At 35.2% G+C, this 72,089-nt stretch overlaps 6 protein-coding genes across 7 annotated transcripts in view; 5 read left to right on the top strand and 1 right to left on the bottom strand.

Annotated features, from left to right (window-relative positions):
- The window catches only part of LOC120173438 (casein kinase 1-like protein 3), a 9,105-nt gene extending 2,546 nt beyond the window's left edge, over window positions 1-6,559 (top strand). The window contains exons 10-15 of the mRNA XM_039180619.1: window positions 4,006-4,105; window positions 4,386-4,468; window positions 4,620-4,677; window positions 4,927-5,063; window positions 5,250-5,440; window positions 5,994-6,559. Of these exons, the coding sequence (XP_039036550.1) occupies window positions 4,006-4,105; window positions 4,386-4,468; window positions 4,620-4,677; window positions 4,927-5,063; window positions 5,250-5,432 (561 nt within the window). The 3' untranslated portion in view covers window positions 5,433-5,440; window positions 5,994-6,559. The remainder of the gene's footprint in view (window positions 1-4,005; window positions 4,106-4,385; window positions 4,469-4,619; window positions 4,678-4,926; window positions 5,064-5,249; window positions 5,441-5,993) is intronic.
- A 31,742-nt stretch (window positions 6,560-38,301) lies between these two features.
- LOC120173470 (probable RNA methyltransferase At5g51130) lies at window positions 38,302-46,934 on the bottom strand. Its single transcript, XM_039180629.1, has 8 exons — window positions 46,632-46,934; window positions 46,421-46,541; window positions 45,589-45,636; window positions 39,289-39,556; window positions 39,089-39,176; window positions 38,896-38,961; window positions 38,743-38,811; window positions 38,302-38,642 (listed from the first exon to the last, which is right to left on the bottom strand). Exons 1-8 carry the CDS (start codon window positions 46,833-46,835, stop codon window positions 38,553-38,555), a joined length of 954 nt encoding a protein of 317 aa, XP_039036560.1. The 5' UTR covers window positions 46,836-46,934; the 3' UTR covers window positions 38,302-38,552.
- Window positions 46,935-48,361: 1,427 nt separating this feature from the next.
- Window positions 48,362-49,887, top strand: LOC120173464. The gene is made up of 5 exons (XM_039180627.1): window positions 48,362-48,404; window positions 48,483-48,539; window positions 48,721-48,869; window positions 48,960-49,087; window positions 49,553-49,887. The coding sequence occupies exons 1-5, from the start codon at window positions 48,362-48,364 to the stop codon at window positions 49,560-49,562; spliced, it is 387 nt and encodes a 128-aa protein (XP_039036558.1). The 3' UTR covers window positions 49,563-49,887.
- A 9,085-nt stretch (window positions 49,888-58,972) lies between these two features.
- Window positions 58,973-59,536, top strand: LOC120173463 (probable glycosyltransferase At3g07620). Its single transcript, XM_039180626.1, has one exon. It carries the CDS (start codon window positions 58,973-58,975, stop codon window positions 59,534-59,536), a length of 564 nt encoding a protein of 187 aa, XP_039036557.1.
- Window positions 59,537-60,823: 1,287 nt separating this feature from the next.
- On the top strand, window positions 60,824-69,392 carry LOC120173442. Of its 2 annotated transcripts, XM_039180621.1 has the most exons (5): window positions 60,824-60,950; window positions 68,122-68,212; window positions 68,496-68,568; window positions 68,749-68,880; window positions 68,955-69,392. In XM_039180621.1, the coding sequence occupies exons 1-5, from the start codon at window positions 60,839-60,841 to the stop codon at window positions 69,192-69,194; spliced, it is 648 nt and encodes a 215-aa protein (XP_039036552.1). In that variant the 5' UTR covers window positions 60,824-60,838; the 3' UTR covers window positions 69,195-69,392. The 2 variants fall into 2 exon arrangements, 1 of the variants encoding a protein (XP_039036552.1); XR_005521058.1 differs by lacking the exon at window positions 60,824-60,950 and having other exon boundaries at window positions 68,119-68,212; window positions 68,500-68,568; window positions 68,749-69,391.
- Window positions 69,393-70,303: 911 nt separating this feature from the next.
- LOC120173444 lies at window positions 70,304-70,806 on the top strand. Its single transcript, XM_039180622.1, has 2 exons — window positions 70,304-70,628; window positions 70,701-70,806. Exons 1-2 carry the CDS (start codon window positions 70,419-70,421, stop codon window positions 70,737-70,739), a joined length of 249 nt encoding a protein of 82 aa, XP_039036553.1. The 5' UTR covers window positions 70,304-70,418; the 3' UTR covers window positions 70,740-70,806.
- Window positions 70,807-72,089: the final 1,283 nt, after the last annotated feature.

Raw genomic sequence — 72,089 nt, 5'->3', positions numbered from 1 at the left:
CTGAGCAGTGGCTGTATGGGCTGAAGATGCAGGACGATCACGATTTGGCGCAACACGTGAATTCTTCAATCAAATCGTTTCTGATCTGGCTCGGCTTGATGTGAAAATTGAGGATGAAGACAGAGCGATGATTCTGTTGTGTTCGTTGCCTCCCTCTTACGAACACATGGTGACTACTCTTACATATGGGAAAGAGACTATCAATGTTGAGGAGATTACTGCAGCCTTGTTGGCTCAGAACCAACGGAAGCAGAATGCAGGGGAAAGCTCTCAAGCCGATAGCTTATATGTCAAGGGTAATCGAGATCGTGGACGGAAGCCAGAGAAGGTAGGGTCCGGGAAGCGGAATTCCAGATCCAAATCCAGGGATAAGAAGACGATTCACTGTTACAAGTGCAAGGAGGCGGGACATATGAAGCGAGACTGTCCGAAGTTGAAAAAGCAGACTGATGAGAAGCGTGATGGTCATCCAAGTCTGTGAACGTGTCGAGGATGATAATTCTGATTGCAGTGAGGGTGATATGCTTTCTATTTCAACGACACAATTGACGGATGCTTAGATTCTTGATTCTGGATGTTCTTATCACATCACGCCAAATAGGGAATGGTTTTCGACATACAGGCCGGTTAATTCTGGTTCGATTTATTTGGGTGATGATCGATGTTGTAATATTGTTGGTATTGGTGATGTCAGAATTAAGATGCACGATGGCTCCGTTCGGACGTTGAGTGGTGTTCGACATATCCCAGACTTGAAGAAGAATTTGATTTCCTTGGGCACTTTGCACAAGAATGGTTTTATTCCTAAGGCTGACGAGGATAGGGAAACCATTCGGATTGTTAAAGGAGCATTGACTGTGATGAAAGGCAAGATGACTGCAGGGAATATCTACAGATTATTAGGGAGTACCGTTGCAGGTGGAGTTCACTCTGTTGAGTCCTGTGATGATACGACAAAATTGTGGCATATGCGCCTTGCTCATCTTAGTGAACGTGGTATGGCAGAATTACACAAGAGAAACTTGTTGCATGGTGTCAAAAGCTGTAAGCTCGACTTTTGCAAGTATTGTGTTCTTGGTAAACAGACTAAAGTCCGTTTCAAGACTGCGAAGCACACAACTCAGGGGATTCTTGATTATGTGCATTCTGATGTATGGGGGCCTTCCACGACATCGTCTTTGGGTGGATCTAGGTACTATGTTACTTTTATTGATGATTTTTCACGGAAAGTTTGGGTGTATTTTTTGAAACAGAAATCTGAAGTTTTTGAGAAGTTCAAGCTGTGGAAAGCTGAGGTAGAAAACCAAACAGAACGAAAAATCAAGTGTTTGCGGTCTGACAATGGTACGGAGTACACAGATTCACAGTTCCTACAATTCTGTAAGGAGCATGGGATTCAGAGGCATTTTACAGTGCGCAAGACACCACAACAGAATGGTGTTGCGGAACGAATGAACAGGTCGTTGAATGAAAGAGCCAGATGTTTGCGGTTGAATGCGGGGCTTCCCAAACACTTCTGGGCTGAGGCTGTTAACATGGCGTGTTACCTTATCAACAGATCGCCAAGGGCATCGCTGGCTGGGAAAGTTGCAGAAGAGGTATGGACTGGTCATGATGTTAGTTTTGATAACTTACGGATTTTTGGTTGTCCTGCTTATGTGCATGTACCTGCTGATGAGAGATCCAAACTTGATGCAAAATCGAAGGAGTGCATTTTTCTGGGTTACAAGAAAGGTGTCAAAGGATTCAAGTTCTGGGATCCAGTTGCGAAGAAAGTTGTGATTAGTAGAGATGTCGTTTTTGATGAACAATCCATGTTGCAGCAGAAGCAAGACACGACAGTGGTGGATTTCGAGCAGTTTCCAGTTGAGAAACCAGAAACTTCTCAACCGACTTCTGGTGGTTCCACTACGGATGATTTGCAGGATTATAGTCTCGCCAGAGACAGGGTGAGACGGACGAATATAAAGCCTCCGAACAGATTGGGTTTTGAAGACTTTGTATCTTTTGCACTTATTGTTAGCAGTGATGATCCGGTTACTTTTCATGATGCCGTTACTAGTCAGGAAAACGACAAGTGGATGGCAGCCATGGTTGAGGAGATGGAGTCTTTGAATCACAATCGCACATGGGAGTTAGTTCCCCTTCCTGAGGGTAAGAAGCCGATTGGTTGCAAATGGGTGTACAAGAAGAAACCAGTAGTAACAGAAAAAAAAGGGGGAGAAGTTCAAGGCTCGTTTGGTAGCGAAGGGTTTTTCACAGCAGAAAGGAGTTGATTATGATGAAATCTTTTCTCCTGTGGTCAGGCACACTTCAATCCGAGCAGTACTTGCATTGGTGGCTAGTTAGGATTTGCATTTAGTGCAGATGGATGTTAAAACTGCTTTTTTGCATGGTGATTTAGAGGAGCAGATCTACATGCGGCAACCTGAAGGTTTCACTCAACCTGGAAACGAGCATTTAGTTTGCAGATTGAAGAAATCTTTGTACGGGTTGAAACAGTCTCCGAGACAGTGGTATAAACGGTTTGACTCCTATATGATCAAGATTGGCTACAACCGATGTGAGTATGATTGTTGTGTCTATGTTAAGAGCCTTGATGATAGTTCTTTTATTTTTCTATTACTGTATGTTGATGATATGTTGATTGCTGCGAAGAACATGGATGATGTTATCGGTTTGAAAACTTTATTGAGTCAGGAATTTGATATGAAAGATTTAGGTGCTGCAAAGAAAATTCTTGGAATGGAAATTTGCAGGGACAGAGACTCAAGGAAACTGCGGCTATCTCAACGGGGTTATGTTGAGAAAATGCTAGAAAGGTTTGCGATGAGCAGCGCGAAACCAGTTAGTACTCCATTGGCGAATCACTTTAAGCTCTCATCAGAACAGTGCCCCAAGACAGATAAGGAAGCTGAAGATATGGCAAAGGTTCCGTATTCTAATGCTGTTGGCTGCTTGATGTATGCGATGGTATGTACTCGTCTTGATTTAGCTCATGCTGTTAGTCAAGTTTGTAAGTACATGTCTAAACCTGGTAAGCAACATTGGGAAGCAGTCAAGTGGATCTTTCGGTACTTAAAGGGTACTGTGGGACATGGAATTGTTTTTGGGAGTCAGCGGGATAATCCTTTGGTTGTAGGATATGTGGATTCAGACTATGCAGGTGATTTGGATAATAGAAGATCTACGACAGGGTATGTCTTTACTCTTGGTGGAGAGCTATTTGTTGGAAGTCTACTGTTCAATCTATTGTGGCTCTATCTACAACTGAAGCTGAGTACATGGCAGCGGCTGAAGCTGCAAAAGAAGCTTTATGGCTTACTGGTTTAGTGAAGGAGTTGGGTGTGTCAACAAGGTGGAGTTCAGTTGCTTTGTGATAATCAAAGTGCTATTCACTTGGCTAAGAATCAAAGTGTATCGTGCTAGAACTAAACATATTGATGTAAGGTTCCACAAGATCAGAGAGTTGGTTGCATCTGGAGAGGTTTTGTTTCAGAAGGTACATACTGATGAGAATGCCGCTGATATGTTCACTAAGCCAGTTACGACAGACAAGTTCAAGCATTGCTTGAACTTGTTGAATGTTTTGAGTTGTTAAAGAATCAAGGTAACTCAACCCACATTGAAGTTTCCAAGAGGCAGGATATTCGCCAAGGTGGAGATTTGTTAGGTATGGCTCATAAATATACCAGTAAAGAGGACAGGAAATGGAGCGGAGTGAGCGAAGCGAACATCAACTGTCCTTACAAAGAAAGTCTCGTTGTGGGGTTACGAATTATGTGGGTTGGGGGTGCGGGGGCGTAGCCCCCGCGGTACGGTACATGGTTGATTTTGTAATTATGTACCAGGGTTTTCTATTATAAATAGAGATGTAACCTAGACCTAAAATATCATTGAATAAAAACTTCTAGCGCCGCCTAGGCACCGAGGACGTAAGCACATTGCCGAACCTCGTAAAATTCTCGTGTTCTTTTGTTTTCTTTACCCCGTTTTCGTCAACAGTTTGCATCATACTTCCATTATTGCCATTCGTTGACATTTGACCAACGCCCTGATTATGGATTCTTGAAGCGTCTTTTCCGTGATTTGTTTGCTCGTGAAGGTATTGTTGGATGCATTTTACCTATCAATTCTTTAAGAAGAGGTTTTTGAGTTCTGTAGCTCCTACAGTGACCATTTCCTCGGTTGAATTGTTCAATGCCTGTCTCACTTGGCCATCATAATTAGCTTGTGCTATACTCTTATGTCTTCTATGTTCTGGAAGACTCATTGTTTCAAAACATGAAAAATTAATCAATTTTACTGAAGAAAGTGATTGTGATCTAAAGCGGTGTCCTTTGGAATTTCTGGTTTAACTATTTTTTGGTTATATTTTGTTATAGGTTATGAGTTTGACTGCATATTTGACTGGACTATCATAAAGTACCAGCAAGCTCAGAAAAGTAGATCTCAGCTCCGATCATCTGTTAGTATCTTGCTTCTTTTCCTTGAAACTTACAACAAAAGTTTGTTCTTGGTTGTATATATTTTTTGGACCTGACTTAGTGATTTGGTATTTGTATCCTTTAATGGAAGATTTGTTCTTTCTGATAAGATAATATTTCCCAAAACTACAGCCAGCTCCTGGAGGTAGCAGCACTCATCCAATACCAGCGGATGTGAACAATCATCAAGGTTAGCTCCTGGTGATGCTTTTTTTGCTCAAATGACTGAATTGTGTATTTAGGAATTTATCTGTTGGATAAAGGATTTTAGAAGGCACGTGATAAGCTAAAAAGGAGAGACCTAATTGCATAAAAGTCGAGATAGGGTTGATATGTAAAATCATCAATGATCTTTATTGTGGAGAAATTTCAAATTCTGTTATTATTGATGTTACTTTTACTATGAAATAAGTAGGATTTGTTTTTGCTTAACTGCCAGGAGGTTTCAATCCTACTTACTCGGCTGATATTACAGAGCGCATTAGATCAAACAATGTTTCGGGTCCAGGTGTACACATGCAAGTTAAACAAGCTACAGGAAAGAACTTGATTTCTGATAGTAATGTTGATAAAAATGTAAGTTCGTGATCATATTTCAAAATCAGAAGGAAAATTTGTGGCGACTATTCTCGTTTGTGTAGACATTTATGGATACAGTTTTTTGTGGTTTATTTATCTGAATTAGGTTTTTTGGTGCTTTTAGATCTTGGAATCCATTTTAGCTTCATCTGCGTTATTGATTTGCATGTTTGGTTTTGGCAGATTTTTTACCCTCATACACCCTCATCTTCGTTTGCACCTGCTGGCACCTTGAAAAGAAATGGGCTGAAGTCAACATTGCCCAATGAAGCAACCAATTCTGGGCTTGGGCTTGGGCATGGAAATAAAATCTGTCCTTCCAGTAGTTGGATTTCGTCATTGCAACGCACTTCATCCGCCAAATGATGAAAATGGTAATTTGTCAGCTCATAGATCAATTTTCTATAAAGTTGGGCTTTATCTGAATGCAATTAATGCTCAATATACTGGCATTATAGACCAAATATTCACAATATTACTCCAGCTATGATTTGGAACAAGGGATATTCTAGTGGATCTACGGAGTCAACTAATTTTTGTGCTTTCATGTAATGCTTATCTGGTAGAGAGCTTTTAGTGTGCAATTATGTGTCATAATGACCCAAATAGCATATTTTATATCTATGAATTTTAATAAATGTGAATTTTGTATGAGGCACTACGTTCTAGCCATTAGGTATTTCGATTTCATTTTGACATCTGATACGCGCAACAGCAAGCAATCTTTTTTCTTTTCCACACGAGTTGCAATTCTATCCGTTCCCTCTAAGGGACTCATCAATGTCATGGAATATATTGCTTCACGTTTTCTTCACGCTCCAGTAGTTTTCCCATTGCAATTTCCGTTTGTTCTGTGAATAACTTAAATATCTCATGTTTGATCTTAAATGATCGTCTCAGTCATCTGCTCTTGCTTCTAATTCACAGGATGCATTTCTGCCTACAGTATATCCCCCTGGATACTACAAGTTAAAATGGAAAATCTAGATAAGGGCTGCTTGAAGAACACTTTATGGTTTGATATCTTGCCTCGAGTTGGTCAATTCTGCAAAAAATATCAAGTTTTTACCTTTGATTTTGATTTGATTCCGGCAGAGGGGGGTTCAGCTTAGTCTATTTCAATGAACACATTATCTCAGATAGACTGAAATGTCGGACAAGGCAGTGCGCCGATAATGTATATATATATAGATATATATATATCAAGCTTGTCCAACCCGGTTCATTGCGGTAGAAGCTGTTTGAGATAACTATTTGAACTTGGATTGTGAAGAACTGAGGAGCTCAAGGTGGGTATGCTTGGACTTTGAGAACATATTATGCGTATATGGTGTAAAGTTTTAAACTAGGTGGGGGTGGACAAGACATTCCTCGAAGCTCCATTGGTACGTATGGATGTAGGGATGGACCTAAACAGGAGCGGTCACCCTCTGAAAAATTAAAATTATCATATATTTTAGATTTTTTATGTATTTCTATTGAAAATTTATCTTTGTTCCCTTATAATTTTATAAGTTAAAGTTTGTTCCTCTAGAATTTTATAAGTTTAAGTTTGTTCCCTAATAAAAAATCATGCGTCTATCCTCCCGTCCGTCCTTGTATGGATGTATGGTATGCAGCACTGTTGGCGACTCACTTCTGATACATGATAATACCATTTTAAGAAAGTGGTGCAAATCATAAATTCCAGTAATGGAGTTGTGGTAAATCTTACATTGGATGATAAAAACCATTATGTTCGTTGCCCCTACAACTGAGGCTCTCCCTTGCGTGTAGATTTTCTGTTTAGAATTCAGTGTTAACGCTCCCGCGTTTTTAATCATGAACAAAATTGTTCGTTTTGATTTTCTTATTTTTACTATGATTATGATTAACTTAACATATATACTGTACGTAACAATGTAAGCACTCCGTTTTTTGTTATCGTGTGAATGTGTCACTCCGCATTCGAACGAATGAGGCAGATTGTCTATGAAGGTTGCTCATCGTATTAATTGTCTTCTGGGATTAGTACATATGTTTTTTTAAGAGGGGAATAATGGTTTAGTAGTATTAAATTCTAGGAATCAAAGTCAATGATAACTGGTTTTCAAAAGATGGAAGTCCAAAGACAAATAAAGATACACATCAGTATTAAACATATTGTTTAAAATTCAGTTTTAAGGAGTTATTTAGTGGTTAAAGAGATGATTGTTATTTTTAAAAGTTCTAAATTTGAGCATCAACAACTAACTATAGGGGTAATTAAAATATTCTTTGTCAAATGGTTAAAAGTCTATATTGGACAAATACTACTGTTTGTAATCACTTTAGATTAATAAAAAATATTTTTTAAGGAAATAAATATAAATATTGTTTTAAAACTCATTTGTATTAAAAATAGGGTAAAGTACAAAATGACCCTTCGATATATGGTATTGCTTTATTAAGTCCCTCAACTATTAAAAGTTAGAAAATTATCACATGATTATTCATTATGTTCCAAACTCATCATTTTTCGTTAAAAATTAACGGTATTCTAAGCTGAACATTAGCCTGCTAACTATGATATAATAAAATCTGATCCAAGAACTTCAAACGACTATCATATCTCAATCATCATGCTAACATCAAATTTATGCAAACATCAATTTTTTAATGGAAATTGACGACTTTAGAACATAATGAATAGGTGGGTGATCATTTTGCAACTTTTAATGGTCAAGGGACTTAATAAAGCATCTTCTATAGTCGGATGATCATTTTATAACTTTTAATAATTGATGAATTTAAAAAAGTAGTATCCTATAGTCAAGGGAATATTTGTGTACTTTATCCTAAAGATTACTATAAATAAAATCATATAAGTCTTGGATAAGGATAATTATTTAAAAAACACTGATGATTTGAATGTATTTTCATTCCCTTATGAGATTGTTTAATTAATGGGTTGAATTAATGTTTTAATATAACAATAAATTGTAAAATTGATTTTTAGACTTAATTGAATTTGTCAAAAATTTACCAAAAATAATTCAAAGTCAAGATCAATTGAAAAATATGTTTTAAATGTTTTCCAACTTAATCAAACCTTTTCAAAAATTTACTTGATCGCTTTCGCGCTTTAAAGTTGAGTTTCCAAGGATTTTTGGCTCAAAGGATCGATCTTTTAGCAAAAGGATTGATCCCTCGAGGAAAAGGATCGATCCCTTCATCAAAATGATCAATCCCTCGATGAAAATAATCAATCCCTTCCCTTAAAAGATCGATCCCTTTCTTTCAACGATCTAATAATTTGAAAAAGGATCGATCTCTTTTGCATTAAATGCTATTTTTAGTTGTAAGTAACGACTATAATCACTCTCAACTATTCTAATAAGCTATAATTGATTAAGAAGGTATAAATTGCAAGTCAAATCATCACAAGATCAACAAAAACCATATTAAACAAAACTACCAACATCAAAGTATTCTTTTGTGCCCAATTTGTGAAATTCTTTGTTGTAAATACACTTATGAGCTACATTGTTTATTTTGCATAATTATGGTTGTAACACCTTAATTCGACACGACTTGAAATCTGAATGATTAGAATATTACACGGAACTACCTAAGTGGCTAACCATTTTTTGGAATCGTTTTGTCACATTCATAAATTCAAGACAATAAAATATAAAACATAATAACTTCTCAAAATATAAGTTTGGTTTGCAACCGGTAAGGAGCTCCCATGAAAATAGTCAAAACACATAAGTTCAAATAGAGTTTACGACTCAAACATTAAACAAGGGTCTATGAAAGTACATGCTCATTGCAATACTCAAGACGTACTCTTAATATATCAAGTCTGAAAATCCTTAAGTCCGACGATGAGCCCCTCGAACTGACACCTAAGAATCTACGCATGGAAACACATTCCATACACTGAGCTCACAAGTTCAGTGCCACAAAAATAACCCTACTATACTACATGCATTCAATATATAAGCATGGTACTAGTATGGTTATGAAAAATTAAGTACATTCAACAAGACAACAACAAAAGTAAGCATCATGGTGTAGCTCGGGGTCAGTTAGCATCACAAAACAATCGACACCTTGCATGACTAGTATACTCCTCTAGAGTATTTGGGATGGGGTCGGGTCACTCAACATCAACACTATGTCCAACTAGCATTTTAAATGCCCAATCACTACTTTGGATAAATCCGAATAATCCACACTCTACCAATCAACGACATACAAAGTGACTTGGGTGTCATCATCATTTCCCGAGAGTCAAACAAAAGCATAAGCCTTATGGAATCTTACCTTATTAAGATCTTATGTTATCACCCAATTTATTAAGGTCATCACTTATAAGTTTATTGACGAATTTCCCCTCGAAACGAAACCCGTGACTCCTTAATGTAAGTTACTCTTATAAACCCAAGTATTCAAGATGATACTGATACTCCCCCTTGGGTACTGGTACTTCCCTTCCTAAGTATCAATACTTCTTTGAGTATCAGTACCAAAATTACATTATATGATTTGGAAAAAGCCTTAGTATTAATACTCTTCCTAAGAGTATCGATACTCTACCTTCAGTATTGATACTCTCATAAGTACCAATATCGAAATTATATTCCATATTTTGAAAAATGCCTCGGTATCAATACCCTGACTGGAAGTATCAATACTCTCATGAGTATCAATACCTAATTTGGCTACTGGAATCTAATCGAGTACCCGAGTATCAATACTAAGCTTTTGTGTATCATTACTACATGAACAATATCGATACTCCTTGGACGAGTAACAATACTTCGCTTAATAAATCCTTTGAAATTTCTCACTCAATACGAACAGTATCAGTATTGTTCCTCCAATATTGATGCCCCAACCTAGAAAACTCTATTTTTCTCGAGTAAAGACTCTTAAATTACTCCCTAGGTACCCCAAGACTCCCAAACGGTGTTTAAAACTTATTTATATTTCAAGGGTCATAAAATGTCAATACTTTATGCATGAACAACAACAAATATCCATTTTCATGATATAAACCCCAATGCACCTCAAATGCCTCATGTATATATACAAACATCAAAACTATACATGCTAATATACAAGCAATAAATGAAGGTTAGATGTGTATTTCCTTACATCTAGAAGCTGAAGAATCAACCCAAACTCACCTAAGTATCACTTTCTCTTTTCTCTTGCTTTTGGAGCTTTCGCCCACTTTTTTCACTAATCATAAGGAATGAAATGAGTAACCAAATTATCTAAAGGATTAAGAAGGTTAAAATATCTAAAAATGAATTGAGAACATTAAGAAAACCTAAGACCCAAAACCTACCTTAAACCCACACTTATGGTTTTTCCATAATTAAAGCTTCAAAAATTGACTTTGAGAGGAAGGTAGAGGATTTAGGATTTTGCTGAAAACATTTTGATGTTTAGATATAACAAATTAAGTGTTAATGAATTTTAAGATTTTATTATATTTTCAATTATATTCGATTAAATTATTCGAATATCAAAATATTACTCCAAGTTTTTTAAATGTCAATTTCAATCCTTACTAAAGTGTAAAATTAAGTTTCAAACTTAAAATATTTTTGAAACAATTTTTACAAAGTATTTCGAGCCTTATTCAAGCCAAAAATCAATTTTCATTAGTATGGTACCGATACCCCCTATATGGTATCGATACCCCTATGAACATTTTGGTTCCGAGAAATAACAGATTGCTCGGTTGGTATCGATACCCCCCAGAGGTATCCATACCCCCAGGGTATCCATACCCCCTACAGGGGTATCTATACCATGGGTATCGATACCCCCCAGGGGTATCTATACCCCTGGCTGCAATGGCTAGTTTATTTGAATTTTACGAAGGAGTACTGATACCCTATGAAGGGGTACCGATACTCCCTATTATGGGTAGAATATTTTTGAAGAAAAATCATTTCCAAACGGCTCCAAAACATCCCCAACGACTATATACGACTTCAAACTCATTTCAAGCTATAAATACAAGCTGAGGACACTTGAAGAATAATGAGAACAACTATCCAAGCAATCAAACACAAGAGAAGAGTTTTTCATTCTTATTTTCATTCTCTCTTGTAAATATTGTTCTAGTGAGCTTAATTCTTATAAACACCTACCTTTGAGAGGTTTTCTTGTTTACTTCTTTTATCCTTTTGTAAAGGGGAAAAGTTCTAGCTAATCCCATGTAAATTCTAGAGAAAGGTTCTAGTTTAGCCCGGAAAAACTAGGGAGTTGTAAGGTTATCTCTTTTTCCTCAAAAGAAAGAACAAATTAGTGAATTTGTTGCAAAATCCTTGGTGAGGAGCTAAGGTAGTGGACGTAGACTTTGGTTGAGAAAGTCGAACCACTCTAAATCGTTGTGCAATTTTCTATCTTTCAATCTCCTTACTCCCTAAACAAAAAACCTTTCCGACCCCTCTTTGCAAACCGTTCCGGTTGTCAATTCGAGCGTCCAAAAATCCCAACAATTTGCATCAGAGCCTAACTCGTTAGAAGGTTTAAACACCTTGAGACGATCCTAGAAGACGCTCTACCAATTCCCGACGCAACTGACAAAAAGATGACTTTTTCTTCCGGTGCTTATTACATTGAAGATTATCCTATTATGGATTCACAACTGGTCAACAAGACACCCTTCTTCAATGGAGAAAATTATGCACATTGGAAGAATAAGATGATGTACTTTATTTAATCCTACAATCTAGGAGCTTGGAACTCAATCATGGATGGTTACTTCTCTCCACCCTGCAAGTACAACGATTGGAGTAGAGAAGAGCAGAAAAATTTCCAGCTTAATTCTAAGGCTATACATATTCTATTATGTGCTTTATGCCCAAATGAATATGTAAGAATATCATCTTGTTCTAGTACAAAAGAGATTTGGGATAAGCTCCAAGTCACTCATGAAGGAACCGACGAAGTGAGGGAATCAAAGAAAAGTCTTCTCAACCATAGCTACGAGAACTTTAAGATGAAACCCGATGAAGACATCAAAGCTATGACGGATAGATTTTCCGTGATTGTCAACGGTCTCAAGGGATATGGAGAAGTAATCCCTAATGAGACGCTTGTGAGAAAGGTGATCTACTCTCTTCCAAAGGAGTGGCAATCGAAGAAGATGGCCATTATTGAAGCTAAAAACCTAAAGTCTCTCAATCTCGAAGAGCTAATTGGTTCCCTTCTCACTCATGAGATGATGGTGAAGGAAGATGAAGAAAGGGAAGAGAAGAGAAGAAAGAGGTAGGCATTGCCTTCAAGTCTACCAATGAAAGCTATCAAGAATCAAGTGATGAGGTGGATGAAGACGATGATGAACAAGAAGAAGAGATGGTCAAGCTCATGAAAGAACTCAAGAGATTCATGATTTTGAAAGAAGTGAAGCATGAATCAATAAAGAAAAAGTGTCCCCTGGTGTGCTTCAATTGTCAAAGAAAAGGGTATATAAAGTATGAATGTCCTCTTCTAAAGAAAAAGGGGTCAAGCAAGAAGAAGGCATTTGTTGCATCTTGGAGTAATGAAGAGAATTCCAATGATGAAGATGAAGTAGTCAACCTATGCCTTATGGCCACTCAAGAAGAAGTTGAGGTATCTTCTAACTCAAATTAATTTAATTAATTTACTTTTGACGAGTTACAATATGCTTATAATAGGTTATATTTGGGATTTGAGACCATGAATTCCAAGTATATGAAATTAATTTCAAAATTCAAAAATAAAGATAATTTGATTTTGAAAGCAAAAGTTGCTTTTGAAAATCAAAATGAAATTTTGAAAAATGATTTAGAGCTTTCAAAAATCAAAATAAATGATTTAGAAAAGAAAATTTTTGAGTTAGAAGTTAAGCTTGAAGGCTTAACAAAAGAAAAAGAATTAATTTCTAAAAATAACCTATTATGTTTAAAAATGGCAAAATGCTCACATTGTCATTTTTATGGTCATTTGGAACATACTTGTCCTTTAAAGAAAGGAAAACAGATTGCTCGAATAGTATCGATACCCCCCAGAGGTATCTATACCATGGGTACCGATACCCCCTAGGGGTATCTATACCCCCTGGTGCAAAGGCTAGTAACTGCTAGTTTATTTGAATTTTATGAAGGAGTACCGATACCCCCTATTATGGGCAGCCTATTTTTGCAGAAAAATCATTCTCAAACGGCTCCAAAACATCCCCAATGACTATATACGACTTCAAACTCATTTCAAGCTATAAATACAAGTTGAGGACACTTGAAGAAGAATGAGAACAACTATCCAACCAATCAAACACAAGATAAGAGTTTTTCATTCTCTCTTGTAAATATTGTTCTAGTGAGCTTAATTCTTATAAACACCTACCTTTGAGAGGTTTTCTTGTTCACTTTTTTTATCCTTTTGTAAAGGGGAAATGTTCTAGCTAATCTCGTGTAAAAGCTAGAGAAAGGTTCTAGTTTAGCCCGGAAAAACTAGAGAGTTGTAAGGTTATCTCTTTTTCCTCAAAAGAAAGAACAAATTAGTGAATTTGTTGGAAAATCCTTGGTGAGGAGCTAAGGTAGTGGACGTAGACTTTGGTTGAGAAAGTCAAACCACTCTAAATCGCTGTGCAATTTTCTATCTTTCAATCTTCTTGCTCCCTAAACACAAAAACCATTTCGACCCCTCTTTGCAAACTGTTCCGATTATCGATTCGAGCGTCCGAAAATCCCAACAGATTTCGGTTTTTACCTTAGATTTTAAGGGTTATTTGCTCTCCTCCTCCACATTTCATGCCCAAATCATAAATGATCTTTTTAGGCTTTAATGGGTTCAAACCCAACTAAAAACAAATAAATCTTAACATATCACTTCTAGATGGTTTCTTGGCATATTTAAAACTCGCCTAGGTTTACCTGAAACTACTAACCTAGAAAATGAGGCATTAGAACTCTCCCATCCTAAACAGAAATTTTGTCCTTGAAATTTACATAAGTAGAAAGGTGCAAGTACTGGAGTTATATATCTTCCTCAGTTTCAATTGTTGCCTCCTTCACAAGACCTTCACTAACGAAATTCGCTTCTTCTTAAACTCTTTAACCTCTCGACCCAAGATCCTTATTGTTTCCTCTTCGTAGGTCATATCTTAACTTACTTTGATTTTCTCCAACGAGAAGACATGGGAAGGGTCAGAACGGCACCTTCTAAGCATTGACACATGGAACACAAAGTGAATGTGCTCCATCTCCGGCGGCAAGTCTAATCGGTATGCTATGGGTCTAGCTCTCTCAAGGATCTTAAAGAGTTCAATGAAGTGCATAGTTAATTTTCCTTTACGCCAAAACCTAAGCATTATATTCCAAGGGGACACTTTAAGGAAAACCTTATCGCCCACCTCAAACTCTATGTCTTTATACTTAATGTTTACGTACGATCTTTTGTAGTCAAAATCCTCCTTCAAAAAACTCTAAATTAATCAGACTTTTTCTTCGGCCTCTCTTATTAGGTTTGGTCCAACTAATTTCCTTTCACTAAGCTCCGTCCAACAAAAAGGTGTCATACACTTCATTTCATACAAGGCTTCATATGGGGCATATGAATACTTGACTGGTAACTGTTGTATGCAAACTCGATTAATAAAATATGATCATCCCAACTACCCTCGAGATCTATCACGCAATATCTAAGCATGTCTTCTATAATTTGAATCACTAGTTTGAATTAGACATCAGTCTACGGGTGAAAGGCAGTATTGAAATGTAGTCGGGTATCTAAGGCCTCATAAACTCCTTTCGAAAACCTTGATATTAAACACGGGTCTAGGTCATAGATAATCAACGCCAGTACTCCATGCAATCTCATTATCTCTTGAACGTAATATCTATCCAACATTTCTAGGTGAAATCCATGTGAATCGGAAGGAAATGGTCAAACTTGTTTAATCTATCGACCACTACTGTAACACCCATTTTACGTATACCCTTCCGTACACGAGATATGGATGTCACATCACTTTTAGAATAATGTTTATCATTTAAAAACCCTTAAAAATTTGTTTCAATTTGATTAACTACAAAATAGGATATTTCTAAAAGTAACATTCTAATATTATTCCTTAATTTCATTATAAAATGTTTACCATAGTTTAATTACATGCCAACTAAATTCTTAAATTGAATAAGATTGTCATAATATTACTGATGAGTCAACCTTTAATGATGAAAGCTGCTGCTACTGCTACACTACTTACGCACTAATCCTTGCCTTTACCTAAGCATGAAATAAACTCACGTTAAGTAATTACTTAGTGAAAAATAATATCGTAATGTAACCTTTAAATATACATAAATATGTAACATTTATTTATTTCATACTAAATCGTATATTCTTTAAGTATCCCATACTCCTCATTTAAACCATATTCCATTCACCATTTTCTTAATTCTTTTTTGTATGCCTAACATACCTATCTTCCTTTATATTTTTCTTTTCCATTTATCTCTTTAGTCATTATTCTTTATTTTCATTGATAATATCCATTCATGATTATAATCCACCTATATGCATTTCAATTATGTCATCCTCATATGTCTTTTATACACTATTATACATTTCATTTATGGCATCCTTTCATGCGTTTCATACACTATTATACATTTCATTTATGGCATCCTTTCATACAATTATGCATTGTTGTACAATATATAAATATATTATCCCTTCATATCACAATATATTAAAATTCCTTTATTCTCTTATTCATCAGTGTTTAGCGTTCGTCTAAGTGGCATAATTGACAACTTTTGCCAAATGAACAGCTAGGCCATTATTCTTTTACTCAATGGTACTTAACCGTTCATCTAACTAGAAAAATTGACACCTTTCTATCAAATGCCCAACTAGGCCTCAAAGACACTTAGTCTTTCATCTAACTGGCATAAATGACACCTTTATGTCATATGCACAGTTAGACCTCTTGATCTTTTATTTTAGATGAGTCTCTACTATATTAATCATTCATCATATCAATTAACCCTTTCCATCATTATACATTATATGGTTTATACTCATACTGTCAGTGCAATAATACCTCAATTTTCTTTCTATAATTTACATGAATTACTCATCCAATACAATTACGACAATTCAACCTTTTATTATGAACTTCTGACAATTTCATCTTTCACGGAATCTTTCAATTCAATAAGTATTCCAAATCTACATCCCTAGTGCTAATATCATCATTTATCAACCATTTCTAAAATCTATGTGGTTTACATACCCATTACTAATAAAAGATCCATTTCCTTATTATGTAGTTCTTATGTGTGTACCCATATGTTTCCCATATGGAAATTCATACACATAGTATGAATTTCTTATCCTTTAGCACCCAAGATGTCCAATACAGAAAATAATACACTTAGTATGATTTCCTAACATTTTAGCGTATGAAATGCCCTATCTGAAATTCATACACTTAGTATGATTTCTTATCATTTTAGCGTACGAAACGCCCTATCTGAAATTCATACACTTAGTATGATTTCTTAACATTTTAGCATCCGAAACGCCCTATCTGAAATTCATACACTTAGTATGATTTCTTAACATTTTAGCGTATGGAACGCACTATCTGAAATTCATACACTTAATATGATTTCTTAACATTTTAGTATACGAAACACCCTATATGAAATTCATACACTTAGTATGATTTCTTAACATTTTAACATACGAAACGCACTATCTAAAATTCATACACTTAGTATGATTTACTAACATTTTAGCGTACGAAACGCCCTATCTGAAATTCATACACTTAGTATGTTTTCTTAATATTTTAGCGTAAGAAACGCCATATCTTAAATTAATACACTTAGTATGATTTCTTATATTTTGCACATTTAGTACCCTTTACAAATCACCAATTTACATTAATAAGTCATACAAATAGATCTATCGTAACATATACTTACATATTTAAATGTACTCACCTGACTTTCCTTGTTAAGCATCCAAAGCGTAAGGAGTATTTCTCCGATACTTTGCCTTTGCCCTTTGTTTTGCTTGACTCAGAAGCTTGGTTTCGATCTGACTCAAGCATCCATTAAAACATGTACCATACCCAAAGTTAGTATATTTGCTAACCATTATACTTAAAAAATACTCAAAAGGGCATATCATTAACTTTCTATAACAATATCAGCCTATTTTTAACCTTTCTAGCTCTATAGTATCGATACCCCTATCATGGTATCGATACTACTATATTATGGTACTGATACCCCCTTCTATTATCGATACCAATTTTTGATTCGATGTTGCTTTGTATCTATACCCTTACCATGGTATTGATACTACCTTGTCGGTATTGATACTGATTCAAACAGTATCGATACTACTCAGGTATTTCATTTCATTTTAACTTATAATATTGGTACTGTTTTTAGCAGTACCGATACCTCTGCCCATAATTTACAGTTTTCAACTTGATTTTTATCCCAAAGTGGTCAATTCTCGTTATATTTACCCCATACAATAGTATTAAACTCTTCCTTAACTATCCATACTAACATTCCTTCATTTATCCTCTTAAAACATCTAAAATCATTCAAGAATATTCAATTCCAAAAATCAAACCATTTTTTTCTAATATGTTCTTAATCCCATCTAATACTTCTAATCTCTCATTTACCTCTATGACAAGTCAATTCTACCACTAAACCTTAATAAACACTTATATTTTAACATATCACTTCAAAAGCCATTTTCTAAAATTTCTCATATTTCCTCCATTTCATAGTTTTAACCTTCTTCAATCTTTCATTAAGCTTACATGTCACTTAATGTTACCAAAGCAACCCATAATTTAAATAAAGAATTAGCTAATGGAAGTTTACCTTGTACCATGGAGGATAGCACCACTCACGTGAAGGAGGAGAAGAAAGAAAATATGTGCTTCCCTTTCCTCTTTTTCCCTATTTAAAATCCCTAACTATGATATATTTTTAAATTCATTTATCTTCTTAAAAGATCAAAATGCCCTTTTACTTTATCAAGTGATACACTTTAGTCTAAACACTATTACATATCCTTCTCATCGTTTATTATTTACTCGAATACATCCTCATATTTTTAAATCCTTTCAATAAAGTCCCTAATTTAATATTTAGGGTATTAAAACTACCCATATTATTTCATATTTCATTCGCGTCATTGGTAACCTGGTCACAAAATCAACGGTCACTCTATCTGACTTCCATTACAGAATCTGGATAGGCTGAAGCAACCATGATAGAACTGTATGTTCCATTTTAACTTGCTGACATGCCAAACACCTAGAAATGAACTCGGATATTTCTTTTTTCATACCCAACCACTAATACAACTAATGAAGGTCTTGGTACATCTTGTTTCCTCCGGGATAAACTAAAAATAGACTACAATGTGTCTCACTAAGGATCTTGGTTCGTAACTCTTTACTCGATAGAACATATAAACAACCTAAAAAATATAAGACATCACCATCATTCTACTTAAATCCAAATGCCTCACATCAACGAGTTTGTTCAGTCCTAACTATCAAGCGGTCATCCATCTTTTGAAGTTTTTCAACTTCTTTAACTAATTCTTTGGGTTCAACTTACAATTCAGCTAACAATCCACCATTGACAGTCAAACTAAAATACGCAAGTAAAGCTCGAAGATCATACACTGCCTTTCGACTCAAGGCGTTATCCACCACATTTGATATATCCAAGTGGCAATCGATCACATAGTAATAATCCTTAAGCAACTCAATCCAATGTGGATGCCTTAAATTTAACTTCTTTTTCATAAGCAAATACTTCAAACTCTTGTGGTCACTGAAAATACATCACTTCTCTCCTAAGAGGTAGTGCCTCAAAATATTCAAAGAAAATACTACTTCTAAGTCATGAGTGGGGTAGTTATGTTTGTGTGGTTTAAGTTGTTAGGACGTATATGCAACCACTCGACCCTCTTGCATTAGAACATAACCCAAATCATTCAGTAAAGCATCACTAAACATGGTATAATCCTTACCCAACCCCGACTAGGTTAACACTAGTGCCTAAGTTAACACCTCTTTCAGTTTCTTAAAACTCTACTGGTGCTTGTCATTCCTAACAAATGATACCCTTTTTTGCAACAGCTTAGTCATCAGAGTGGCAATCATAGAAAACCCCTTAAAAACGATAATAGTATCCAACAAGCCCTAGAAAACTATATACCTTCGAATATTTTGAGGGTCAACTCGGATACCCTCGACTGACACTACGTGACCCAAAAATGACATCTCTAATGACCAAAACTCTCATTTACTAAACTTGGCGAATAAGCGATGCTCTCTCTGGGTCTACAGCACAATATGGAGGTTATAGTCTTATTATTCTTCTGAACGCGAGTACACCATGATGTAATCGATGAAAACCATAAAAAACTAATATAAATACAAATAAAAGATCCTATTCATCAATAGGGCATTAATAGGGCCAAAAGAAATTACCAAGAACTTATAATGACCATATTGGGTCCTAAAAGTAGTCTTTGCTATGTCATATTCCTTAACTTTTAACTAGTTGTACTCGACCTGAAGTCAATTTTGGAGAACACTTGGCCCCCTTAAGTTGGTTAAACAAGTCATCAATTCTTGGAAACAGATATTGGTACTTCACATTTGATTTATTCAATTGAAGGTAGTCAATCCACAACCTCATTGATTCATCTTTCTTCTTTACAAACAACACTGATGCTCCCCAAGGTGACACACTTGGATAGATAAACCCTCGCTCTAAAAGTTCTTGAATTTAAACCTTAAGTTCATTTAGCTCTTTCAGTTCCATGCGATAGAGGGGGATGGACACCAGAGCTTAACCTAATATAATCTCAATGCCAAACTCTAGTTCTCTATTGGGTGGTAATATTGGCAACTCTTTCGGAAACACGTCGAAAAGTCCTTTACTACACGAATCTCCCCAAGTATTGGATTTAGAACATGAGTATCTACCACATGAGCTAAAGTACCACACAACTTGTGTTTATCAACTTGTAGGGCTCTAAGGCCGAAGCCATCCTCGAAGTGCAACTGAGCTCGTCATTTTTCATCATGATCTTGGTTCCATCTGACTTACGAAGACTAAGTTATCTATCTCTAACCTCAGACTCATATCATGCTCAGATAACCAATCAATTCCTAATATCCCAAAAGAATTATAAAGAAAATAATTCCTTAATCCCAAAAGAAATATAAAGAAAATATAGCAAGTGGAAAGTAAGAGTCGATCCCACAGAGACTATGCAGTTTCTTATTTAGTTATCATTTTGTTTCTGAACAGTAGAGTTTGGATACGGATGAAATTTAAGATAAATAAATAAATAAAATATAAAAATAGAAGGTGAGATAAGAATAAGATAAATAGGGAGTTTTGAAAAATTGTTTGAAGATAAAATAAAGGCAAATAAAAATAAATAAAATAATAATTGGAGTTTGAAAAGAATACTTATTGTAAAAAGTAGCCTAAGGCTTTCAGCTTTGACTTTGTTTCCTCGGATCATCGAAATAGATCTTTACTTCAGGATTCACGTCGGACACTTGTCTACAAGGACAAATTGTTGTGACTATGCTTTGTATACCAAATACCCAAGTGCAATCTTTAATATCGGCTTGTGAATTGATCTAAGAAACAACAATGTTGTAGATCTAAAAACGCGAAGCTCAAAAAGCTGCCGACTCGAATTATGTTGTTTCAACAATAACTGGTTCCGATCTCAATTTCCTCTTAGCAAACGATTTTGTTAAGTGTGTTCCCAATAAGTTGAATGTGCTTCAATAAGCCGACTCTTCCTCCCACATTAACCATAACAACATCTAGACCGATTTTGAAAATTATTTTGATTTGAAAATAAGCCTATAAAACTAAGAGAGATATCCAAAGCAATTTAAGTGCCTTACAATTCTCACGTTTGGAATTGATCCATCGCTTTAGCCTTCGGCTTAAAAGAAAAATTAGCTAAGCATAACCAAAGTCATACTTAGCATCTTTGAAAATAAAAACAAAAATAAAACAAATAAGAACTTTGAAAAAGAAAAGAAAAACTTTTATTAAAAACTAGAGAAAGAAGAAGAATGATTTTTTTTAATTGTAGAGATGTGTTTTTAGGATTACCCTGAGAGAGTATTTATAATCTTTAAAATCCTAAAAACAAGGAAAATATAATTCCTAAAAATCCTAAAGATAATTCCTAAACTACTTAAAATCTTAAAGATAAACATGGAATAATAATGAAAATAATCTTAAAGATAATTATTGAATTAATTAAACTAAAATCCTAAAAACTTGGGATAATCCTCAATTCGAACTTCAAAACGCGTGGCTAATCTATTCGTCCTTTTAGAAGCGTTGACTGGACCTTCTAGAAGGTGTCGACGTCATGCCATGTCAGATGCGTCGTGCCCACTAATCCAGCTTTGATTCCGAAAATAAAAAAACTACAAAATTCTTCCCTTTAAGTGCATTTTCTAGAATCTAGTGTTCTTCATAGAAAATGAATCAAAATGAACAAATAAGCCACAAAAACCAACGATTAAGGAGCAATTTAAAAACAAAAAATTAACCAAATGAAGCACTTATCAAGGGCTCTAAGGCCGAAACCATCCTCGAGGTGCAACTGAGCTCCTCATTTTCCATCACGATCTTAGTTTCATCTAACTTATGAAGATTGAGTTATCTATCTCTACACCTCAGACTCACATCATACTCGGATAGCCAATCCATTCCTAGGATCCCATCAAACTCATGAAACAATAGCTCCATTATATCGGCTGAGAAAGTCTACTCTCAGAACTCTATTGGGCATCTACGGTAGACCTTGTCCATGAACACATTTAATACTGGATGACTTAAGACAAGAACCTTGACCTATAAGTCTTAAGTTGGGATATCTTTCTCTCGAATAAGATAGTTGAAAATATAGGAGTGGGTTAACCCCTGATGCACTAAAGTAGTAATAGGCATATAAAAAATTGTAAAGATGCATGAAATGAGATATGTGACCTCACAGTCCTCTTGAGCTCTAACTGCGTAATAACGAGAGGCAACCCTAACCTCAAGACTAGCTACGGATCTAGCAGTACCTTTTCTCTGGTGTTTGAAAATTAAACTACCACCTCTCTAGAAGTATCTCCGACCCCTCTGAACAGTCTGAGCCAACCTTTGAACAATTGGTGGTGTTAAACTCCCTACCTCAGACAATCTCTGATGAGGTGTTCAAACAAACCATATCCATTACATACTGGACATGTTCGATGAAACTTCCCCCGAGTGCCTCATGCCATAAAGCCTACAAGTAGGAAGCTGCATAATCATGGTCGATTCTCTAGTACTCGTCACAAAGGCTGAAGCTAATGGTCTCTTATGGCCTTCTAATCTGACCAACTTCTAAGTATGAGAAAATAGAGGTATCTACAACCCTCGGGAGTCTCTGTCCCTTTTGGTCAAAGTTTGGGATGATCTAGTAGTGTTTAGGGCTCAACGACTCTGTCCCGTAGTGCCACTCGAAATACGAGCTCTCATACTCTGGACTCGCTCAATAGCGTTGGCCTGATAGGTCAAATCATAGAAAAATTTAGGTGGGTCGGCCACTAAGTGAGTAAGAATATCTATATGGAGTCCCTCCTTGAACATTCTACAGTAATGCTAATCTCTATCAACTAACTCTGGCGTGTACCGACTAAGGCATTGGAACTCGCCCTCATACTCATACATAGAGCGATCACTCTAATTCAAATGCAAAAATCGGTCCCTCAGATCATCCGTGTGGGCCTCGCCAATGTACTTTGCTCAAAAATTGGATAAGAAAAACTCCCTTGTTAGCTGCTCTAGCTCCAACACCATCTCTATGGTCTCCTACCAATCTATCACATCACCTTTTAACAAGGTGATGATGCACTCTAACTTACCATCAAGGGTAAGATGCATCTTTCGCAAGGTGCAAAAGGTTTCACGGGGCCACTGATTGGAAACCACCAGGTCGTCATCACCCTATCCCAAAAAATTGGTCGTTTTGTTGCAATGAAGTCTCTCGATTGTGGGCTCTTGAGGGATATTAAGGATGGAATAGGTGGAACGGGTATAGAAGATGCCCTAGGGATAGTCCTAATAATGTGCCTCGACGCCTGTGTGAGGTCTCTAAAAAACGTCAACTCATCTATCCCTGCCTCCTTTAGGATTCCCAAATCATCGTAGTCGAGAATGAACTCATCTCTCATGTCCCTTACTAGAGAGCCACGACTCTCCTTATGACCCCCTTGACTATGGGTGGGATCATCTGTTATTTTCTATGAGTTCTAAGAAAATAGAAGAATCAACATCACCATTTCCATACATTTAAGTACGATTGACACTCTAGAGGCATGTACTTCATTAACACCTAATGACTCTAACCCACTGGTTATAGAAAAGACTGAACCTGATGCTCTGATACCACTAAATATAACACCCTAATTCGACCTTATCTGAAATATGGAGGATTAGAATATTACCTAGAATCACATAAATGGCTAACCATTATTTTGAAATCATTTTGTCATATTCATAAATTCAAGACATAATAAAATACCAAATAGAATAACTTCACAAAATATAAGTTTCGTTTACAACCAACAATGGTTTTCAAACGGTTAATTCGACCACCAACCGAATCAAATTTCCATTAATCAAATTAATCAAACTTTTTTCTTTAACTGTTAAACGAGCCGAGCTTTTTTTAAAATATTAATCGAACCTAATAAAGTTCGATTATTTCACTCGGTTAACAGAATCAATCGAATTTTTTTTAACAATTTTTTAATTAGATTAATTTAAATATAATAGCAATATTTTTTTATTTGGGTTAAAATTTAATTAGGTATTCATAATTTAATGAGTTTAGTGTGGTTAAAAAATAATTGGGTCTTAACTCTTAATGGGTTCCAACTTAAAATGTGTTTTTAATATATTTAACATATTTAATATTTAATGATTTTGGTTAATTCGGTTAATTAACTGAATTTGTATTGAATTAATCGTTAATGAAATATTGTAGAAAGTATAAACAGTTCCCCAATCGAATTAATTCAGTAGTCAACTGAATTAACCTAACTAATCTGAATATGTTCGTTAATTCAATTAAAACCGATAAATGAACACCCCTAATAATTGGTAGGGAGCTCCCATGAGTATACTCAAAATACATAAGTTCAAATATAGTTTATGACAAATAATAAATAGAGGTCTATGACAAAACATACCCACTACAATACTTGAGACATACTCTAAATATATCAAGTCTGGAAATCTTAAAGTTTGGGGACGAGCTCCTCAAATTGGCACCTAAGAACCTGTGCATTGAAACACATTCCATACGCTGAGCTCACAAGCTCAGTGCCACACAAATAACCCTACTTTACTACATGAATTCAACATATAAGCATGTGACTAGTATGGTTATGAACAATTGAGTACATTCAACATGACAACAATAAAAGTAAGCATGATGAGATAGGTCAGAGTCACTTAGCATCACGAAACTCACACCCCTATTTTCTTACTATGAAAACGTAAGCAAGATATGGGTCACACAAAATTAGCATCTCTATATTACCTTGGGCTAGGTTCGGGTCATACAGTATCAATACTTTACCCGACTAGTCTACTCCTTTAGAGTATTTGAGACGGGGTCGGGTCACTCAACATCAGCACGACATCCAACTAGCATTTTAAGCACTTCAGCACTACTTTGGATATATCCAGATAATCTTTACTCTACCAATCAGTGACATACAAAGTGACTTGGGTGTCCTCATCATTTTATTAGCGTCAAGCAAATGCATAAGTCCTATAAAAACTTATCTCATTAAGATCTTATGTTATCACCCAATTTATTAAGGTTATCACTTATAAGATTATTGATAAAATTTCCCTCATACAAAACCTCTTTTGTGACTCCTTAATATAAGTTAGGCTTATAACCCAAGTATTTACGATGGTACTAATACTCCCCTTGGGTATCGATACTTTCCTTCCTAGGGTATCGATACTTCCCCTAGTATCAGTACCAAAATTGCATTCGATGTTTTGGAAAAAAACCTCAGTATCGATACACCACCTAAGAGTATCGATACTTTACCCTTAGTATCGATACTCTCAAGAGTACCGATACCAAAATTGTATTCGATGTTTTGAAGAATACCTTGGTATCGATACTCCCATGAGTACCAATACCAAATTTGGCTACTAGAATCTGATCGAGTACTTGAGTATCGATACTAAGCTTCTGAGTAATGATACTACATGAACATTATCGATACTCCTTGGATTGGTATCGATACTTCTCTCACAACACCCATTGAATTTTTTTACTCGATACGAACAATATCGATACCCTCAGCCCAAAAAAAATTATTTCTCCCGAGTAAAGAATTCTAAATCACTCCCTAGGTACCCCAAGACTCTTAAACGGTGTTTAAAGTTTATTTAGAGTTTAAGGGTAATAAAAGGTCAATATTTTATGTATGAACAACAATAAATACCCATTTTCATACTATAAACCCAAATGCACCCCAAATGCCTCATGCACACATACAAGTATCAAAACTATACATGCTGACCTACAAGAAGTAAAAGAAGGTTAGATTTGTGTTACCTTACGCCTTGAAGCTGAAGAATTAACCCAAATCTCACCCAAGTACACTTTATCTTTTTCATTGCTTTTGGAGCATTCACCTACTTCTTTCGCTAATCACAAGTAATGAAATGAGTTTCTAACTTATATAAAGGATTAAGGATATTAGAAATATAATTATAAATCTCTAAAAATAAATTAGAAATAATAAAGAACCCTAAAACCTAAAACCTTCATTAAAACCCCACTTAAGGTTTTTTCATGACCAAAACTTAAAAAATTGAGTTTGAGAGGAAGCTAGAGAATTGAGGGTTCCAGTTCTTACCTTATATTTTCAAATTGGAAAGGAAAACTTCACAAAGTTATCACTTTTTTCGCTACAAGAAAGAATGTGAAGAATGGAGTTTGAATGGGAATGGAAAAAAGATAAAGAGTTATGATAAACCTTTAGCTGTGACATCACCATTCTTAATTGGAATTCTGTAATACCCCAAGTATCAAATTAGAGATTTTATTGAAAAGATTTAAAATTTAGAGGATTTATTTGAAAAAATGATAAAAGATAAGAAAATGATTTGGAATAGTGTTCTAGACTAATTTGTAACAATTGATGAATAAAGAGGGCATTTTGGTCCTTTAAGGGGAAATGAATTTAAAATTCATTTTTATGGTATTAAAGTACAGGAAAAAAGGGAAAAGGGGAAAACATTAAGTTATCTTCTCTCATTCTTTCCCGTGAAAAGCTTTCCTCTATAGCCAAAGATAAGGTTTCATTTGGCTAGTTTTTCCTTTCGTTTTTTGTTGGTTTTTTAATCATTGAGTGGCTTAAGGAAGGATTAAAGAAGACTAAAAATAAGAGATGGATGAGTTATTGGAGATTAGAGAAAATGGGTTTTTGAATGATATGTTAGAATATGAGTTTTTATTTATGTTTATTAGTATATCTAACTTGTCAAAGAAATAAATAAGAGATTAGAAGCATTGGATGGGATTAAAAACATGTTAGAAAAAGTGGTATGATTCTTAGATGGAAATGTTCTTAGGAGATTTTAGATGTTTTAAGAAGCTAAAAGAAGGGAAGTTAGTAGGGATAAGTAAATAAGAGTTTAATAGTATTGTTGAGGGTAAACATAAGAAAATTTGACCAAATTTGGGTGAGAATCGGGTTGAAAAATGAAAAATTTGGGTAAGGGTATCGGTACTGGAAGAACAGTACCGATACTTTAGGTTTAAATTGGGGAAATCTGATGTGCGGTATCGATAGTAATGTAATTAGTATCGATACTGATGTGAGTATTAGTACTATGTGAAAAGTATCGATACTAGGGATTCCAGAATGTCGAAATGGTATCGATACTGAAAGAGAGTATCAGTACCATAGGGAGTATCGGTACCCTGGTAGGGTACCGATACTATCGAGCCAGGAATTATAAGATAGGCTGAAAGTGTTATAAAAAGTGAAATTAATAGTACTTTTGAGTATTATTAAAGTATAAATGTTAGATAACATACTAACATTTGTATGGTATGTGTACTAAATGGGTGCTTGTGTAGATTATAACCAAGCTCCTGAGTCAAGCAAGAAAAAAGGCAAGGACAAAGTTACCGAGTAGTTGGACGTCACTACAGCATATCAGGTGAGTGCATATATTGTAATTATATGGGTTGAGGGAGACTCACAATAAGTCAACCTTAAATGTTTGAATTAATGTATGATTTACTATAGATTATATATGTTATAATGTGTGTGGAATTGATTTCATGAATAATTTTTCATAGATATTGTTTTAAAATGAAAGATTAAATGCCTAGTTGTGCATTTGACAGAAAGGTGCCAATATTGCTAGTTAGATGAAAGGCTAAATGCCTTTGAGTAAAAGATTAATTGCCTAGCTGTGCATTTGGCAGAAAGGTGCCAATATTGCAAGTTAGATGAAAGGCTAAATGCCTTTGAGTAAAAGAATAATTACCTAGTTGTACATTTGACAGAAAGGTGCCAATATTGCAAGTTAGATGAAAAGCTAAATGCCTTTGAGTAAAAGATTAATTGCCTAGCTGTGCATTTGGCAAAAAGATGCAAATATTGCAAGTTAGATGAGAGGCTAAATGCCTTTGAGTAAAAGATTAAATGCCTAACAATGTATTTTGACATAATCGATGTCATTTATTGATTTAATTAAATGATCGTAAAGTAGGCTCACAAAGTAGACAACTTATCATGGTTTTGATAGTCAGGACATGCTTATAAATAAAAATGTAGTTCCTTTACAAGATTATGCATCACTAAGTAAGTACTTAACGTGTATTGATTTCACGCCTAGGTAAAAATCAAAGATTTACCGAGTAAGGAGTGTAGTAGCAACAACCATCATCAATTAAATTTTGACTCGTCAGTAACATTGAGACAATCATACTCCTTTTGAAACTTAGCTGGCATGTAATAGAACTTAAGAAAATATTTTGTAATGTATTTTAAATGATAGTTTTAGTAATATGTTGAAATGAATATTTAATCAGTGTGTTAAATTGTATGGATTTTTAAAATTTGAAGCAAAATTTTACGGGTTTTCAAATGAGAAAATGTTTTAAAAGTGATGTGACATATGTATCTCGTATACAGAAAGGTATACGAGAGATGGGTGTTACAAATTCAACCTTAGAAATATTTTATGTGTTATTTGCTCTCATATTCCTCTACCTTTCATTCCCAATTAAAAAATGCTCTTTTTAGGCATTAATGGGCTCAAGCCAAACTAGAAACAAGAAAATCTTAACCAACACTCCTAGATAGTCTCTTAACATATCTAAAACTCACCCAGGTTTACTTGAAACCACTAACCCAAAAAATGGGGTGTTATAGTAATTTAGGTGAGTACTTAAGTTGCGCAAACATTTTCCTTATGAGGTTTTCTCTTAGTTTGCTTAGTTTGTAATTACTCTTTGGGAGAGTGCGTATTCAAGATTTTTTGTTATAAACCTTTAAGTATTTGTAAGGTTACACTTTGTCCTTAAAAGTAACAAAAATGTAAGGGATTTGAGAAATCTTTAGTGTGGATGCTAAGGTATTGGATGTAGAGTTTGGTTGATAAAGTCGAACCACTCTAAATCGTTGTGTAATTTTTTTTGTTTTAGGTTGCTTCCACAGAATTTTTAAAAGGGCAATTAATACCTTATTGATATTTTTTGTTTGTTTGTAAGATCTAACGATTAGTATCAGAACGGGTCTATATTGGTGGTTTAACAACCTTGAGAAAGTCCTAGGAGATCTCTATTAACTTCTACAATCAACCGAAAAAGATAGTTTCAACCTCCAGCTCCAACTATATTGAAGATTCACAATTGGTCAACAAGCCATCATATTTCAATGGAGAGAAGTATGCCTATTGGAAGAATATGATGATGCTTTTCATTCAAGAAAATAGTCTAGGAGCTTGGAACTCCATCATGAAGTATTACTCTACTCCAACCAATGAGATTGAAGATTGGAGTGAATAAGAGAAGAAGAAGTTCAACTCAATGCTAAGGACATGCATATTTTTTTGTGTGCTAGGCTTGGATGAATATGAAAGAGTCTCATTTTGTTTAAATGCCAAAGAGATTTGGCAAAATCTCAAAGTCACTCATGAATGAACTGATGAAGTGAGGGAAAAAAAGCAATCTTCTCAAACATAACTATGAGAATTTTAAGATGAAATTGGATGAAGACATCAAAGCTTTGACAAATAGATTTTTCGTGATTATCAACGGTCTTAAGGGATATAACAAATCATCCTTAATGAAAAGCTTATGAGAAAGAGGATTTACTCTCTTCCAAAGTCTTGGCAATTAGAGAAGACGAAGATCAATGAAGCAAATAACCTAAAGTCTCTCACTTTTGATGAGCGTATTGGTTCCTTGCTCACTCATGAGTTGATGGTAAAAAATGAGGAGCAAGAAGAAGAAAAAAATAATAGAAGAAAGAAAACAAAAAAACAAGTTTGTGTTGCTTTAAGATCCTCGACACACAAAGAATGCAATTTTGATGAAGAGGATAATGAAGAAGATAAAGAGATGGCTAATCTTTTCAAGAGATTCAAATAGTTCATGTCATCTAAAGATAAAGAGATGAATCATAAGCCAAATAAGGAAAAATATTCCATCATATGCTACCATTACAAAAAAAACTGTGATATATGAAGTACAAAAGATTAACTAAACCAAAGAAAAAGGCTTTTGTTGCTACTTGGAGTGTTGAGGACATCACCAATTATGAAGATAATATAGCTTTTATTGCTACTTGGAATGATGAGGACATTGTTGAACTATGTTTTGATATAACAATTTAAGGCAAAATGTTTTTGGACTTGAATTGAATTTGCAAAATGTTTTTGGATTTGAATTGAATTTATTCAAAGTTTTCAAAAGGTTTCAAAAATAATTCAAAGTCCATTAAATTCGGATTTGACCAAAAATGATAAAGGGTGTCAAAGTGCATCCATGCATCCCTGCAGTGCATCCATGCATCCTTGCAGTGCATCCATGCATCTGCACTAATGCATCGATGCATCAGGCAATGCATCCATGCATCCAAACATCGAATGCAATTAGTGCATCTATGCATCCTTGCCATGCATCCATGCATCCTTGCCATGCATCGATGCATCCTGCCATGCATCCATGCATCAAGGCTGCAACGGCTAGTAACGGCTAGTTTATTTGAATTTAATGAAGGGGTATTGATGCATCTTGATCATGCATCGATGCATCATGTTATGGGCAGCCTTTTTGAGTAGAAAAATCATCCCCAAATGACTCCAAAACATCCCCAACGGCTATATACAACATCAAACACATTCCAAGCTATAAATACAAGCTGAGGACACTTGAAGAAGTAAGAGAACAACTATCCAAACAATCAAACACAAGAGAAGAGTTTTTCATTCTTATTTCATCTTTCTCTTGTAAATATTTTGTTCTTGTGAGCTCAATCTTGAAAATAACTACCTTAGAGAGGTTTTCTTGTTTACTTATTTTATCCTTTTGTAAAGGGGAAAGGTTCTAGTATAGCCCCTGTAAAAGCTAGGGAAAGGTTCTAGTTTAACCCGTGAAAAACTAGGGAGTTGTAAGGTTATCTCTTTGTCCTCAAAAGAAAGAACAAATTAGTGAATTTGTTGGAAAATCCTTAGTGAGGAGCTAAGGTAGTGGATGTAGACTTTGGTTGAGAAAGTCGAACCACTATAAATCGTTGTGCAATTCTTTATCTTTCAACAAAAACCGTTCCGACCCCTCTTTGCAAATCGTTTCGGTTGTCGATTCGAGCATCCGAAAATCTCAACAATTGGCATCAGAGCCTAACTCGTTAAGAAGGTTTAACCACCTTGAGACGGTCCTAGAAGAAGCTCTACCAATTCCCAACACAACCGAGAAGATGGCTTCCACCTCTGGCTCGTTCCACATGGAAGACTCCCTACCAACGGACAAGCCTCCATACTTCAATGGAGTCAACTATCGTCATTGGAAGAAATTAATGAAGGTATTCATCCAATCCAATGATCTTGATGCATGGGAGATAATCGAGAATGGCTACTCTTTTCCAAAGAAGAAGGAGAAGAAGAAGAGTGACAAAGAACGGAAGAAAGCTCAACTTAATGCCAAGGCCATGCACATGTTGTTTTGTGCATTTGGTCATGAAATCTATGAAGGGGTTTCTTCATGTTCAAGTGCCAAGGAGCTTTGGAATAAGCTTGAGGAAATCCATGGAAACAAGAAAGAAGAACCAACAAAGGTGGTGTCTTTAATGGCTTGTGAAGAGCCCAAGGTATCTTCTAACTCAAATAAATTTAATTTATATACGTTTGATGAGTTACAAGATGCTTTTAATAGGTTATATTTGGAGTTTGAGACCATGAACTCCAAATATAAGAAAATGATTTCAAAATTTAAAATCGAAAACGATTTTCTTTTGAAAACAAAAATAGATTTTGAAAGCCAAAATGAAATTTTGAAAAAGGATTTAGAGCTTTAAAAAATAAAAACTGAAAGTTTTGAAAAAGAAAATCTTGATTTAAAAGTTAAGCTTGAATGCTGAACAAAAGAAAAAGAAACCATTTTAAATAATTCATTTAGTTCAATAATGACAATATGCTCACATTGTCATTATCATGGTCATAAGGAACATACTTGTCCTTTGAAGAAAGGAAATCATTTTAAAATTAGACAAGTATGGGTTCCGAAAGGAACAAGGGGCATTGAACCTAACGTCCAAGGATCCAAAGCAATTTGGATACCAAAATCAAAATAAATGTCTCTTGTAGGTGTGTGGGAGCAATGGTGATGAAAGTGATGATATTCAAGATGTTCTAGCCACACATGAAAAAGGAATGAGTAACCTCTAAACTTAATGCTTTTAATTTTGGTTATTTGGTTGCTCATTTGATTTTAAGCATGCATGAGTTTTGGTTTTAAATGATTATGCATCATTGTTTTAATCTCATGTATGTTGAAAAGATGATTATGATGAACATTTTAAAGTTATATTAATTTTTGAGAATTTTTAGTTCATCATAATGAATTTTGGTCAAAATTGGTTTTAAATGCAAATGATATCTCTCTAACAATTGATATCAAATTTCAAAATACTTTGATTTTATAAATTTTAATTTTTGGCCTAAATTTGAATGTTTATGCATGTGGTATAAATGAAAATGATATCTCTCTAGCAATTGATATCAAATTTTTCAAAATGCATAACATTTTTGGAAAACTTTACGTAAATGCACTTAATTTTAACAATTGGTATTAATATCAAATTTCAAAAATTGGTATTGCATAAAGTATTTTAGACTTGGATATATTGAATTTCATGTGCCTCTAACATGTTTGTTATTCTTTGTAGAAATTCAATATTTTGTTTAAGTGTCATGAACTTAAAAGCTAAATTTTGTTTGGAATGCATTTATTGAGGGAGAGCTTTGATTTTTCAAATGATTTTTAAATGTCAAATTTACTACTTACCCTCCAAAGTTATTTTGAACTTCAAAGATTGAATTATTTTTTATATAACAAAAAGGGGGAGAAGTTTGGTTTGAAAAATTCAATTTCTTAATGAAAAAGGGAGAGCTTAACATTTTCATATATTTTCCAACAATTGGTAACAATTGATATCTTTTTCATTAAACAATTTATTAAGGAGGAGTTTTGCCAAAAACAATTTTTCAAATGTTTTGTTATATCAAAAGGGGGGAGATTGTTGAACTATGTTTTGATATAACAATTTAAGGCAAAATATTTTTGGACTTGAATTGAATTTGCAAAATGTTTTTGGATTTGAATTGAATTTATTCAAAGTTTTCAAAAGGTTTCAAAAATAATTCAAAGTCCATTAAATTCGGATTTGAGAAAAATGATAAAGGGTGTCAAAGTGCATCCATGCATCCCTGCAGTGCATCCATGCATCCTTGCAGTACATCCATGCATCTGCACTAATGCATCGATGCATCAGGCAATGCATCCATGCATCCAAACATCGAATGCAATTAGTGCATCGATGCATCCTTGCCATGCATCCATGCATCCTTGCCATGCATCGATGCATCCTGCCATGCATCCATGCATCAAGGCTGCAACGGCTAGTAACGGCTAGTTTATTTGAATTTAATGAAGGGGTATCGATGCACCTTGATCATGCATCGATGCATCATGTTATGGGCAGCCTTTTTGAGTAGAAAAATCATCCCCAAACGACTCCAAAACATCCCCAACGGCTATATACAACATCAAACACATTCCAAGCTATAAATACAAGCTGAGGACACTTGAAGAAGTAAGAGAACAACTATCCAAGCAATCAAACACAAGAGAAGAGTTTTTCATTCTTATTTCATCTTTCTCTTGTAAATATTTTGTACTTGTGAGCTCAATCTTGAAAATAACTACCTTAGAGAGGTTTTCTTGTTTACTTATTTTATCCTTTTGTAAAGGGGAAAGGTTCTAGCTTAGCCCGTGTAAAATCTAGGGAAAGGTTCTAGTTTAACCCGTGAAAAACTAGGGAGTTGTAAGGTTATCTCTTTGTCCTCAAAAGAAAGAACAAATTAGTGAATTTGTTGGAAAATCCTTAGTGAGGAGCTAAGGTAGTGGATGTAGACTTTGGTTGAGAAAGTCGAACCACTATAAATCGTTGTGCAATTCTTTATCTTTCAATCTCCTTACTCCCTAAACAAAAACCGTTCCGACCCCTCTTTGCAAATCGTTTCGGTTGTCGATTCGAGCATCCGAAAATCCCAACAGACGTCACAAATGATGAAGATGCTGAAGTAACCAACCTTTGTCTTATTGTCATCCAAGAAGATTCAAAGGTATCTTCTAACTCAAATGAATAAAATTCATACTCTTTTGATAAGTTACAAGATTCTTATTATGAATTAATTTTAGAATTTGAGGCCATGAATTCCAAATATAATAAAATAATTCTAAGTTTAAAATAAAAAATGATTATATTTTAAAAGCAAAATTGGATTTTAAAAATTAAAATGAAACTTTGAAAAAGCATTTAGATTTTCCAAAGATTAAAATTGTACAATTTGAAAAAAGGAAATCTTGATTTGAAAAACAAGCTTGAAATTTTAAGAAAATAAAAAGAAATTATTTCTTAGGATTCATCAAAAGTCAATAATGGAAAAATATTCACATTGGTATTGCCATGGTCGTACATCACATACTTGTCCTATAAAGATTAAAATTATAAAATTAGATAAGTTTGAGTTCCTAAGGGAACCAGAGACATTGAAGCTAACATTCAAGGATCCAAATCAATTTGGGTACAAAAAATCAAGTAAATATCTCTTTTAGGTGTGTTGGAGAAATGGTGATCAATGACAAACAATTGGGATGCTTTAGACACACTAAGGAATGGCACTTGAAGAAAGGATAATTTAACAAATCAACCTAATTCAAGTGATAACACATTTTTAATTTCATGTAATTTTATGTCAATTGCATGCCTTTATATGTTTATATGCATGATTGAGTGTCCCCATGTAGTGCTTATTTGCAATTAGTCAAGAGGAGTTATTATTGCATGAGTTGCATTTTTAGGGCCTAATATGCTTATGTTGATGATTTTGGCCTTAAATTTGTAATATTTGATAATTATTAAAAAATAATGTTCTTCATAATTTATATTGATCATATGTAGTGATTTTGAGAATATTATGTTTAAATGAAGCAAAATTGAAAATATGCATGTTTAGGATCTTTAGAGCCATTGTATCTTTGTGTAAACTGATTTGGACTTTACCTGTGCAAATTATGAACTAAATTGATGAATAATAAAATTGGCATAATTTGATGTTTCAAGTTGACATTAATGCACATTTAGTATCATATAAATCATTAAAATTATTTTTTTTTATCAATAATATGACTTAGATTGCATCAAATTCGAGTCAAGTGTCATCCAATTTGGTCCTTAGAGTATAACTGAAAAATTATAGAAAAAATATTGATCCCTTTAAATAAAGGATTGGTCTCTTGTATTTTCCAGAAAAAATGATCGATCCCTTTGCAAAAAAGGATCGATCTCTTTTCTAAGGATCAATCCCTTTTTGTGATGGATCGATCCCTTTAAGTCGAATTTACAGGGAAAAAGGTATTTAAAGTCTACTTGAGCGCATATCTTATCCCACAAGGCCATATTTCGAACCAAACTTTCCCAAAACACCTAAAACTTCAAATTTCAATGACTCCTTTAATTTGAATTCGTTTATCAAGGGGCTATTGTGCGAAATTCATCCTTTAAACATTCTTTCTTTCTAGACTTTGAGGAGAGGGTGTTTCAGTATATCGGATCTCTCGAGCCCATGTTGATTATCACTTTGATGCGATTGAGCGTCGTCAGGATGCTCTTGGTGAAGAGGTTCGGGTGATCCAACATCATCTTGACGGATTTGCTTTCCTTTTTTCATCACCATCTTAGTTCATGCATGCATTTTTATTATCGTATTTTTAAGACTTTACTATATTTGACTTTGGATGATTGATATGATGAACCTATATTTATTTGGATATTATTTAAATTTTGGATGGTTTTTATGTTGGATATTTGAACTTATATGGATGCTTATGCTTTTGGTACTTTACCCTATATGGATGTTATTTAAAAAAAATACTATGATTCATGATATTTACCTTAATATGATTATTCTTCATTCTATTTTTATTTTTGTTTACTTTATCTCGTTTGTTATATGATACTAACATTGTTAAGGTAGGGGATGTAGACTCTGATTGATAAAGTCGAACCACTCTAAATTGTTGTGAAAATCTTTCTTTTTTTCAATTGCTTCTACAAAAATTTTAAAAGGACAATTCACCCCATCTTGATATTTTTTGGTTGTTCGTAAGAACTAACATAATGTCAATTAAAATCTAATGTCAATGGACTATAATGGTATCTCTTGTTGATATACTATAAATTTGATTATATTTTTCTAATTTATAAATGAAAGTTAATAAATCTTGTATTTTTATTTATAAAAAAAGTAATCTTTTATCCCATTTATGGAGTTATGCATAATGCCAAATATTTTGGGTTAGTAATTTTGGGCTAATCCGAGAGGATTTTGGATAAATCCAATAACATCATTGTAGGAAGTCTTGGTCCAAGTATGAATTGAATTGGACTTAGATTGAGCTTAATTAGAAATAAAAATGATGTTTATGAATTGGAATTAATTGAAGAATGACTAAAGTTGTAATTTACCCCTAAAGTGTTTTAAAGGTTGAATCCCATTTATGAAACAAGTTGTAAATGGGCAAAGCATCTCATTTCCTCACCATCTCTCGTCTTCTTTCCTATTTCAAAAGCTCATCTCCTCCTATTCTCTATCTTGCGCAAAGGTGATAGCTTGGTTAATCAAGATTTCCTTATTAAATCAAATGAGAAAAATAGTGTAATCCTCTTTCTTAGAGCCTCATTTTGAACTCTCATCTTTTTGATTTGGCTATGGAGCCATGGATGGAGGTTTAAGAAGGGTTTAGGTTTGTGGGCAAAAATCAGTTCGTTTGAGTTAGATTTCGTTCTTGTAGAGCCTCCTTAACTCATTTTAAGTTTTTAGTTTAGCATGTGATTCATTGTTTTGCTTGTGGTAATGAGAGATGCGGGGGAAAGCTCTAAGGTCAAGGGAAAGAAAAAACTAGTTCTTTGATGAGTTTAGGGTTGATTCTCCAACAACTAGTAGTAAGATAACACACTTTTAACACTTCTATAACTCTTGTAGATAAACATATGTAGTGTGGTTGCTTATTAGTATTTATGAAGCATTTTAGTGCATTTGGGTTCATAAGATGAAATAGAATATTTGATATTGTCCATGCATAAAGAAATGATCTTTTATGAACATTTAACCCTACATAAGCTTTAAACAATGTTTGGGAACCTTGGGAGGGTCTTAGGAGTGACTTGAAGAATTTCTCTCGTGAAAAATAGGATATTCTAAGTTCAAGGTATCAATACTATAAGAATAGTATCAATATTGCTAGTATAATAAGCAAAGATCAAGATCTTTGTGAGGTAGTATCAGCACTTAAAATGCTAGTTGAATGTTGTATTGATGTTATGTGATCTAGACACATTTTGAGTACTCTAGAGGAGTGGACTAGCCGATGAGGTGTCGATGCTACGTGGCACGAACCTAGCCTATGGTAGATCTTACCCAATGTACCTCCAGAAAACAAATAGGGGTGTGAGTTCCGTGATGCTATTGTGACCCCGAGCTACACCATGATGCTTGGTTATGTTGTGTGTTTAATATACTTCCTTCTTCATGACTGTATTTCCTAGCATGCTCATTTATTGAATGTTTGTAGTATGGTAGTGTTATTTGTGTAGCATTTAGCTTGTGAGTTCAACGTTCGAAATGTGTTTCCGTGCGTAGGTTCTTATGTGCTAATTCGAGGAGCTCATAATCAGATTGTAGGTTTCTAGACTTGGTCGATTATCAGAGTACATTTCGAGTATTTTTAGTGGGCATGTACTGTTATAGATCCTTATGTATTTGAGTCGTAAGCTCTACTTTTCTGACTATGTATTTTGGGATGTATCTATAGAGTTCCCCACATTTTGTAAACTTATGGTATTTTGATTTTATTATGTTTTAAATTATGGTTTACATTTTATGGATGTGACGAATGTTTTTAAAAAAAATGGTTAATCACTTTATCAATTCCGTGTAATATTGTAATCTTCCGGATTTTCAGGTCAGGACGAAATAGGGTGTTACATTATGGATCTATTTAAAAAAAGAAAAATTGTATCAAAGGCTACTCAATTATGAATAAGTCTACAATTTGACTACAACACTTTAAAAGTGTACAATTTGGTTATTTTATTTTATCAAAGTTGGTGCAAAATCAGTTCCTCTTTATCTTAAGAAACAAAGGTCATTCAATGCTTGTATACTTTACGTCCCAATCTCAAATCAAAATAATTCATATTTGAATAATTTAGATCCGATCATTTTCAAATTCTAGTTCGACAATTTCAGATAGTTTTTGTTACTTTTGAGTTAATAATTATATCGGATTTTAGGTTAACAAATCTCACTAACAAAAATTTAAAGATGATGCAACACATTTCACTGAAAACCAACTTCAAAGTTTTAGTGGATACAAAATATCATACAAAAAAAATAAAACTAAAACTGCCGTATGAGCAGCAACAACACCATTGCTCCCATGTCCGGTGCCATAACACAAGTCACGTCCCTGAGAGTCTTTTAATACCCTTTCTTCTATGATCATCTGTAGCATGCAAAAACCGGACTATCAAAACCAAATTCAGTCTATCGGAACCGGTCATTTGTGGTAGGCAAAGATTGGTCTATCGAAACCGGCTTTAGTGCCTGATAACTCTGAAGTTAGATCCACGACTCTTCTGAATCCTATCTGCGATTCAGATACACAATTCTCGAATCAATAATTGACCGTACCATCTGATCTGATCTGTAACCTCAGCCTCAGGCATCATAAATGACAAAATATATACCTTGTCCAGAAGAATTTCCCGAAAGGAATCCGGTCTGTACTCAATATCATGATAATTGCTAGATGTTGTCTGCAATATATGGTAGGAAGTGCCACAAGTATTGAAGTTCCCTCGATAATTGTTTGCATTTACTAAAAAAGAATAGAACTATACCTCAGAGACTTTGCGGTTCTTTTCATATGAATTCCAAGGTTGAGGTTCCAAGACGAAGATGCCACCCTGCTCGTGTTCATATCACATGCAGTTCAGATGACTAAAATTAAATGAATTCTTCTACGGATGACAAGAAAATCGATACTCATTAATAAAAAAGAATTTGGCCCGAAAAAGGTGAATATGAAATTACCGGACGTAGAAGTCTCCAAATCTTTGAGAATGCTGTAATCAAGCCATCATCACCCCAGTTCAGGTGAATCCACTTCGTCACACTTAAACTGAATTGCAAAAGTATCCAATTGAAACAGAATGATATATTAGTAAAACGGACCACACTTTACGGATTAACCGAAGCCAAGAGCCACATATATACAACAAGAGAAGCCTTACCAAAGAACTGTATCATAATGTTTATCAGGCAGCCGACTCCGCACGAAATTTTCTTGTTGAAAAGAGACTATATCTGATAGATTTCTTTCACCAGAAGAATTATGACTTGAGCCATTGTCTTCACCTTCATCTGAAGATTTAGTAGCACACTCCTCTGACCCATTTACATCTTGTAAAACCTTTACATTGGAATCATATGTACTTTTCTTCTCAGCAGATTCCATTTTCACAAATTTTTTAAGGTGCCAAAATGCTTCTTTGATTAGACCTAAGAATCACAAAAATGAAATTTGCTTTAATCTTCCCTCGGTTTCAGCCTAGCAACAGAAACTTCAACACTGGAAGCAACATATGCAGAACTGTGTTTAAAAAAGCGCCGCTTAAGCGCGATTAAAGCGCTAAGCGACTCGAGCGCGCGAGGCCCCTGGCGCTTCAACATAGCAAAAGCACTACGAATTCATTAAGCGGTAGTAATCGGCGCTTTTTCTGCGCTTTTAGCAAAGCCCTAATCGGCGCTTAATCGCGAGTTTAGAAGATACAATTCTGGGCTTTAGCAGATACGATTTTTGGGCTTGTTTAGGGTTTAGCGGGCTATTAGATTATCAGGCTTAGATCGGCTTTTAGTTTAGGCAGGCTAGGGTGAAAATGCGATTGAAATAGGCAGTAATCGAAGAATTTACAGAGAACGATTGAGGTTGAGCGGTAAAAAATTCACAAAGATCGATCATCTTCCACGCCTGTCACCTCACGCTCACGACTCCTGACTCACGACTCAAGTTTTGATCATCATCTTCCTCTCATCTCACGAGTCACGCTGCTGCTGCACTTCATCAACCGGTACGTAATTCTGTTGTTTATATACTTATAGTTTATTGCAAAATTGTGTTTTATAGTTTATAGAATATTGTTCTTCTTTATAGCTTATTGCTTTTTTTCTTCCTTTCGACGGATTGGGCATTGGAAGGAAGGTTAATTATAGAAAGTGATTGCAAGTCAGTGGTGGATTGGATTTTGTTGCCGACTTCATCTCCTCGTTTTCTTAGTTCGTTGGTTCAAAAAATTGCTTCCATAATCTTGGAGAGGGAAATCATTATTAGACATATCCCGAGGAGTTGCAATTGTGAGGCTGATTCTCTAGCTAAACAGGGGATTGGATGAATATTATTAAGTGTCATAGAGGTTTTCTAGCAGGTTCTTGGTCTATTAAGGCTGAAGGGGCTGGGAAAGTTTTGTTATTGTTTAAGGAAGGTTTGGTCGGTTAGGTAGTTTTGTTTAAATATTATGTAATTTTTATGGCTTTGTCAGTGTGTCTTGGTTGTATTTTATGTAATGAGTCCCTGATCAATAAAATCCTAAGGCACTCTTTTCCTCCCTCCAATGATTAAGGAACTTTCCCAAGAATTCCTTTAATCAAGAAGGGGGTTTTTAATGAGGCCTGTAATTTCTATAAAAAAAAATAGCTTATTGCTTTCTCCTTCATTAAGTACTTAGTATTGCTGAATTTTACATGTAGACAAGCAAAATGCTTGTTAAACTGGTAAAATTTCACTGACTCTGACTTTATAGTTTGACTTTATAAAATGTTTTATCGTTCTTTATAGTTTGACTTTATTGCTTTCTGTTTTATAGTTTGATTTTAAAAAAGTTCACTGACTTTATAAGGTCAAACTGGTATTACTTTCTATTTTATGTTTTATATGGTCAAACTGAATATCATGTATTCATGTTTAATTCAGTTTTAGTTGTTACTGGTATTGTTTTCTGTTTTTTAGTTGTTACATATATACTGATATAGTTTTTTAGACAAGCAAAATGCTTGTTGAATTTTAAATGTTTGTATTATGGTATAGATTGACTTTATAAGGTCAAAGTGTCAAACTGATTAACTTTCAACTTGGTAGAATAAATTTTCACATCCTTTCTGTTTTATGTTTTTCAAAATGGTATATAAATATATAATTCATCTTTTTTTTAGTTGTTACTGCCTTACTGGTATAGTTTGTAACTTTGTATACTGGTATTGCTTTCTGTTATTTTAGTTTGACTTTATGTTTAATTTATCTTTTATAGAATGACTTCAACGGCGGGTAACGCGGGTTCTTCAAAGAACGGGTAAGAAGACTCGGTTAGGAAATATGCAATACAAGATCCGAATAATAAAATCAGCTTTACATGCTCTTTTTGTGGACAAACATGTAAGGGAGGTGTGTTTTGGATCAAACTGCATATGATTGGTGGTTTTAAGGATGCTCGTAAATGTCCAAACTGTCCGGAGCATGTGCAGGAAGAATTAAATGCGTTCATGATGAAGAAACAAACGTCAAAGGCAGAACAACATATGCAAGCAAAAAACTGGATGCACCAACAACAACCTGATGAATACGATGGTGAAGAAGATGTTGTTGAAATAGGCAGTCGTAGTAGCAAGATGCCCCCACCCAAAAAACCAAGGCAAAAAGGTCCTATGGACATGTACTTCATTCCTAATCCTCGAGAAGCAATCAAAGCTAGGAAGGAAGGGAGACAACAAACCATCAATGAAACGTGTCGATAGGACCTTAGGGATAAAGTTTGTCATGAGATTGGGAGGTGGTTTTATGATGCAGGTATTATAAATAATTAAATATTTAATGTTTTTTGAGTTTTAAGTTGCTGTAAGTCTTTTTTTTTTGTTTATGCTGATGGAAATATTTTTTTTTATGTAGGCATTCCTTTTAATGCCGCAACATATGAGAGTTTTCAAATAATGATCGAAGCAATCAGACAGTTTGGCCCCGGGATGAAAGCACCAAGTATGTACGAGTTAAGAGTTCTCATACTTAACAAGGAATTAGAGGAAGTTCAAAACCAAATTGTGGAAAATAGAAAGAATGGGCAGAAAAAGGTTGTTCAATACTATCGGATGGATGGCGTGATTCCGTTGTTCAAAAAGATATCATCAACTTCATGGTAAACTCCCCAAAGGGTTCGATCTTCGTGAAGTCACTTGATGTATCTGATGTTTCAAAGGATGCTGATTTGTTGTTTTATGTTCTTGATAAAATGGTGGAGGAGGTTGGTGAAGAGAATGTGGTGTAGGTGGTGATTGATAATGCATCAGCTTATGTGAAGGCAGGTAAGAGTTGAGTTGCAACTTTAGTCTTTTGATAATCTCTTGTCTAATGTCATCTACTCATCTTATTCCTCTAACTTTGTAGGGAAGTTGTTGGAAGCTAAAAGACCACATCTCTATTGGACACCATGTGTTGCACATTGCCTAGACTTGATGTTGGAGGATATTGGCAAACACATTCCTAGGGTTAAAAATGCTTTAAAAAAGGCCATTTACTCAAATGGATATATATATAGTCATGTTGGTTTGGTGAACTTGATGAGAAAGTTCACAAACCAAAGAAACTTGCATAGGCCGGCCATCACAAGATTTGCTACTTCCTTCATCACTCTTGCCCAAATCCACAAACAAAAAACAATTTGAGGAAGATGGTGACTTCTCAAGAGTGGGAAGCGAGCAAGTGGTCTAAAGAACCCACGGGTAAGAAAATAAAGTCTTACATTTTGCAAGAAACGTTTTGGAGGAATGTACTTTATTCTCTCAAGTTGACGGGCCCCTTAGTGAAAGTTCTTAGACTAGTTGATGGAGAAAAAAATCCAGCCAAGGGGTACATCTATGAGGCAATGGATAGAGCTAAGAAGGCGATTCGTGATAGTTTTCCGAATCGAGAGGATGATTACAAGAAAGCTTTTGAAATTATAGATCATAGGTGGGAATGTCAACTACATAAACCTTTGCATGTTGCGGGACATTTCTTGAACCCGAGAATCTTTTATGATGAAGTTGGTGGTGTGCTTTGTGAAGAAGTTGAAAACGGTTTTTATGATGCATGTTGAGGCTTGTTCGCGGCCAAGAAACTCAAGACAAGATTTCAGACGAGTTAGTTAAATACCGAAAGGCAGAATGTCTCTTTGGTATTAGCTTGGCTGTTAGGCAAAGGAAAACAAAATCACCAGGTAAAAAAATGCTACTTTATATTTTAAGTTATATTAATTATTCTCTCAAATATAGTTTATGCTTCATGTTCATTTTACATTTTTTATAGCTGATTGGTGGACAATGTATGAATCTTCGGCTCCTAACTTGAAAAAGTTTGCTATACGGATTCTTAGGTGGTGTTTGTTTTTGCAGAGGTAAAAGGTTTGCAGTCTGCGAACCACATCTGCAACAGAAAAGGTGGACCAAAAGTCTGCAGTCTGCAAGAAGAAGACTGTTTGTTTTTTAACGTCCGCAGACTGCTAAAATAAACTGAAATATAAATAAAATGATTTTTTAAACTTAAAAGAGTTTTGCAATACTGAGATTTAAATAATTTTAGTTTTACAATACTGAAATTTAAATAATTCATACAACTACAATAATAAATTTTTTAGAAAAACAAACATCACCTTATTAATTCTATTATAAGTCTCACATAATCACATGTATTATTAGTTTTATAAGTTTTATAGAATAAAATTTATAAATGATTATTAAATTATATGATTTTTTTAAATATGCAATTATGTAATACTTTTCATTTTTTTAAATATATTCATAATTTATTTTTATAATTATATGATATTTTTAGAAAAAAAATTTAATTTATCAAATTATTTTATGATTATTTTTTATTTAATTGTGATTATATTTTAAAATTTTAAAAACATAATTTATAATTTTTTTATATTTTAAAATCTTAATTATCAAACAATGAAATCATTTTTTATTAAGCAATGTGGTTTAAATACTTACATTTTGTATAAAAAATTTAAATATAATTTAAAAATAACAAATCCAAAAAAATATTATATTTAAGCTTAAATAAAAATAATTAAAATAAATATAAAATTTTAATAATTAAAATTAAATATCTATAATATAATATTAAAAAATTAATATTTAATTTATTTAAAAAAATTAATATCTATAATTTTATATTAAAAATTAATATTTAATTTATTTAAAAAATTAATATTAAAATTAAAATCAAATATAATATAATATAAAATTAAATATAAAACCTCTTTGAAGAAGTTAGAAGACGTCTGCAGACATAAGACCACGTAGTCACGCGCAGACGTTAGAAGAGTTTCTGTCTTCTAAAAAACAAACGGTCTGCGAAGCCCAATGTCTGCGCGGCGCAGACATAAGAGCTTTGCAGACCTTACACAGTAAAAACAAACACCACCTTAGTCTCACTTGTAGTGCTACAAGTTGTGAGAGAAACTGGAGTGTTTTTCAACAAGCAAGTTATTTTTACATGTTTTTTCTTAATAATATTGCTGGAAATTATATATATATATATATACATAATGTTGCTAACATCCAGTTTTGGTTTTTTTCTTGTAGCTTCACACTAAGAAACGAAATAGATTGGCACAATCTAGATTGAATGACATGGTGTTTGTGAAATTCAATCGTGCCTTGGAGCGTCGAGGTAAGGAGACTGGTCCCATTCTTTTGCAAGATATTGATGAGAGCAATGAGTGGTTCATGGGAAGAATGGAAGATGATGATTAGGCAGTGTTTATTGGTGAGGATTTGACATGGAGTGATGTTGCTAACGCTTCCGGTCCATATAAGCCTAGTTATCTAACTAGAGCATCAAAAGTAGTGAATAATGGAGCCGGACCATCGCGAAAAGATAAAGGAAAATCTCCTGCTCATAATCATATCTCTAGTAGACCATCTCGTAGATGCTTAGTTGATGAAGATGAGATGGAAGAAGATATTGGAGTGTCTAGTGATGAAGGAGATGGTGTTGTCCAAGTTGATGACGATGACGATTTAGAGGATTTTTAGTTATAAGGAATTGAGGGTTTAGAAAAATACTTTTGTTCATCTCACTTTAAACTACTTTTGGTGTAGACCATCTTTTGAGATTAATAAGCTCGTATAGTCGTATGGTTAATGGTATATAAGTATTTAAGTGTTTATAACTTATAAGTAAAATGAGAATTATATTTTGGTGTTTAAGTACTTATAAGTTTTGAATATATACATTGACACTTTGATATTTAAGTATTTATAAGATAATTTATAAATATTTTGTATTTTTTTGTGAATTTCGGCCTTTCTGGCTCTTCGTGTGCATAAAGCGATCGCTTTCGCTTAGCGCTTCGGCGTCTAGGACCCTAGGCGCTTTACGCTTTGTAAAACCAAGATGCAGAACCAAGGCTTATCCAACAAAAGTGATTAACTACAATATAAACATAAGTTAGAATACCTATGTTCTCAATATATCAGGGTTGCTGTTAGAATCTTACCAGAATCGATGTCGATTCCGAGGATGCTCTCGCAATTGTACTTCTTTGCTGCATAAATACGAAAGGTAAAAAAATACCAATGTTAACAAATACAACCCAAATACCTCGAATCATCATCACATTTTTTATGCCAAAATCTTAAGCTAGAAGGGACACTAAACAGTATAATCCCTGCACCTGTTAAAGCTTCGTGCAGTTAAAGCTAAGGTAATGTATATTCTGGATGTCATTGCATTGAAGAGCGACCACTGAAGAACAATGCACACTCAAAGTTTTGTCCCTTCACTTTGAAGAGAGCCCAAGGCATCTCTTGATGCTTGAACAGGCAAACCAATGGCCACTAAAAAACTAGCTTGGTATAAATCTTTCACCCATGACCACTATGTTCCTCGGGATCATTGGTTCAAGTAATTTTTCAGCGACCATGGCACCAAGCGCTCTCACTCATAGTTTTCCCTGTTCAAGCATTAAGAGACACATCCTGAGCCGAAGGACAACCTTGAGTGCATCCGAGGACAAGAGCTTCACATTATCAACACCATACTCTGACAGCACCCTAATGGCCTAACATTATACTTAACTAGTGCTGAGACGCTACACATGAAGGGTAGTGTGGCAGCGGGGACTTATTGTAGAATCGGAGAACCTTAGTTCCCGTCAAGCACCACAGTTACTTGATTCTACAACCAAGTCCCCGCTATCACACCATCCCACCCTCTCCTGCTAGTGGGTAGAGAGACAATCCCGATCATTCAACAGCAGTACAGACCGCAAAACGGGGAGATCACTCAACACTTCATAACACATAAAACCAATTTAGTAAAAGAAGTACCAATTTGGATTGTAATAATGCCACTGTTACAACCGATATCCAAGCAATCCTTCCCTTCAAACCACTCTTTCTTCAACACCCTAATGCGAGGATCTTCTTCTCTTTCAGCATCTCGTCCAATCTAATCATGCATATAAAAAAAATTAAAACCCCATTTTCTTCATGAAATATAAAACAAAACAAGTAAATATAAAAAGGGTTTTTTTATTACTCTGTAACCATAATAGTGCTGGTAATTCCCGTAAGGGAAAACTTTCTTGAATTTCTTGTTGGGGTTACTCTTTGTTTGAGTTTCAACGCTGCGTTTCGTCGCTTCTCTATCGTTCCCGTTTCTTCCTTCTTTCTCAGCCTCACCGTCTTGTTGTTTTCGCTTCTGCTTTCGGGTATCGCGCTTCTTTTCGTTGATTTCCGCCATAACTTCGTGAGGAAGAAAAGCAAGTGATGATGAAGAAGAAGCAGAGCGAGGGCGCTTTCTATTACTAGCTTCTTATGCTTTATTGAAAGGGTTTTAGAGATGAGTTAATCGGGTTTTGAAGAGAGGATCTTAAGCGCTGTAAAAATTTATAGGTTATAATTTGGGTAAACTACAAAAGTGGTCCCTTCTAGTTTTTGATCTGTCTTATTTTAGTCATAGATTTTGAAAAGGTTATGTTTATGTACCTTTTATTTTAAATCTGTCTTATTTTTATCATCGTTAACTCTCATTAGTTTGATTACGTGATATGTTGGTAAAAATGATTAAAATTTATGAGCTTATTGAGTGACTTCAGTAGTAGTTAAAGGGAGTATTATTCTCTTTTGAGGTATCGAGTTCAAGCAATTACATCTGTAAGGTGTATATACATTATGTATGCGATGCCAATGATTAATAAAAATTATGAACATACACTTATCTTGTATTTACATAAAACTAATAAAAAAAAATTAAAGTTTAATTTGACCTAAATATTAGATAAAAAATCATATTTGATCTTGGATTTTATCCTCTTTAAATGTGTAATTTTATTTAATAAATTAAATATAAATTAAAGTTATATAATATATTTAAAATTATTTTTTTAATTAAATATTTTTTAGAATAAAATATTAGTGGGATAACAAATAAATCAAGAAATTGATAGGAAGAAAGAATATATAAAGTATTGTAGACTAAATTATAAAATAAAAGATTAATTTAAAAAGAAGAAATTTATTGTCTAAAAAATATCATAAATAACATAATATTATAAAAACGAGTATCTTTTAAATTAAATGGAGTTTTATTCTGCCATTATTAACTTGTACTAAGGATTAATAGTATTAAATTTTGCAAGTTGCAGGTGCTGGGGGGGGGGGGCAGGACCCTAATAACTAAGGAAAATATTTGATCTTTTGGATATTTGATTTCATTTTACACTATTCTGATGTATAATTAAATTTGCTCTCTTTTCATTTTCATTTACGTTTTCTTCTCGCTCTTCCCTCAGTCAAACCCGCACACAAATTTTCCTACCGACAAAACTCCGAGGATCTAGAGGTTTGCTGTTTTTTTGTCCTAAATTTCGTGTCTTCTTTTTGTAGCTAACCTATCGATGCTTATGTTTTCAAGTAAGCTAAATCAAATCGATTGTGCAAAACACATTTAGGATTTGATATGTTGATGCTCATTTTGGTTATGGAGTTAGTTGCTGTTACCCATTTATTGTTTCAGTCGTTTTTGCTTCCATATGGGAATGCTCTTAGGTCCTTGTTGCCTGGTCATGAGGATTCAATAGAGGGTTATGGGAATGCTATAATTGGAGTAAAATCGACTGTGAAATCGGCGGTGGTCTGTAATCCTCTCACCATAAATGAATCTGATAGAGTACTAGGGATGTTGTTGTGTTTAATAATGTGGTGCTGAAGGATGGTAATAGTTTGAATTCCAATGTCGGTGTTGGTGTTGGGAATGGTGGTCGTATAATGGAGGATCACAGGGAAATCGAGAATGGTTTTGCATCAGAGGGTACGGATAGAATTGGTGTCGATGATGATGATGATGATGATGATGATGATGATGATGATGAATCTGATAATGGTGAAGATCGAAATGAGATTGATGTGTTGGAGGATGTCATTCGGGATCAAGGTGATTATGCAAGTACTACATTGAAAACGGAGTAGACACGTAGAGCTAGAAATGGTTTTGAGATAGAGCAGGTTGCGAAACATGGTCAAGAAGTGTCAACCGGAAAACTTAGGAGTATAAGATGATTGAGGTGGCTAAAGAACTTGGGGTTGTAAGTACGTCTTCATAGTTTTCTGCATTGCCTCTCCTGTAGTGTCTTCAATGGTGAACCAGACATCAAAATCGGTGATTGGTAAACCAGGAAAGAAAAAGATGAGATGTGAAACGCCACCAAAATCCGTGACTGCAATAGATGAGATGGACCGCATATTACTACGACACCTTAGCTCATCGCGTGTGGAGGTAATCTATACTTTTCGTGAATGGTTAAATATTATGCTTGCTGTATATATTGAATGTAAAAAGGAAAAGAAAACTATTGTGTGATTGCAGAGACCTCGTCATTCTTCTGTTGACGTAGAAATCTTTGCTGCAAGACTGCAGATCAGAAATGCTCCCATCATAGTGAACGATCAAGATCTTTACGCTCCTCTTTTTCGGAATGTTTCATCTTTTAAAAGGTAAGTTTACTTTAAGCCTAGCTCTGGATGATGATCACTATTTATAGATGTGCACTAAACTTGTTCTTTCTTATTACGACATTGCTTGGAATTTCAGCATCTATTATTGATATATCAGCCTACGATTTTCATTTTGTCTGTAATGAAAGATAGTAAATTGGAGTAATATCCGATTTCCATCTCGGATGAATAAAACCACCAGTGTCTTTTATGTTTTCGAGGTAAGATCAAAGATTTTTGCTCACAAACTGTCTTAAAAAACCCTTCTGCCTTTATAGAAAGCTTGAAGGCCGGACAGATAAATAGCTAAACCAAAAGGTATCAGTATTGGGACTTCCAATTTACTATTGTTGTTAAACTGTGGACCTAATTGTCTCACTGGTTCCGTATTTGTCTCTATATGTACTGCTTGGCGGACTTTGAGAAAACTGTTTTGATATCGAATGATGCTTTGGCACGTTGCAGGAGTTATTAACTTATGGAGCGCACACTCAGAGTTTACGTCTATAAAGATGGGAACAAACCCATCTTTCATCTACCGATACTTAAGGGATTATATGCCTCGGAGGGATGGTTTATGAAATTGATGCAAGGGAATAAGCGTTTCGTTGTGAAGGACCCTCGAAGGGCGCATCTGTTTTATATGCCTTTTAGTTCTCAAAAGCTGGAGTACACCCTTTATGTACGGAATTCACATAACCGGACTAACCTACGCCAGTTTATGAAGGATTACACAGAAACTATTGCAGCGAAGTATCCGTACTTTAACCGAACTGGTGGAGCAGATCATTTCCTCGTTGCTTGCCACGACTGAGTATGTTTTTCATTTCAAGCGTCATCTTAGTTTCTCGGTTTCATCCTATAATTTCCATGGAGCATATTGTTTTGATTGAAATATGATAACTGAATTTTTAGACTCCTGTAGACACTCGTTTTGTCCAGGTTTTTAAAAAAAAATCAGGCGAACATTCTAGCGCCTTCAAGCTTCAAGAAGCCGTCATCGTCATCACCTACATCACCAGCAGCCGAAAATCAAACCCAAAGTCGACAAAATCAAGCCAACAATAAAAAATCAAAGTCAAAAATAAATCCCGAAAGATATGGGATTTCACCATGCAACCATTATAAAAAGACCATTCGACCGAAAGAAAAAAAGGAGCCAAAACAAAAAAAAAAGAGAAGAGAGAACTTACCCTCGTCGGAGGCTTCAAACATCGTCGGAGAAGACGAAACATCGAAGGTAAAATTTAGATCTACGTCGATTTAGGAGTTTTTAGAAAGAAAGGTTGTCGGATTCGGCTTTAGGGTGGTGAGAGCTTCGATTTGATGTATTTTTGTATTTTCCAGTCACCGTGAATAGTGACTAATGGTGGTGAATAGTGATCGGCGGTGGTCAGAAGAGTGACCGGCCTTGGTTAGAATAGTGATCGGTCGTTGATCGATTTCCCTCCGGTGAGGGAGTTAAAGAGAAGTCAGAGCTTCTCTCTCTTAAAGAAACAAAAATAAAAACTGAGAGAAGAAGGAGGCATTTAGACATGTTATGGGATATAAATATCCTCCCAAAACTACATCGTTTTGATAAAAGACCTTTGTGTCATTTCGAAAATGGTCAAACCTCGTCCGCATTTCCTGTAATTTGTAATTTTTACATCTTAGTCACCAAATTTAATTTTCAGCATTTTAATTTAGATTTTGAATTTTATTATGGTTACATTTTAGTCCCTAATTTATGTTTTATTCGAATATGGCCTAGGAATTTATGCATGTTTTATTTTGTTCACTAGTGTAAATTATTTTTTATTTTATTTTTTATTTCTTTTAGAAATTAATATTTTCTTATTTTTCTTAATTTTTATTTATTTCTCTTGTGACATCTTTTTCACATTATTATTATTTTTATCTTAAAAAATTATTTTAATTTAATCTTCTAAAATTTTTCTTTTTGTTTAACATTCAATATTTTATTTTACCATCTAATATTTTGTTTGATTTTTTCAGTAGTAATTTCAATCGATAAAAGGTAAGTAATTCGAATTGAATTTTTAAATTTTAATTTTCGCAATTAAGACAACCGACAAATTAAATGGTACCGAAAGGGCAGTTCAAGGGTGTTAATTCTGTAACCGACTCCCGAACCTGTTTGAATCGAATCTTTGTAAACATAGATCAATTTTGTCTTAAAAATGATTTTTCTTAAAATTGTTTTTAAAAAAGACAGTTTTAGGTATTCGACCTACTTGACTCAAAGGTCGATGGCGACTCTATTCAAATTAATCCAAAATCACCAATTTTTCCAAATTAAAAGTCGTAACGGTTTTTTTAAAACAATATTTAATTGTTCCACCCGTAAAAATGGTTATGACAGTTTGGTGACTCCACTAGGGATAGTTTGGCGACTTCACTGGGGACAGTTTGGCGATTCCACTGGGGTCAGGTAAGTGAGTTAGGCCATAATTAATTTTCTGTTGTCTTTTTATGCGAAAATAGTAAGTTTTAGTTTATTTATTCGATTCTAATTATTTACATTTGATTATTTTTCAAACAAATAGTTGTACTGACATTTTTTCAATGGTTTTAGATTTTTTGAAAAATTTCTATCTCTGGCTTTATACCCGAGCTCCGAACCCTTTTTAAGTGAGGGTGAAAGCGACGCCTTCGTGAGAATTTATTCTCCGCACAGGCCTAGTAAGTAACCTTCGGGATTCATATACTTTATGTCTTCGTGTGAATTTATTCACCGTATAGGCATAAGGGAATGTATCATCTCGAGTTTAACTTAGTCCACATAAGCTTGTAATGGGCTTAGGGCTAAGGGTCTGATAAGCCCAAGGGGACACCAGCAAGGAGAACTCGGGTATCTTCTTTTTTTAGAACCTAAACCGGGAGACTACAGGGAATTAGAGCCCACCCCCAAAGCATCATTTCAAACCCTAGGTTGTTTTGAGATTATTTCCTGCTTTATTTCATGTTCAAAGCATGTGAACAAGAAATTTTTGCGGTTACGACTTGTTCGAAATCAACTTATGGAATAAATATCATGTCTGGGTAGGAATAATAAGTATGTGGGGTAGATATCATATGGAGTAGGACTTTTATTTTCATGATTGTTTTGGTTATTATCTTTACCTCACTAACTCTTTTCATTTTTTGTTCTCTTTTATTTTCATCATTTGCATCATTTAAAAGAGGTGTTGATCCACAAAAACGTATTCGTTAAACGTAAATAATTTGCATTAATGGACAAAGGGGTTGTAATACAAGAGGTAAAAAATGCAGAGATCCGTCTATGGTCAGAAAAGACTCAGAAGGAAAAGGGAGACACTCTGCAAGGCAATTATCTGTCACGTTCAATCAAGAAAACGTGGTGCCCATAATCGAAAAATATACCACTCTGTTGCATTATGACTCAGAATGGACCAGGATTTACATCAAGCACATCAAAAGTCCACTTTTCGAAAACGGGTTGGCAAAAATTGTAGGGGCAAGACGAGAAAAAGGCTATTGACTTAGAGAGTCCCTTAAAGACAACAAGAGCGGATGGCAAAACGATAGCTGAAATTGGAGGCAATTGTTAACAAATTCAAGAAGCAAGCAAGTAAGGTTCAGATACTTCATTCGATGGAGGGCTCCAATGACATATTCGTCGGGATCATGTTCAACAAAAGATGAAAGCCAGAGATGCATTAGTTCGAAACTTCTTGGAAAAAGTACAAAAAACAGCTCAACACTTGCACGGTTCAGCCAGAGAAGCTGGAGTGGTTCGACAGGGTATTCAACCGGTGACAGACAAAGGCAGGAGACTAGTTAACCTATTAGAATCCGTTCAAGGTCTAGAGGATTTAGTCATAATATACCTTTGATATTTTTGTCTCTTAAAAGATAAAACACTTTTGTCCCAATAAAGATTATTTATGATAACATACATGTTTTCGGATCAATGCTTCGAACATTTCATGCATTTTTGCATCTACATTTCATTTTTAAGCATTTTCATAAACATTAAATTACGTCATGGAGGATTCGATGAAGTGGTCCTAATAACATGACACCACATGGAAACAAGATTGTAACAATTAAAGAAAAAACTGAAATCAATAAAGCGGGAGCCTGATCAACTGATTTTAGGACTAAGTCTGCCATGATGATCTGATAAAAGAGTCCCCATATCCTAAGGGCTACGATGTTGAAGCTGTGTGCAGTTACCACATATGAAGCTCTAGACATTCCTCTAAGAACTGTAAGGCACTGAAGCGCAAGATCCAAAATCTGATGGATTTAGGGGAATGGAAAATCAAAGAAGAGGGCATTGCATCTACCATTTGCACTTAGAGCATTGTTTTGTTTGAACACGTTTTTTCTTTCATGTTTACTTAATCTTTTAAACGACTGAATTTATGTTACCTTCTTAGGTGGAATAATTGAACGAGTTTTAGTCTTTAGTTCTTCTAATATTAAATGAATTAAATATTCTTTTAATTCTTCAAGAATTATAGATTTTTTACATATGGCAAAGATTAAACTCTCTTATCCTGTCTAAAACCCTAAAATAAAATACTTTGATTCTTTACTCAAAAGACTAGATTTGGACATTATCTCCTTTTGAAACTTTTGAACATTGCCTTTATCTTTTCGATACACAAAGAGTCATACTCATACATTTCTTTGAGTCAATAAAGTCAACCCATTGTCTTTTTAGACTCAAAATTGACATTTTTATACCATTAAAACCCAAGGCATTGAGTTGTTCATTTGAACATGAGCATTCTTTTAAGACACAACTTGGGGCATCTCGCAGGGAGCCTGAACATTGAGGCATTTTAGGAGTAAGAAGCAGAAAGAAGAATTCATTCGAAAGACTTCTATTATGCATTAATTACACTGTTTTCATGTGAATAAAATTAATCCTGAAAATCTATCCCCTGGGATACCTCTTTTCGACGACTTCCATGTATGAAATGATGAACGACTTTCTTTCTCTATCCCTTCACGACAGGAGAAAATATATTTCCCTTGTGTCCCCTTTTGAGCCTATAATGTTTTTCTTCTGATTCAACCTTAACCAAGGATCACCCTCCACACTGGGGGCAAGGTAGAAGAAATCTGCTCACATGAGTGAAGACATCAATTCAAGGAGATACCAAAAGGTAAACCAAATGTCAAGTGCGAAGATCCAATCAGAACAAAAAGAAAAAAAGGAAAAAAGAGAGAGAAAAACAAAGAAAAAAAGTAAAGAGAAAATAAAACAAAGGAAAAAGTGAAGAAAAAACAAGACAAGACTCATATGCAAATATTCTTTCGATTTAAATGACGCATTGAGATGAGATTGATCAAGCACAATCATTCCAGAATCACTTCACTCGAAGATCATTGAGCATCTAGAGAAAATCAAGAGAAACATATACGACCAGATTCAAATTGAGCAAGACAGGATTGAAGGCATCAGAATGAATTGATCCTTGGTTCAATACCCTGAAACACTTGTTTGGGCCTATTTACCCTTTTATTTCATAACCATGAACCATGTCCTACATTACGTGCCTTAAAAGTCCATTCTAATCATACATGGATTTATAAACAGAATAGACTATCTTCAGATTTCATCCCACCCATTAGGATTAATCTTTATTTGCAAAAAGTTTTCTAAAATCTTTAATGTATGATAGAGAAAAATAATAAAAGGGGGTTCAAGACGTAAATTTTAAATGACTTCTTGAAACCAAAGGAGGATTCGAGTTGAAAACCTAAAAAGGCAGATCGAATATAAAAATTGTGCACCTGAGACTATCACATAAATTCCTTGATAAGACATCGCACAATCCGAATGTGGCCATGAAAGCTGGGAGTCGGAGAACACTTCCAGTAGGGGAGCATACAAGATACTTCATCAAAACAGTGAGCATCAAAGAAACAAGAATGCCAAACCTTTGACCAAACACATAACCAGAGACTTTTTTTATCCTTTCCTTAATCAACCATTTCCCAAAGATAGCTTTGATCTTGACACTTGTCAAATAGCTATAATTTATTAAAGGATTAACAATATAATTAATTCTTTGATATCCAATGAACTCTAGTTTTATGATTCGTCTCAATTGTAAAATCGAGAAAGGGGCAATATTTTCAAAACTTTTGATTAAACATTTTTTCGAAACTTTTTTAATTGATATTTTCATAACTTTGAAAATAAAAGAGAAATAAAATATTTTTCGAACAAGACAATCTCTCTGGAGTGAATCTTGGTAAATGACATGTGGCTCTCAGACACAAAGCTCATGCTTAAAATTAATGTTGAAGCAAGAAATGAGGAACAATGGGGGCATTCAGATCTTCTTAAGGCATTTCCTCCACATGCAGGAACAAGCAGACAAAAATGAGACTTCATCTATGATTAGTTCATATTGCATGCATCTTAGGCAAACTTAAGATCATCACATTTGTTATTTTTTTCACATACATAATGTTTTGCAGCTTTTAGAATCAAGTTTCGACTCCAAAATAGAAGATACTCGATTCAAAAAAAACCTCAACAAAAAACCTTCGAGTTCGATTACACTCAGCTCAAAGGCACATCATTTGCAACATAACTCAAGGAAAGAAGGGCTATATGCCAACAAAAGACCTTCGAGTTCGATTATACTCAGCTCAAAGGCATATCATTTGCAGCATAGCTCAAGGCAAGAAGGGTTATCTGCCAAAGACCTTCGAGTTCGATTATGCTCAGTTCAAAGGCACATCATTTGCAACATAACTCAAGGCAAGAAAGGCTATCTGCCAAAGATCTTCGAGTTCGATTACGCTCAGCTCAAAGACACATCATTTGCAGCATAGCTCAAGGCAAGAAGGGCTCTGCCAAAGACCTCGAGTTCGATTCCATTCAGCTCAAAGACACATCATTTGCAGCATAGCTCAAGGCAAGAAGGGTTGTCTGCCAAAGACATTCGAGTTCGATTACACTCAGCTCAAAGGCACATCATTTACAGCATAACTCAAGGCTAGAAGGGTTATCTGTCAACAAAGACCTTCAAGTTCGATTACACTCAGCTCAAATGCACATCATTTGCAGCATAGCTCAAGGCAAGAAGGGCTCTGCCAAAGACCTTCGAGTTCGATTACACTCAGCTCAAAGGCACATCATTTGCAGCATAGCTCAAGGCAAGAAGGGCTATCTGCCAACAAAAGACCTTCGAGTTCGATTACACTCATCTCAAATGCATATCATTTGCAACATAGCTCAAGGCAAGAAGGGCTATCTGCCAACAAAAGACCTTTGAGTTCGATTACACTCAGCTCAAAGGCATATCATTTGCAGCATAGCTCAAGGCAAGAAGGGCTATCTGCCAACAAAAGACCTTTGAGTTCGACTACACTCAGCTCAAAGGCACATCATTTGTAGCATAGCTCAAGGCAAGAAGGGTTATCTGCCAAAACCATCGAGTTCGATTCACTCAGCTCAAAGGAACACCATTTACAGCATAACTCAATGTTAGAAGGGTTATCCATCAACAAAGACCTTCGAGTTCGATTACACTCAGCTTAAAGGCACATCATTTGTAGCATAACTCAAGGCAAGAAGGGTTATCTGTCAAAGACCTTCGAGTTTGATTACACTCAGCTCAAAGGCACGTCATTTACAGCATAACTCAAGGCTAGAAGTGTCATCTGTCAACAAAGACCTTCGAGTTCGATTACAATCAGCTCAAAGGCACATCATTTGCAGTATAGCTCAAGAAAAGAAGGTTTATCTGTCAAAGACCTTCGAGTTCAATTACACTCAGCTCAAAGGCACATCATTTTCATTAAAACTCAAGGCGAGAAGGGTTATCTCTCATCAAAGTCATTTCAATTCGATTATATTCAACGCAAAGGCATATTAAATTTATAGCATAACTCAAGGAGAGAGGGGTTATTTGTCATCAAAGACCTTCGAGTTCGATTACATTCAGCTCAGAGGCATATCAAATTTACAACATAGCTCAAGGTGAGAAGGGTTATTTGTCAACAATGAAACCTTCGAGTTCAATTACATTCAGCTCAAGGACATGTCAAATTTACAGCATAACTTAAAGCGAGAAGAGTTATATGTCAGCAAACCTTTGAGTTCGATTATATTCAGCTCATGAACATATCAAATTTACAGAATATCTCAAGGTGAGAATGACTATCTGTCAACAAGAATTTTCAAGTTCAATTTCATTCAGTTCGGAGGCATATCAACCGCATGGTAGCAACGAGGAACTACCTTCCGGAAGAATTTTCAAGCCGATATCTTTAAATTAAGAATAAGACCAAAGACCAATTCCAGAATCGGACAAAAACTGGTTGTTTTTTCGTCTTTGCCCTATTTTTGTTGACACACGAATGTGCAAAGAGGGACAGCTGTAGATACCCGTTTTGTCTGGGGGATTTTAAAAAATCAACCGAACGTTCCAGCGCCGTCAAGCCCTCTGGAAGCCACCATCGTCATCACCTACATCACCAGCAGTCGAAAATCAAACCCAAAGTCGGCAAAATCAAGCCAACAATCAAAAATAAAAAATAAATCCCGAAAGATTTGGGATTTCACCATGCAACCATTATAAAAAGACCATTCGACCGGAAAAAAAGGGGGAGTCGAAAACAAAAAAAATAGGAGAGAACTTGCCGTCGTCGGAGGCTTCAAACATCGCCGGAGAAGTCAAAATATCGAAGGTAAAAATTTAGATCTACGTCGATCTAGGGTTTTTAGAAAGAAAGGTTGTCAGATTCGGCTTTAGGGTGGTGAGAGCTTCGATTTGATGTATTTTTGTATTTTTTGGCCATCGTGAATAGTGATCGTCGGTAGTGAATAGTGATAGACGGTGGTCGGAATAGTGACCGGCGGTGGCGGCTGGTCGTTGACCGATTTTCCTCCGGTGAGGGAGTTAGAGAGAAGTCAGAGCTCTCTCGAAGCAAAAAGGAAAAATGAGAAATGGGGGAGGCATTTAGGCATGTCATGTGATATAAATATCCTCCCCAAAACTATGTCGTTTTGGGGAAAGACCTTTGTGTCATTTCGAAAATAATATCGTCCGCAGTTCCTGAAATTTATAATTTTTACATCTTAGTCACCAAATTTAATTTTCAGCATTTTAATTTGGATTTCAAATTTTATTATGGTTACATTTTAGTCCCTAATTTATGTTTTATTCAAATATGGCCTAGGAATTTATGAATGTTTTATTTTGGTCACTAATGTAAATTATTTTTTATTTTATTTTTTATTTCTTTTAGAAATTAATATTTTCTTATTTTTCTTAATTTTTATTTATTTATCTTGTGACATTTTTTTCACATTATTATTATTATTATCCTAATTTTTTTTTATTTTTAATTTAATCTTCTAATTTTTTTGTTTTAGTCAATATTTTATTTTATCATCTAATATTTTGTTTGATTTTTTCAGTAGTAATTTCAATCGATAAAAGGTAAATAATTCGAATTGAATTTTTAAATTTTAATTTTCGCAATTAAGACAACCGACAAATTAAATGGTATCGAAAGAGTTGTTCAAGGGTACTAATCATTTTTGATTGTAACCGACTCTCAATCCCGTTTTAATCGAATCTTTGTAAACGCAGACCAATTTTTTGTCATAAAAATGATTTTTCATAAAATTATTTTTAAAAAGACATATTTTAGATATTTGACCTACCTGACTCAAAGTTCGATAGTGATTCTATTCAAATTAATCCAAAAACCACCGATTTTTTCAAATTAAAAATCATAACCGTTTTTTTAAAACAATATTTAATTGTTCAACTCTATACGAAACAAGGCACCATATGGAGCATTGCATCAAAGCACTCTGCAATGCGGATGTCACTGTAGGTTTCAAAATCGGGAGGGATGTTTCTCTTCCAGAAACATATGTCCAGTCCGCAAGAAATCCTCTTCGAGATCTCGGAGGAAAACCACCTTCTCAGAGGCATATTCTTGCCTTCTATGCCGGAAGCAATTATGGGTGGGTATCTGCGTCCGATCTTATTGAAACACTGGGAAGACAAAGACCCCAATATGAAGATTCTTGGTCCAATGCCTCCTGGTGTTGCAAGTAAAATGACTTATATCCAGTACATGAAGAGCAGCAAGTACTGTATCTGCCCCAAAGGCTACGAGGTCAACAGTCCACGAGTCGTTGAATCCATCTTTTACGAGTGGGTTCCCATTATCATCTCCGACAATTTCGTGCCCCCGTTTTTTGAAGTTCTGGATTGGGGAGCGTTCTTGTTAATACTCGCGGAGAAAGACATTCCGAACCTGAAAGACATACTTATGTCAATAGGGCAAGAGAGGTATCTCGCTTTGCAACTCGGTGTGCGGAAGGTTCAACGGCATTTCCTCTGGCATGCTAAGCCCGAGAGGTACGATCTCTTCCGCATGACACTTCATTCGATCTGGTATAACAGAGTCCACCAGATAAAACTCAGATAGTAGTAACATCAATGGCCATCGAAGCCGAGTAAAAATGTGAATATACTTTTGCATCATGTATGCTATGTTTTTTCTTGGATGTGTACATATGAACTAATGGTATTTCGATTTGAATCATTTCGGATTTGGCACTCGAGTTTGGATATGTTTTTGAATTACGTCTCTTTGTTTATTAAAATAAAGGGTAAAATACATGATGGGGTCATTTAATTATACTTAAATTATGATTTTAAGTATTCAACTTTGAAAAATTATGATTTTAAGTATTCAACGTTGAAAAATCGTATAAAATGATTTTAAGTATTCAACCATGCTTACCGAAGAGTTTGTTTCCATAACGTCACGTGTCTCTCTCTAACTATAAAGACTCAACCCCTATCCACTTCCCTAATGACAAATCTCCCCCACGTGGAGTTCCAATTCCCCTTGCATGCCGGTTTTTACAGTTATGTCGGCTACGGGTAATATGCTTTTTTTACCTATCAAAATCTAGAGATTTAATTATGATTTTAATCCGTCGACTAGACACAATTTAAGATAGTCTTTTTACTTCTACACAATTAGGAGTATAATTCATTAGTAAGACTAAATTGACAATACCGTCGTGTTGGACTATAAGTCGTGATGTTTGCAGAAATTAAGGGCTAGATTCTGTTGTGTTTCATGAATTGATATGATTCAAAATCTTTTAAACATATACTACATTGTATTTATCTTGGACTAACAAAAAAAATCTCATAACTGATGCCGGTATTAAATACAAATACCAAGATATATGAATAAAATAAAATTGGGTCAAAACTAAAGTCAAAATATAATTTTATCGCCGATATTGCTTAGGATTATATAACTTTTAAAGGAATTATACTGAAATTCTATTATTTCAGAGAGAATAAAATCAAATTTTACCATGACATAAATTTTATATCTTTTATATTTTGAAGGGATCAAAGTCTAAATTTTACCATTTGAGGAGTCAAGGACTAAGTTCGGTAAAAATGGGACACATTTTTTTCCCTACTGGTTTTTGTATGTATTAATATCAACATATTTTAATATACCATTTCGGATTTATTGATATATTTTCCTAGAGTTAGAACCTAAAAATAGAACGATGATGGATAGGAGTTTCGCTGAATCCCACTGAGACATGTGTTATTAGAGGTACAGTAAGATTGAATCTTAAACTTTAAAATAATAAAGGGACTAAATGAAAATTAGACCAAAATCTAAGAGTTTGTAATTTTTTGACGGGCAAGCATGTATATTTAGCAGTTGTAACAATACTTATTTTATATATTTATGCTTTCATTCAAAGTAATTACTTTGAAAAGATCAAAACTGGAATCAAATTTAGGTATTTATGAAGATAACGATATTATCCTCATTCGGCTGACCAAGTCATACATTCAATTAGGGATGTTCATTCGGTTAATTCAGTGGTCGAACCGATTAAACTATCATTAATCGAATTAATCGAATTTTTTTTTCTTTAACCGTTAATCGAACCGAACTTTTTTTTGAAAATATTAACCGAACCGAATAAATTTCGGTTAATTTTCAAATTAACCGAAATTTTTTAAAATTTTATAATTTTTATAAAAATTAAATATTTTATAATTAAAAAAATAGTTTATAATTAATTTAAATAATATATAATTATAAAATAAAAAATTTATATAAAATTTTTAATTAATTAATATTGATTTAGGTTTAAAAGTTATTGGTTCTTAAATTATTAATTGAATTTTAAATAGTTTGGGCTGAGTTCATATGTTATATATAATATATTTAATATTTTTTAATTAAAAAAATAGTTTACAATTAATTTAAATAATATATAATTATAAAATAAAAATTTTATATAAATTTTTTAATTAATTAATATTGATTTATGTTTAAAAGTTATTAGATCTTAAATTATTAATTGTGTTTTAAATTATTTGGGTTGAACTCATATGTTATATAAAATATATTTAATATTTAAAATTTTATTTTGGTTAATTAATCGATTTCGAACCGAATTAACCGTTAACCGAATATCCAAAAAATCTTTAACCGTTCCCCGACCGAATTAACCGAATTAGTTCAGTTCGATCGGTTAATTGGGTTAAAACCGAATTTTGAACACCCCTACATTCAATTCTTTTTAGGGTAAACTATAAAAATAGTCCCTGAACTTTTATAGCGCTTGTATTTTTTCAGTCAACTTTTAAAATTTATAATACAATCATCAAACTTTTAGATTATTTTCATTTTGATCCCTATCGTTACCTGCAGTTTTACTAACGCGGTATTTAATCCCGTTAACTTTCTTGACGTGGCAGCTTCTTCTTCCTTCTTTCTTACCTCTAGTTCTTCCTTCTTTCTTACCTCTGGTTCTTCACCCACAAGCCTAAATTAAAAAAATCTAGGGGAAAAAAGAGGAAAAAACCCAGCTTGTTGTTGTAAATGGAATCATCTGCCATATCTTTGTAAACCAAGAAAGAAAGCAAAGAGCCAAGCTCAGATTTCAGCTCTATCCCACTTCAAAGATGGCAACTTTCTTCATTTCCAGATACCTCATAGCCCTGATTTGTCTTGTTTTTCTTCTTCAAAATCTTGACTACAGATCAAAGTTTATCTTTTTCTTTCAAAAGTTTTAGAAAAGATCCAAAATTTGAGTCCAATATTGCTTTATATGGTGATTCACGTGTTGGTAGCGATGGCTCTTGGATTCAACTCACCGACTCAGTGAGTTGGAGTGCGGGGGCAGTGATGTACAAGAAACCCATCAAGCTTGTTGAAGGTAAAGTCATGAACTTTGCTTCTTTTTTAACTTACTTTTCCTTCTCATATCCCATATAACGATGATAGTTTGGCTTTTATTACGGATCCTAGTAGTTTTAAAGTTGATGTATTGGGTGTTGGTCAAATAAGGGGGCGTTGTTGGCTCCCAAAATCAACAAAGGGAGGAAAAGGGTGGGCACCGCCTGATGATTTTTCAACAAATGCAAATTGTCAAATTCGGTGCAACTTATGTTGATTTTTTAAATGGGTTAATTCACTTTAGCCATTGCACTTTAGGGTATTTTCAAAGATTAGTCCCTAAGCTTTAGCTATAAATAACCTAGCCCATTTAGCTTCAAAATCGTCTCAAAATCTTCCAGTTCTCTCTCAAGTGTGTTTTGTAAACACCTGTAATTTTTTCTCTTTAGTAAAAGATCTGCAGCAGTCCGGAGACGTAAGCACAATTGGCTGAACTCCGTTATCAATTTTTCGGGTATTATTTTTTCCGCGTTTATTTCGTATTCTCACTAATCTTGCTATAGGGAAATTACTTGTTACTCGTTTATTTCCCAACAACTGGTAATCAGAGCTTTTGGTTGTGAATTTTATCAATTTTTTGCGAGGTTACTATTCATTACTATTCATTATTGTTCACGTGAATAATAAATTTCGTGAATAGTAAAATTTTGTCGGCGATACGAATTTGTCGACGAATGTGTTCTAATACACAGTGGTTCACATCGGCCTCAAACAAAGTTCATTTGATGAGGCGATTATTCAATTTGCGGATGGCGGAAGGGGCATCAGTGGCTCAACACCTGAATGAACTCAACACAATCACAACCCAGTTGAGTTCCGTGGAAATTGAATTCGATGATGAAGTTCGAGCTTTAATTCTCTTATCATCTCTACCAGACAGTTGGAATGATATTGTTACAGTAGTTAGCAGCTCGTCGGGAAATAGTAAATTGAAATTTGACGATGTTCGAGATCTGGTACTGAGCGAAGAAATTCGACGGAGAGAATCGGGTGAAGCATCAACCTCCTCAGCCTTGCACACGGAGTCCAGAGGGAGAACTTCAGAAAGAAATTCAAATCGTGGCAGATCGAAATCCAGACGGGGAAAATCAAGAACGGGAAAGAAAGATTTTACCTGTTATAATTGTGGCAAGAAGGGTCACTTTAAAAGGGATTACCGAGCACTGAAGAAAGATACCGGCGCACAGGAATCTGCAAACATGACAGAGGAGACAGGTGATGCCATTATTCTAAGCGTCAACAGTCCCATTGAATCATGGATCTTGGATTCATAGGCATCTTTCCACTCCACCCCATGCCGAGAAATCATGGAGAACTATGTCAGTGGTGATTTTGGGAAGGTTCATCTAGCTGATGATGAAACCTTGAAGATCGTCGGAAAAGGAGACATCCGACTAAAGTTGCCAAACCAGACCACCTGGACGCTGAAATGAGTAAGACATATTCCTGGCCTCAAAAGGAATCTTATTTCTGTAGGACAGCTTGATGGAGAAGGATATAGCACAACCTTTTCAGGCTGTGAATGAAAGATTACCAAAGGAGCACTCGTCATTGCTCGTGGTAAGAAGACTGGTACTCTCTATGTAACCTCAAACTTAGAGAATATCATTGCTGCAGCAAATGCTGATGGAAAATCAAACCTATGGCACCAAAGGCTTGGCCATATGAGCGAGAAAGGGATGAAGACACTTTTGTCAAAAGGGAAGCTGCCGGATCTAAAGAATGTAGATGTCGGACTATGCGAGGATTGCATCTTTGGCAAACAAAAGAAAGTCAGCTTTGCAAAGATTGGTAAGACACCCAAGGCTGAAAAGTTAGAGTTGATTCATACTGATGTATGGGGACCATCTCCAGTTCCATCTCTTGCAGGCTCATTATATTATGTCACATTCATCAATGATTCTACAAGGAATGTGTGGGTTTATTTTCTGAAGAAGAAATCAGAAATCTTTGATACCTTCAGAAAATGGAAGGTCATGGTGGAAAATGAGACTAGTTTGAAAGTCAAGCGGTTGAGGTCTGACAATGGAGGAGAGTACAAAAGTAGAAGATTCAGAGATTTCTGCGCAAACAATGGGATCAATATGGAGATAACAGTTCCCATGACACCGCAGCATAATGGCGTAATAGAGCGCATGAACAGAACTTTGAATGAACGTGCCAGAAGCATGAGGATACATGCCGGATTGCCCAAATTTCTATGGGCTGAAGCTATCAACACTGCAGCTTACTTGATCAACCGTGGGCCCTCAGTTCCTTTGGATGGCAGAATACCAGAGGAAGTTTGGAGCAAGAAAGAAATAAACCTTTCACACTTAAGAGTGTTTGGTTGTATTTGTTATGTACACATAGACTCTGCTGAAAGAAGTAAACTTGATGCTAAGTCTAACAAATGTACCTTTGTTTGTTATGGCGGTGATGAGTTTGGTTACCGGTTTTGGGACTACAAAAATCGGAAGATCATCAGAAGCAGAGATGTCATTTTCAATGAGAATGTGATGTACAAAGACAGGTCAACCATAGAATCAAATAGCTCCAATACCGAAGCTGAAACAAAGGAATTTGCTGAGTTCGAGGAGATTTCTGGAAATGATGTTCAGATCAGTCCTGAAGCAGTTCAAGAAGAACCAGTCACACCAGAACTGAGACGCTCCTCCAAAATTCCTAAACCAACCCAACGATATTCTCCTTCTTTGCACTACTTGTTGCTGACTGACAATGGTGAACCAGAGTGCTATGATGAAGCAATGCAAGTGGAGGATTCAGTCAAGTAGGAGTCTTCCATGAAAGATGAGATGGACTCGCTTATGTCAAATCAGAAGTGGGAATTAGCTGAATTACCACCAGGCAAGAAAGTGCTCCACAACAAGTGGATTTACAGGATCAAAGAAGAGCACGATGGGAGCAAACGCTACAAAGCAAGATTGGTTGTCAAAGATTTTCAGCAAAAAGGAAGGTATTGACTACAATGAAATTTTCTCTCTAGTTGTAAAACTGTCTACAATCAGACTGGTGTTGAAAATTGTAGCTACAGAAAATTTACATCTTGAGCAGTTAGATGTAAAGACAGCTTTCCTTCATGGTGATTTGGAGGAAGAAATCTATATGAGGCAGCCAGAAGGCTTCATAGAGGCAGGAAACAAAAACCTGGTATGCAAGTTGAAGAAGAGCTTGTATGGTTTAAAACAAGCTCCTAGACAGTGGTACAAGAAGTTCGATAGCTTCATGGGTAGCAATGGTTTTACCAGATGCCAAGCATATCATTGTTGCTACATCAAGAGGTTCGACAATAGCTTCATTATTTTATTGTTGTACGTTGATGACATGCTCGTTGCAGGCTCAGACATGCAAGAGATTATAAACTTGAAGCAAAAATTGTCAAAGCAGTTTGCTATTAAGGATCTAGGCGCTGCAAAGCAGATTCTTAGGATGAGGATCAAGAGAGACACAAAGTCGGGGACTTTGATATTATCACAGGCTGAGTACAGCAACAAAGTACTCTCCAGGTTCAACATGCAAGATGCTAAACCAGTAAGTACACCTTTAGGTGTTCATTTCAGACTCTCCAAAGAACAGTCACCAAATACGGAGGAAGAACGTGCACACATGGTGAAGGTGTCGTATGCCTCAGCAATTGGAAGTCTGATTTATGCCATGGTTTGTACCAGACCAGATATTGCTCAAGCAGTGGGAGCTGTTAGCAGATACATGAATAATCCGAGCAAGGTACATTGGGAAGCAGTCAAATGGATCCTCAGATATCTGCGAGGTACTACAAACAAAGCACTTTGTTTCAAAAGTGGAGATACTATACTGTCAGGCTATGTAGATGCTGACTTAGCCGGAAATATTGACATCAGAAAGAGAACTACAGGGTATGTCTATACTCTAGGAGGTACTGCAGTGAGTTGGGTTTCTCAACTACAGAAGATAGTTGCTCTCTCCTCAACTGAAGCAGAATATGTCGCTGTTACGGAAGCCAACAAGGAGATGGTTTGGCTCCAAAGTTTCTTGGAAGAGTTAGGCAAGAAACAAGAAAATAATGTCTTGTATTGCGATAGTTAAAGTGCTATTCATCTAGCGAAGAATCCGTCTTTTCATTCCAGGACGAAGCACATACAATTGCGATATCATTTTATCCGGTTCTTCTGGAAGATGGGATTTTGAAACTTGAAAAGATCAGTGGAGCTCAAAATCCAGCAGACATGTTAACAAAGACGGTGACTACGGACAAACTGAAGTTGTGTTCAACTTCAGTTGGCATGCTAGAATAACAAGACTAGAAATGCTGCTGCATTGATCAAGGTGTGAAGACAGATTAAAATCAGTCTTCAAGTGGGAGATTGTTGGTCAAATAAGGGGGCGTTGTTGGCTCCCAAAATCAACAAAGGGAGGAAAAGGGTAGGCACCGCCTGATGATTTTTCAACAAATGCAAATTGTCAAATTCGGTGCAGCTTATGTTGATTTTTTAAATGGGTTAATTCACTTTAGCCATTGCACTTTAGGGTATTTTCAAAGATTAGTCCCTAAGCTTTAGCTATAAATACCCTAGCCCATTTAGCTTCAAAATCATTCCAAAATCTTCCAGTTCTCTCTCAAGTGTGTTTTGTAAACACCTGTAATTTTTTCTCTTTAGTAAAAGATCTGCAGAAGTCCGGAGACGTAAGCACAATTGACTGAACTCCGTTATCAATTTTTCGGGTATTATTTTTTCTGCGTTTATTTCGTATTCTCACTAATCTGGCTATAGGGAAATTACTTGTTACTCGTTTATTTTCCAATATTGGGGAATAGTTCGTTTGGGGTTTCTCTTGGATTAGGTTAAGTCAATCTAGTAGTTCCAGGCCTAATGATCCCTTGCTTTCGTATTCGATCAATTTGTCGAAACTATGGAATGATGAAGTGTTTGTGGGTTTAAGCTCTTCAAATGGCAACTCTTCGTAGTCATGTTTTATTCATTCATGGAGTTTTAAGCTTAGGCAGGTTCACAATTGGATGTATTCCCAGCCACTCGATCTCAATGCCACCATTGCGAAGAACCCTGAACCTTTGACAACCGTGCCCAAGAGTAGAAGATATTTTTGGAAAATGCTCGTTGTGTTCGTCTTCGGTGGCGCCTGCGGAGCCTTTGACGACTTGTTGTGTGATGTACCTATGGAACGTCTTTGGTGATAGGCGCTCCGTGGTGCCTGAAGAGTGCGGTGTCGATCTTGCGGATTTTGATTACAAGAAGGTCAAATTAGTAATAGTCGATGATGCTGTCAAAGATGGCAAGAAGTAGATCTTTGGAGTAGGGGTTTATGATCGAAAGTTTTTATGTTTTAAAGTGATGATATCTTGTAATTGCAGTTGCAGGTTTCGGTTGTGAAAATTAAATACGTTTACTCGTTTCTACAAAGTCTTTATGACTTTACCTTCAACCTCCTTCAACGATCAAACCCAACCTTGACGTCTTTGCAGGTTGGTAATTGCTCTCTCCCATCCCTCCTGCATGTTGGGTCGGTTTTGGAATCGAGTTTTAAAGCTGAAGATGATTGCTTTGAAGAAGTAGAAAGAAGGAATGAGAAAAAAAGTAGAAGAGGAGGAGGAAGGAAAAACTACCTCGTCAGAAAAATTAAGGGGGTTAAGTTCCACGTCAGCATAAACTAACGGGAAGATAATGGTAGGGATCAAAATGAAAATGAATTAAAAGTTTGATGACTATATTGCATGTTTCAAAAGTTGAGTGACTAACATGCAATTGTCTTAAAAGTTTAGGGACTATTTTAATAGTTTATTCTTTTTAAAAAGAAAAATGAAAAAAAAGAAATTCTCAGTGAACTTTTGCAGTTCTCTTTGCTTGAACTTGTAGCTTTCTTGGCAACTGGGTATGTGCATTTTCCATCGTATTTTCTTTCCTTTTATAAATCTGGGCTTTCAAAGCTATCGTATTTTAAAACAAATTATGGATTTTTGCCGATCAAAGCTACTCTTTGAGGCTTTTGCGTTTTGAACTTTGAAGTAATCTAGTCGGTTTGTTTTTGGAGATTTCATGTTGTTTTCTCTGTTTTATTTTCCTATCCCTTCTGTTTGGTTACTGAGAAAATGCAAAGTTTTGTATTTGAACGTGTGATTGATTGTCTTAAATTTCAATTATTTTCTATGGACCAGGCAGTGCGGGAAGGTTTTAATGGAAGATTTGAGCATCAATAGAGGATTTGCTGAACCTGAAAACCAGTTATCTGTAAGTACTGATTGAGACCATTCCAGACAATTTCCTAAAAAAAACATAACTGGACTTAATTAAGTTATAATGTTCTGTTCCATTGCATCATTTAAGCCTCTGTCAATTCTGATCCGAATTCGAAAATGATTCGAACAAGTAAGCCGAAGTAGCCCGAACTAATGCAAATCTTGTTATCAGGTCCATCATGATGTTATGAATAATACATCACATATTCTGGACTTCCTCTTATTTTCCTCGCCTATGGATGACATTTTCACTTGTCTTTTAACATGGACAACTAATATAAGTCGCAGATTCATCAATTTCGTCTGTTAGTTCTTCGGTTTTTATTATGCACGCATGTGTGTTGTACATATATATTTAGACATTTAGATGTTTCTGATGAGAATCTTGTTCTCCAAGATGTCTACAGATGCAGAGAAGGTTCCATTGCCGTATCTTCGATGTATTGCATGGAAAATTTGAACTCCGGCCTCTGTCAAAGAAGTTCCTCGGAGCTTGAGGGAGAATTTCTTGCAAATACAGATTCTAGAATTATAAAAACCAATAACTGTCGGCAACTAAGACGAGATGTCCATTTCGTCTTTCAAGGGTATCCGTTTTCTTTCCTTTTACTTGCATGATATGGGAGTGAATATATGAACAAAATGGTTGATTCTTTGATGACTCGTTCAAACTTTGCGTTGGAATATGCCATTTCCGATTAGTTCAATAGCAATTTAGATATGATATGCAGAAGTTACCCTGACTATATGCTTAAATATCTAATAATACAGCTGAAATGATATTGTTCGTAGTAATGCATCTGTATTCCGTTTTTTTTTCATTTATGCTACATGTGGTTGCTTCTAACGGGTTGTAGGTTGATGTGCCGTTGTTTGCCTTACGGCTTACTTGGCGTCTGGTAATTGCCCCTTGGAGATGTACTCTCTACCATTTGAAACGCATGCAAGCACAAGTCTTTAGGTAAAACAAGTTGATTTCCTTAACTTCGTAAAAATGCTGGATAAGATTCCGAAATAAGAATCCGGTTCATGGTGTATGTTGATTTTTTTTATTCAAATCTTTCTATGTTCTTTTGTTTTTCCTTTTTCAAATCCGATTCCAGCTGCGAAGTCTTGGATCTTTAATAACATTGGTAGATTTGCTTCTTTATAATGAATGTAACCATTTTTTTTATTTTCAGCATTGTATCCCAGTGGAGAGAACATTACGCGGTTCTTCTGATGATATTGGGTGGTTGCAACGCACTCCTGAAATGGCTTCCGTCAAGGATGGTACGACAAGATTCCTGGAACTGCTAGAAGCCATATGGTACCAAATTAGTTTAATTTTGTCTTGGTCTTCCTGAATAATAAGAGATTGTTCCGTGCTACCTGAGTCGATATTTTCACGTCCAGGAATGGAGAACACACAGTTCCCAATTCATTTGTATATTTATTAGTTCCAGGTACGAGAATACCGCAGTATCTCTCTTATTTCCTCGTTTATCAATCCGGCATTCGCTATACCTTTCCCTTCAATATAATGTAGATTTCTAATACTTTGTCAGCCCTTTTTAGCAATCATGGCCCCTTATATTTTGTGGCTACTAAGGGATTCTTTTCGAGACTGGGTCTTGCATGCCATATAGCGAAAGTCCACAGCGAGATAATCTAGGGTTACTCGTAAATTATCTAGATTTCGGAATAAGAAAACTATTATTCAGGAATGCATTTCTTCTGCATCTTCGAATACCATGATTTGACTCGAGCTTTTGTTGTTCTACAAAGGCATCGGTGGAGCATAACGCGTGGGAGTTGAAGCAATACATCGAGGAGCTTTACTGGGGGTCTGGTAAATGAGTAATGCTGCTCGGGCACAGCAACGGTGGAGTTGATTCTGCCGCGGCGTTGTCCATTTATTGGTCCGAGTTAGAGAACAAAGTTGCTGGATTGGCACTGGTCCAGAGTCCGTACGGTGGCAGTCCCATAGCCTCCGATACTCTCCGTGAAGGCCAGATAGCTGACAAAGAAACTCGAAGGATCATGGAACTTTTAATATGCAAGACGATTAAGGTAATCCTTTCCTTCGCTTATGAATCAACGCCCGAGTGTAGCAAGAAATATAAGCAGTCTTATATGTTGCAGGGTGACATGCGAGCTCTGGAAGATCTTACATACGAATAGAGAAAAGAATTTGTTATGAAGAACAAGTTACCCGAGGGAATCCCTCTTATCTCGTTCAGCTCGGAAGTGATAGAAAACTCAATTACTATGAAAAACAGATCATTGTTGTTAATCGTGTGTACAAGACTCTGCATGTCTTTATATACAATCAATGTATAACTGCTATACCAGCTATACCAGAAAGGCAGTTACATTTCAACTAACTAACTAACTAAGCAAGACTATATATGCTACATGCTCGAGCATGCTTATGATGTAGTCCATCCAATATGCTCCCTGCTCCTTCCATCTTCAACTTCTTTTAACGAAACAACTCCCAACCTTTGTCTGAACACATTGAAGTAATCTTTTGACAATGCCTTAGTGAAAGCATCTGCTACCTGATGTGAAGATGGTACATAGTTCACCTTCAATTTGTTTGCTGCCACCTTCTCTCTCACGAAATGCACATCCAACTCCACATGCTTAGTTTTAGCATGGTAAATTGGATTAGCACTCATAGATATGACACCATATAACAAGTGTGCCTTGTAGCTCAATCCCCATACTATCAAGCAATGCAGCTACCCACGTTGCATCAGAAGACACATCAGCCAAACTCCTATACTCTGCTTCAGTTGTGGACCTAGACACAGTCTTTTGTTTCTTGGAACTCCATACGATTAGATTGCCAGCAAGATACAAACAATTACTTGAGATTGATCTCCTGTCATCCATGCTTCCTGCCCAATCAGCATCTGCAAATGCAGTAAGCTGTAATGGTGAGTCATTTCGAGACAAAACAAGTCCATGATCCAAGGTGCCATTCAAGTATCTAAGTACTCTTTTCACAGCAGACAAGTGTTGCTCACACGATGCATGCATGAACTGAGCTAATTTATTAACACTATATGCTATGTCTGGCCTTGTGTGGCACGCATACAATAACGAGCCTACAAGACTTCTGTACTCCTTTGGATCAACAAGAGGACTGCCAGCTTCTTTGGTCAGCTTGAGGGATGAGACCATTGGTGTGGGCATCGAAGTGGACATATTGTAGGATGCATGAATATTATACCTGTAGATTAAAATATATTAGTACTTTACTGGGTTAGTGCTTAATATGTCAAATTAAAATTTGAGTTATCAGGGCTGTGTTTAATACGCAAAGTTAACTTTAATTTTTTAACAGACGAATGTTGATTCACGCGGGGATAATATTTACGGCGTCGGCCCAAAGCAATTTACAAGTGTTAATCGGCTGGGTTTATGTTTTTATTGGGATAGAGCCTATTTAAATTTTAGAAGTCTAAATTTTATCGGATTTTCAAATAATCCAAAATTAGAATATAAGTGATTCGTATCCAATTT

Source organism: Hibiscus syriacus, unplaced genomic scaffold (genome assembly GCF_006381635.1).
Source record: "Hibiscus syriacus cultivar Baekdansim isolate YM2019G1 unplaced genomic scaffold, ASM638163v2 tig00111952_pilon, whole genome shotgun sequence".
Taxonomy (NCBI): Eukaryota; Viridiplantae; Streptophyta; class Magnoliopsida; order Malvales; family Malvaceae; genus Hibiscus; species Hibiscus syriacus.
This window is presented reverse-complemented; position numbering and strand designations above follow the sequence as displayed.

Bases quoted from the DNA above. Each gene is read 5' to 3' on its own strand.
- LOC120173444 (XM_039180622.1), top strand. From the start codon at position 70,419: ATGCTGCTCGGGCACAGCAACGGTGGAGTTGATTCTGCCGCGGCGTTG. The intron at 70,629-70,700 runs GTAATCCTTTCC...TATATGTTGCAG, and splicing joins TAATATGCAAGACGATTAAG to GGTGACATGCGAGCTCTGGA.
- LOC120173464 (XM_039180627.1), top strand. From the start codon at position 48,362: ATGGAGGATCACAGGGAAATCGAGAATGGTTTTGCATCAGAGG. The intron at 48,405-48,482 runs GTACGGATAGAA...ATAATGGTGAAG, and splicing joins GAATGGTTTTGCATCAGAGG to ATCGAAATGAGATTGATGTG. The intron at 48,540-48,720 runs GTACTACATTGA...CCTCTCCTGTAG, and splicing joins GGATCAAGGTGATTATGCAA to TGTCTTCAATGGTGAACCAG.
- LOC120173470 (XM_039180629.1), bottom strand. From the start codon at position 46,835: ATGGCGGAAATCAACGAAAAGAAGCGCGATACCCGAAAGCAGAAGCGA. The intron at 39,557-45,588 runs GTAAGATTCTAA...TGTGATTCTTAG, and splicing joins CGGAATCGACATCGATTCTG to GTCTAATCAAAGAAGCATTT. The intron at 38,962-39,088 runs GTAATTTCATAT...GAACACGAGCAG, and splicing joins TTTGGAGACTTCTACGTCCG to GGTGGCATCTTCGTCTTGGA.
- LOC120173442 (XM_039180621.1), top strand. From the start codon at position 60,839: ATGCTTTCATTCAAAGTAATTACTTTGAAAAGATCAAAACTGGAATCA. The intron at 60,951-68,121 runs TAGGGATGTTCA...TTTAATAGTTTA, and splicing joins GACCAAGTCATACATTCAAT to TTCTTTTTAAAAAGAAAAAT. The intron at 68,881-68,954 runs TGTTAGTTCTTC...GATGTTTCTGAT, and splicing joins GCAGATTCATCAATTTCGTC to GAGAATCTTGTTCTCCAAGA.
- LOC120173463 (XM_039180626.1), top strand. From the start codon at position 58,973: ATGTCCAGTCCGCAAGAAATCCTCTTCGAGATCTCGGAGGAAAACCAC.